Below are 69695 nucleotides of genomic sequence, written 5' to 3' on the forward strand. Positions count from 1 at the left end.
GCTCTGTCTGAGTTTTCTTGTCCTGGTACGTCTCAACAAAATGGTAGAGCTGAATGCAAACACCGTCATATTCTTGACTCCGTTCGTGCAATGCTCCTTTCTTCTTCGTGTCTTGAACGTACTTGGGGTGAAGCTGTTCTTACTGCTGTTCATGTTATCAATAGACTCCCTTCTTCTGTTCTTGGTAATGTTACTCCCTTTGAACGTCTTTATCATACCCCCCAGATTACAGTTCTCTTCGAGTTTTTGGTTGTGTATGTTTTGTTCTTCTTCAGCCTCATGAACATAGTAAACTTGAATCTCGGGCTCGTATGTGTTGTTTTCTTGGTTATGGCACTGAACACAAGAGTTATCGTTGTTGGAATCCTCTCTCTAAACGTATTCGTATATCTCGTCATGTTATCTTTTGGGAGCATCACATGTTTTCTCGGTTCTCATCCTTTGAGTCGATTCCTACTACTCAATCACCTTTGTTTACTAACCCCAATGTTGATCTTTTTCCTAGTGATGATTCTACAGGTCCTATCTCGAGTGACCCTCCACAACCTCCTGTTCCTCCGCCTTTTCCATCTCTCGATGATTCCAGACCGGACGATGATCCTGCTCCTACCGTCATGCCTCCTCCTCCCGCTCGTTCTTCTAAGGTAAGGAATCCACCTCCTCATCTTCTTGATTACCATTGCTTTTCTACTATTCTTCATCAACATGAACCTAAGACATTCAGAGAATCCTCTTCAAACCCAAATTGGCAACAAACAATGCAAGAAGAATTACAGGCACTTGAAAAAGCACACACTTGGGATCTGGTTGATCCTCCTTCTAATCAGGAAATTGTGGGCAGTAGATGGGTATGTAAGATCAAGACTCGCTCTGATGGCTCTATTGACCGTTATAAGGCCCGCTTGGTTGCTCAAGGTTGTACGCAAGAGTATGGTATTGATTATGAAGAGACTTTTGCCCCTGTCGCTCGTCTTACGTCTATTAGAGCTCTTCTTGCCATTGCCGCGGTTAAAAAAATGGTCTCTCAGTCAGATGGATGTGAAGAATGCATTTCTTAATGGGGATTTGAAAAAGACAGTCTATATGAAACCACCTCCGGGATATCCTTGTCCTTCTAATAAGGTTTGTCTCCTTCGTAAGGCACTTTATGGACTTAAGCAAGCTCCTCATGAATGGTTTGACAAGTTCAGCACTATCATATGTAGTCTTGGTTTTACTTCTAGCCCTTATGAGAATGCGCTCTTCATTCGTAAAAGCGAACGTGGAGTTGTTCTTCTACTTTTGTATGTTGATGACATGATAATTACTGGGGATGATGTTGATGGTATTTCTGATCTCAAGGCCTCACTTCACCATACCTTTGAGATGAAAGATCTTGGTTCTCTCAGCTACTTTCTTGGTCTCGAGGTCATCTCCACCGATGATGGCATCTATCTCTCTCAGGCTAAGTATGCTTCAGATCTTCTTGCTCGTGCTGGGATTACAGATAGTCGCACTGAGTCTACTCCTCTTGAGCCTAATGTTTGATTTACCCCCATGGATGGCACTGTTTTGGATAATCCGACTCTCTATCGACAGTTAGTTGGCGGTCTCGTCTACTTGACTGTCACCCAACCAGACATCGCCTATCCAGTTCATGTACTTAGTCAGTTCTTATCAGCTCCTCGTACTACTCACTATGCGGCAGTTCTACGCATTCTTCGCTACATCAAAGGCACTCTCTTTCATGGTCTTTATTTTTCTGCCCATTCCTCTTTGTCTCTTCGGGCTTACTCCGATGCTGATTGGGCTGGTGATCCCACTGATCGTCGTTCTACTACTGGTTACTATTTGTTTCTTGGCGACGCTCTCATTTCTTGGCGTGCTAAAAAGCAAACGTTCACTGCTCGCTCAAGCACAGAAGCTGAGTACCGTTCCCTCTCGAAGATTTGGGTGCTCCTCAGTCGTCCCCTACTAATATTTTTTGTGATAACCGCAGTGCTATTCAGATCGCTCATAATGATGTCTTTCATGAACGCACCAAACACATTGAGCTTGATTGTCACTTTGTTCGGCAATGTATCCTTATTGATGCTATTCGTCTCATTGCTGTTGGAACACTAGATCATGCTGCTGATATCTTCACGAAAGCTCATCACCCGACTCGTTTCCGGACTTTGTTATCCAAACTCAAGTTGGTATTCTTAGCTCCCACTTGAGTTTGAGGGGGGATGTTAGAGAATCATTAGTATCAATTAGGATCAATTAGTATCGTCTATATTTATATAGTATATCTGTATATTAATTATAGGATTCTGTGCCTTTATTACTCTGATTCATTTAGCACCTATAAATACCTCTTGTATATTGTACCTTTGATCAGATTGAATAATACACTCTTCAGATTATTATCTCAGTCTCTTGTTTCTAACAATTTTTATTTTTATCCCGTCTCGCAGTAGAAGAATAAAATGAAATAGAAGTTATAGATTTTAGAAAAGAAGAAGAGTAATACTACGATATATTCTGGTTTGGCCACGAAGTGCAACGTGGTCTACATCCAGTCTCCACTACGACATTGGTAGAATTTTTACTATAATCAAGATTGATTACAAAATCTAATTCCAAGAGACTTACACTTTTGTAACTCACATAAGCTATTCCAAGCTTAGTAAATCACTTAGGTGCTAACTCAACCGAGTTAAGAGGAACCAAGTACACTCTAACCCATCACATTTTTTAAATCAAAGCACTCAAACAAAAATTAAATGATTTTTGTATGTACTATTCTCTTTATCTTTTGTATTCCTTAAAGTAAACTTGAATTTAGACAAAAGAAAAATAAGAACATACTCAAAAATAAAGAAATAAAAGATTGTTTTGTGTGATATATATGCAATATGCACAAAAATAATTGCTTCTTTCTTGAAATAAATTTTCTTTTATAGAGCTTAATATTTTCTCTTTAATATTGGAATGATTTTTCTTTTTCATCAACTAGCCGTTGCACCATTTATGAGATGATTCTATTGACATTGAAGAGAAAGTATTTTCTTCTTTATACCTCTACCGAATGCAGTAGTTTTTTGTGATTGTAATATGATTTTGGAGAGCATTGATTGCTGTCTTGATTGTGCAGAAATTTTTTAAACATGGCTTAATATTATCTTTAATAATTCTCATTAATATGTTTATATTGCACAATTTTAGATTCCTTATTTAATTATCCTTGATTGATTCCTACCTTTCTTATCATAATGGTTAATTATAATAGTTAATTTCACAAAAAAATTCTTCCTCAGCAACCACTTGTAGCCCTCTCTAGCGCTATATTGTTTCGATGGTGCTAGTTACCAGCACCAACTAGGATCACTATTGCCTTGATGGGAGTTTATACTTCGAATAACTTGTTTGATTTTTTCATAAATTGGAGCTACCCATATTATATATTTACAATAACGTATTTTGTTATTGTCATGAGCACGAGGACGATGTCATTTTGGATAGTAGAACGTTTGTTGTTATTTAATTTTTCATATAACATGCATAAATTGCTTTCTATTTACTACGAAGCTTAATAAAATAGATGAAATTTTATTTTAAAAGTTATTATTTCCTTAATAATTTTTTGTAAATAGACACATTATCATAAGAATATGGTATATCATTAAGTTTTATACGATGAATTGATGAAAGGACATAATGCGTCTACTAATTATTATTGTAAAGGACTTAATTGGTTTTTTTTGTTAGAAATTAATTTGTCCAATATAAAAATTCTTAGAAATCTAATTATCACTTTATTTTATATAAAAATTGATTAATTATTCAATGATGAATTAAAAAAAAAAGGGAAAGTACAAGAACCCGCATAACTATGGAATGTAAAAGGTAGAAGAATTAATTTGTAAATTACTCTTTGAAATAGATAAGTCTTAGAGGTTTGGATCCGGCGATTCCATTCAAAGAGTGAAAAATATGGGCATTACATTTTCATACTAATACTACATCGTCAAAGTGTTTGGATAATTAAGTTTAAGTAAATTGGTCTAATAACTTAAAGATTGATAATTATGCATTTTAGTTGAAGAAGAAGGAGAAGTATAAGAATAAAAAAAAGATTTGGTTAAGATTGATTACAAAAATAATTTGTTAACCTAATATTTTTCAGCATTTTTATGATGTCACTTTTATGATAAGAGTGATAGCCACTCACAAGTAGAACTATCAAAGACAACCATTACGACAGCTGAAGCTTTAGTTGAACTGGCAAATTATGGTGTTTATTAATATGCTACACCTTGATTTGAAACTAGGTGAAAGTCAAGTAATGGATGAAAATTCTTAAATGTTGTACGTGTGAGTATGTAATGTGAATAAATTTGTAATGTCTAAAATTAGAGCTATATATCCATTTTATTTAACAAAAAATAAATAAATATTATGAATGAAAAAAAAATTTATCATAAAAATATTAAAATTTTAGTGCAAATAATTATAATTAGAGTAATTATTTAAATTAGTCTTCAAAAATTTTAAAAGTGGAAATTTATTTTTTTTAAAAAATTAATACATAAATCAATTTCAATTATTTTTTTCTGTCAGATATAACAGTTTCCATCTATTTTTTGAAATGACTTACTAAATTCTTCTAGTATTTATTAGAAAAAGAATATATATATATATATATTATATATATATATATATTGTCACTCAATAAAAATAATAATAATAATGTTCAATAAAGTTATTAAAAATTATTTTACAAGAAATTTAAAGTTAAAATCATTTGATTTTTTTTATTTAATATAACTTAACTTGGTATGATAGTAATAGCTAGGAATTAACAATTAAGTATAATCAAAGTTATTCTTTTATTTTTACTTGAATCTCAACTTGATCATCAAATTATCAATTAACTCAAAAAGCTAATTGAATTTCTACTTTATAGTTAGACTAACTTAATATACACATTCATGTGGTACATACATATTATTTTTCTTTGATTTATAATGTGTTATGTGTGCAAAACCGTGTTAACAAAAAAAATATGTCAAATTTGTATTTTCCGTTAGTGAGTTATCGCGAAAAATTTGGAGATTGATTTGAATGATTATTCTGTTAAGAAATAAATAGTAGACTGATTTGTTTGTTGAAGTAAAATCTTAAAGATATTTTTGTGTATTAATTTTTTTTAAAAAACTAATATGTCAACTTTTAAAATATTTAGGAATTAATTTGAGTAATTACTCTTATAACTTTAAAGAATACAATTTAATTTAATATTTATTAAAAATTAGATTAATTTATTAGATAATTTTATCTTTTTAATGAATTTTAATTTTTCATAATTAAAATTATTGATACTTAAATATTTTATACTAAAATATGATATGTTATTAAAAGACTTTTAGATAATCTTAAAGGTTTTAAACAAAAAAATGAAGAAATTGACAAAGGACAAAAGAAAAGAGATTAACCTTGCAATAAAAGAAAATTACATAAATATAAAATCCATCATTTGTAAAGAGAAAATAAAAAAGATGGAAGAAATCTTAAAGAAAAAAAAACGCATAGTTATTAGAATTGAATTAGTAATCAATTTGATCATATGATCGGGTCACTGGGTTATTGGTTTAATTGGTGGGTCACTAATTATTCAGTTAACTCGGTCATAACTAAAAAAAATTATATAAATAAAATTAAAATTTAAAATATAAGTCTTTACAAACATTAATAATTCAATATCAATTTTTAAACATAACTAATGATCTAAAAAAAGATTTAGGCAGAAACAATTTATTTGGGATGTGCCTGGAAATATTTCCAAATGCTTCTCATTGAAATCTTTGTTAGTGGATCACAACCATCTTTCAGAAAAACATACTAGAGACATTAACAGATCTGTCAAACCTAACAATGCTGGATCTCTCTGCTAATAACTTCAGTGAAAAAATTCCTAGTAATCTTTCTATGATCCCTGGCTTAGTCTACTTCAACGTTTCTGGGAACAACCTTGACGATGAGATACCTCCAGCATTGGGCTCTAGATTCAACAATGCCTCTTCATTTGCAGGTAATGAGAAATTATGTGGGAAGCCGTTAGATAAAAAGTGTGAGGAGATGAGCAAAAACAAACGCAGCAACACAACAACAACTAATGATAATCAACAATTTTAACTATTTAACCAAAGTTCACTAAAATTTTCTCAGGTTCAACAATTCCTCTAAAAAATCAAATAGAATAGCAGCATCCACCAAATTCAACAATAATTCTAACTAAAATTTGCATCAAACCAAAGAAATAACAGAAAGAACAGCAACAAGAACTCTAAAAAAATCAACATTCAACAATAAAAAAGAACAACAACTCTAAAATTTGCTCAGATTCACCGAAATTAACATCAATCCAGAGAAAGACAGCAACAACAACTCTAAAAAATCAACATTCAACAAACAAACAGAAAGAACAGTAACAACTCTAAAATTTGTTCAGGTTCACCAAAATTAGCATCGAAGTAGAGAAATAACAGCAACAAGCCAACAACAACTCCAAAACTAAATGAAACAGCAACAACCACCATATTCACCAAAATTAACATTGAACTAGAGAAAAAATAGAGTTGAAAACTGGAGCTTACCTGGTTGAAAAGACGACCACCACCACTCGAGGGAGCAGATACTGCTTCATTGGTTCTGACGTAGCGAACACAGGGTCACGGACTCACGGTGACAGACTGAGGGAGCGACGAGTTGAGAGACCAAGAGTGACGTCGAGGGAGTGACGAACTGACGAACTGAGAGTGACAAACTGACGTCGAGAGAGTGACGAACTACCGGCGCCGAGCTTAAGAGAGTGACGAGGTGAGGGTGAGGGGTTGCCCGCTGCCGACGCTCAGCTCGAGAGAGCAGAGATAGAGAGACGAGAGCACGAAGCTGGCTTGGGAGTAGTTTCATTCAGTCTCATATGCAAGGCTTAGGGTTCAAAGAAGGAGGAGTGGGGGTGGGGTCTGAAATGATGCCGTTTTAGGGAGAAAAATTAATAAACATGACCCGGACCGAGTTGGATTAACCGGCCAGGTCACCAGATTTACATGAAATTCGTCGGGTCAAACCAGGTTCGACCAAATCTGTTGCATGAACGGTTCAACTAGCGGTTCGATCCGGCCAGGTAACCAGATTATTGGATTTTCGGTCGAATCGGCCGGATCGAATCGGATTTGATAACTATGAAAAAAATAGACTCAAGACAAAGTTTAAGAAAATTATAAGATGTGAGAGAGTGTTTCTAAAGAAAATTTCTAACTCTTTGCTCTTTTATCACCTCTCTGTTTAGACATTTTTGACCAATTACTTATTTTCTGAGACATCAACCTCTTCTTTCACCATATTTTTTTAATATGCTACCAGTCTTTATTGATTTGACGTTTTAGTATCGAAATATTCAAGCCCTTTGATACTTTAAATTTGTGGCTAATTTTTTTTTATATGGAAAAAATATTGGTGTTTTTGTTGAAAATGGGAGTATTTGGTGTAATTACAGATGAGTGAATTTTTTAGGTAGGAAGTCAACACGTGGGGGGCGTGTTGGACACGTGACAGCATCTTAACCAACACGAAGGGGGCGTGTTGGACAATGTCCATAATACTGTAAAACACTTTAAATATCAATATTCAACTAAAATACTATCTCTCTTTCCATATTAAAAATAATTTCTGTAAATTTGTCTTGGATTGAATTTTTTTGTTGCATAAAATTTTATGACGTCAACATAAAAGACATGTCGAATCTTCTTACACATCTCTATCTTTGATAGCATCTTTTTTTTGTCTGACACAAAATCACTTCAATCCAAATTTTGCCCAATAACACTAATATAGAAAGATTTTAAACTTTTTTTAATTATTATACTTGTAAAATGTGTGATAATATCTAAATCCATAAAAAATACATATGAAAAAGAGATGGTTTGGATCCAGAAATGTTTAAGATTAAAATGTACATGTGTAGTTCTCTTCTTCCCATTAATAAAGATCATTATTTTTGCATCTTTCCCATACAAAAATAAAGAAAGAAGCAAAATGAGAAAGAAATTAGACGAGATTAGCAGCCAGGCAACAAAGGAAGTGTTATTCGTTCAATAATCAGGATCAGGCAAAACTCTGTTGGTGGTGTCGTGGCGAGAACCCATCATCATCATAACCCTAAATTCTTCGAAATCGATCATGCCGTCACCGTCGCTGTCGACGCCGCTGATCATCCTCCTGCACTCTGCCAGCGTGCACTCCTCGCCGAGGCTCCTCATCACGGTGTTAAGCTCCTCCGCCGTGATGGAACCGTTACCATCAATGTCAAACACTGAGAAGGCCTCCTTCAGGTTCTCAAGGACCTCATCGGAATCCACGCCCTTTGTGTTCAGCTCGATGAACTCCTGGAGGCTGATGTAACCGTCGCCGTCGCCGTCAACCTCGCGGAGCATGTTGATGAGTTCTTGCTCCGTCGCCTTTTGCCCCAGGCTTCCCATTATGGCTCCAAGCTCCGATGCGTCGATCTTGCCGTCGCCGTTAACGTCGAATTTGTGGAAGACTTGTTCGAGCTCGGCGGCCATGCGGGTTCGTGACCGCACCGACATGGAAGTGGATCGTGACGGCGTGGATGACGGGATCAGGTCCTTGTTGCGATTAAACAGGGATCTTAGGCCCATGATTCTATGTTTTTTATTTTTAATTAAAATTTCCAATTTGTTGGAAATTTGAATGAAAGAGGATTTTGTTGGGGTTGGTTTTGGGAAGGAGAGAAATGAGGAGATTGGGAAAAATTGTTAACGGTGTTTGTGAGTGGGTGGGGGCTTCAATCTGTTTTGACTTTTGAGTTTTGACATAATGCGTATCATTTTGCTATATTTGGGAATGGGAGCCGTTACAAATATAGTTAACATGTTCTGTTTCTTTTCTATTATACTATATTTTTCTCTCTAAATTTATCTTTTTTTTTTTAAGATCTTGCTAACAAGTATTCACAAATATTGTTAAAGATATCGTTAGGTAAAAAATTGAATAAAAACATAAAATTTTTAAGATTCTAATAAATACGTTGAATATATTAATCATCTTGGGAAAAAATTATATATATTATTTTCTTAAAATACTTAACTAATTTTCTTTTAGACAAAAAATTTGTTATTAGACGAAGAAAATTAACAATAGTTAAGTTTTAAAGTGATCTTTAAGATTGGTATAGTACATTAAAATTATTTTAAAAATTTCAATTATATTAATTATATTTTTAAAATTGACAAAATTACACTACGTTAGTCTTTAATCCATTTTTCGTTAATGGCTGACATGAATTTATGATATAGTCTGTTAATAACATGTGACACTTTATGGTTTCACTACGTATAATGATATAACGATGATTTGATCAGTGACATATGACATACTTGTGTCATATGTCACAATATTATTTGACTACATGTCAGTTTGTACCACGTGTGACAACATTATTCGTCTATATGTCATTCACTATGTTATGATAGTAAATGTATCAAATTTGTCTAGAAAATGGATCCTCTCAATTTTGTTAATAATTGAGAGAGTAAAGTGTGATCTCTTACAATTAATTATATAAGTGGGATCAAAAATAAATATAAAAGAGAAAGCAATGAAGGGTTAAAGATCACACTTTACACTCTCAATTTTTTTTAACAATTAAGAGGATCCATTTCAATTGTTCTCTGAATTTCAATTTTAAAACAAACTGAAACCTTCGCGACCATTTTGTAGCGAAAAAAAGACCGAAAATAAAATAAATTTTCGACCTCTACATTAGAAAGCAAAATCGTACTTAATCCTTATTTCTCCCTATAAATACTCCTAACAACAATAAATTTAGGTATTTTTCAACCCAACGTTTATACAAATCAGATTAAACTCTTGCTGATTTAGACATCGGAGTTCATTGCAGTTATTCCCAACTATCGTCTTGAAGTTGACGTGAAGGGATTCAAGCACCCTCTTGTCAATTATCATCCCCAAACTCTTGCTGATTTAAGTATGTCTCATAACAATGATTATGTTATATAATAAAAGAATTATATAATTGATTAAAAAAATCATATTTTTTTAAGTAAAAAAAAAAAGCGTATATTTCATAGGAATCAAAAAAATAAAAAAGTATATTTTTATTATTAATTTCTTGTTAAAACACACGTATTTTTGGACGAAAATAAAAATATCTTTAATCAATCGATGTTAAATTATTGGAGAAAAAAATTGTATAATTAAAACTAAGATCTTAAACATTTTATAAAAGTACTAGTATTTAAACAATATGTAAAAAAATAGAATTGAAATGAGTGTATCTAAATATACAAAAAATAAAAAATAAAAAAACTGAAATTTGGTACAAGATATTAAATTTTAGGAACTAAAATGAGTCTATTAATGTAAAAGGGAGTGTTAGGTAAACAATGACCATCTTGAACAACATGAACAACCACCAATTAAATAAAAACACATTACACTTCTAAATTAACTATCTAAATCTTAATATTAAAATAACCATATGTACACCTAATGAAATGAACATCCGATATATCTATTGTTTACATTGTTTAATATTTTCATTGTCAACCTATACTTTTCCTATTGTAAAATAAGTATCCAATTTGGTGCATTTACAATGATGAGTTGATGACATAACAGATGGCACATGGATGAATAGTATTGTGACACATGGCATAAGATAATTTTGTATTCAAAACCACGTTTACAAGCAATAATTCTCTTAGTTTCTGCGTTCACTAACTGGCATTTAGCCATTGACTCTAAACCATTATTTTTCTTCTACCAACTTTACCCTTTATAAATATCATTGTTTTATTTAAGAAATTCTTATTATTTCTCTTTATATAAGCTCTTTTTCTATTATTTATTATTTTAATTTTTTTGTTTGACATTATACACTTTTATAATTGTGATTTTTGTGTATAATATTTATTATCTTTTTATAATATAATTTATTAATCCCATTAAATAAAGTAAATTAAATAAAAAATTTAACCATAAATAATAATAATAATAATAATAATAATAATAAAAAATTATAACATACTAAAAAAGTACGAAGAATACTAAAACAAATACTGTATAAAAAACATACCAAAAAAAAGTATAAAAAAATTAAACATATTTAAAAAAATAACATAATTTAATGTCATATTTTTTTAATAATTACCTATTTAAAAATAATTTTAACTAATATTATTCAAATAATATTTATTTTATTAAAATCAATTTTGATATAAAATTAACAAACAAAATCAAGTTAACACAAACTCACTTCTACTCAAAATCAATTTTATAAAATTACTTTCATTTAAACTTCACTTTAATTTGCCAAACGTCAATCCAAACACACAAAAAAGCCGTGTGGACAGAACAAAGAACCCTATGTAGATAGCACTTTGAAATTTGAACTCGCTTTGCAAGATATCTCTACCTTGGTGCACAAGATTGTCAAACACGCGAGTTTAGGTAAACTCGTGGAGCTGACCTAAACTCGACTCGTAGACTCATATGAGTTTATTTGTTATAATTGTTTTGTAAAAAAATATATATATCGTGTATAATATATATGTTTACTCAATTATAGACATTAAAACTCAACAATTCCAACGTAAAAAAAATAATAAATTAACATAATATTACAATTATAACAAGTATTCTAGAACACACATTCAAAATTTTCAGTTATTACATAATTATCCACTAATGGTTACAAAGTTATCTACTATCAAAGTTGGTAAATTCAGATTTGAGATTTTAGAGTTTCAGACATTCAGATTCAATAACAAGTAACAATTAACTAACACTAACAAGTATCAACTGCAAATTACAAGAAGTGACAATTAAGAATAAACTAAACTAACACTAACAAGTAACAACTACAACTACAACATGCAGCAATTCAGTAACTATTTTTTTTAAAACATACCTAAATCTTAATGGCTAAATGGAGTAAGCTCAGTTGAGGAACCAGTCATTGTTGTGCTGTGCAAGCAGACAAGAACGAACGGCAGTAGAGTACACGATGAACCGGCAGAGGAAGCGACGACCGAAAGAGGTTGCAACGAATGACGGCAACGTGGCGATGGAAGAGTTTCCACGAGTCCATGAGATTTGATGCATAACAGAGTCAATAGAGAGAAGAATGAGAGAGTGAGAATGTGTGAGAGCAAGAGAGAGAGAGAGAGAGAGAGAGTGACGAGCTATTTGGAAAACGGCAAATGACGAACGACAGCGAGGGACAGACGAAACGCGAAGAGGGATTGGAAAAGAGAATGACTAAGTGAGTGCGGCGAGTAAAGTGAGGGAATTTAGCTATTTAGGATTGCGTTCATACGTTATTCCCTTTTTTCCTTTTTTTTGGAGCAAAACGGCTCCATTTTTGCGAAGTTATTCCCTTTTTTCCTTTTTTTTGGAGCCAAAACGGCTCCATTTTTGCGAAGAAGGCCAACAAAGCAAACTCACTGACTCGCCTGTAAACTCGCAAATTTAACCTAGTTTATGCAAATTTACCCGAGTTTACTCGAGTCTACCCATAAACGAATTTGTGTCCAAGTTAACTCGATTCCACTACCTAAACTCGTACGAATTTACAAGTTAACTCAGAGTTTGACAACAATGTTGGTGTTTTTGTTTAAGCATTTGGCTGTTTCATTAGCCTTTAGCATTGTTTGGTTTTGTTTATAATGCGAAGCCATTGGCCTTGTTCTACCAATAAGACCGAATTAAAGATGTATCATCTATTTTTTTTGTTGGAAGCTTTAATGACATCTAGTTCTTCAATTATTTCATTTGTTCAACATCTCAAGATGATAAATATCATCACCATGCATCCTTACTAGCAACGCAACGATACATAAAACAAAAAACTCATGCAACAAATCCATTAATACATACAAATCTTTACGACCATACACTGATCATATTATTTATCAAAACTCAACTACCCGAGAACAATCAGCGATAAAGGCTTTCAGATCTCAGGTTCTCCGCTATTTCAGTTTCCCATCGATCTCCATTCTCAAGTAGCTTCTCTTTGTCATAAAGTAGCTCCTGTAATGGTTAAACAGGCAACAAATAAGAAAGGAAAGGAACAGTAACAGGCATCCACCAACGAAGCACATTTGCATGATTGATCATGGATGAGAAAGAAATGAACCTCATGAGTCTCTGTAGCAAATTCAAAGTTTGGCCCTTCAACAATGGCATCAACAGGGCACGCCTCTTGACAAAATCCACAATAGATGCACTTGGTCATGTCAATATCATACCTGAAAGATTTAAGAAGTAAGACAGCAAGAAAGACGAGTGAAGGAAGTAGAAAAGGTCATAGGCAAAGGAGGTAATTCACCGAGTTGTCCTGCGACTGCCATCTTCTCGTTCCTCAGCCTCAATTGTGATTGCTTGTGCAGGGCATATCTGATAGATAAAAGATACGTTACTTAAACACTGTTAGACAGACCCAATAAAATATTTTGGTGAGAGAGAGAAAGAGAGAGAGGACAAAATGACAGTGATACAGTTGGAGGCTCTATTCAGAGACATGGAATATTCAGAGTATGAAAATTGACGTTCATTAATAAATCAGTTATCTTGAGTATCCAGCACTTTCAGAATTTCTAGAAGAAATGAGAGTTTCTACCAAATTGGCATCACTTGCCTATCATGTGATATTTATCTGCTTTCAAATTCACTATGTAGGGACATTACATGATTCACTCATTTGAGCTCACATCCTATGTTTAGAGACCTCATCCAGACATTCCTCTTGCACATCCTTCATCTTAATTTCTCACAATGACCCTAGCCTCTGATGTAGGAGATTCAACAGTAATAACAGGAATATTTAACGCAATACTATTATCATAAAGAAAAATTTCCCTATCATCAGACTCCAAAGATTAAAGGGTTTGATAGTTCTCTGAGGATACCTCCGTATGGATCCCTATCTTGATACCCAAATTTAATTAATACAAAACAGACTTTTCAAAGTTGCAGATCAATTAGAATGATTTCCAGGACATGATCATTAACAATAGACTAATATGCACACTATATGTCACTAACCTACAACCAACATAAAAAATAAACAAACTTGAAAAGGTTAGTATTAGAACAGGTTAGACGCTATCATGCATATGCCATACAGCAGTAACCACACACTCAAAACACCACTGTTAAACCAAAATTATGAGATCAGAAAAATAATAAAATCCTTACAGCTTCACAAAGTTTGCAAGCAATGCAGCGTTCCTCTCCTGTTGGATATCGTCGCAGTGCATGTTCACCACGGAAACGAGGGCTCAAAGGGCCTTTCTCAAATGGATAATTGATCTGAATTATAGAAATCACGCTTTAAACTAGAATCTTTAATGGTTTTGACTTTTTACCATTTGTTAGACAACACTTACTGTGACTTTTGTGTCAAAGAAGTATTTCAGCGTTAACATTAGACCCCGAACCATTTCAGTCAGAAACAGGGTATTGATGCTACGCTCAAAAACTGCAGGCATAGGATTAATAAAAAAGTCAATTTACATTTAATGGGCAAGAGAAAGATAAAAGAAAACAGAGAATGTTAGACTCGCAAATAAATACCAGAACTCCAATCCTTTGAAAGTTCCTTAGCTAGTTGCTCTCTTTCTTCATCATCTGCAGTTTGTGCAGAAGAAAATTAAGATATATACAAATACACATTGAAAGCAGTTAGGAGTCAAGTAGATTTCTAAATAGACACATAAAAATGATAGTACTGTAGAAGGTATTACATCAACTAAGATGGACCATCTTTATTAATTCTAACCATTTTTTTAGAAACTGCTTCCTTGACCTGCTTAATTGGATTAATGCTTTCAATTTTTTTGGTGCCCCCCCTGGGGGGAAGAGGCACATGTGAGTTTTAACACCTTCAACTTCCAAGCGACCCCATATTGACCCATCCAAAGAACCAAATACTCGATCATGATTGTCATAAAACCGATTTGGCATATAAAACAACCAAAATACATTTAAGATTGTTCTCAACAATTCCGCAAGCTAACCTTCCATATAAATGAAGGAAATATTTGGGCGAATTGGCGAGGAAAAAGACAAGACCTTTTTTGGTAGAGAAGGAGTGTGCATTGAATCGAAGGGCATAGTTTTGTGAGTTATGCAGCCCTTGACCAGCTACAGCCTAAACAAAGCAGAACAACGAGGGTTAAATGCCAATAGTTAGCTAAACAACAATCTCCCTACAACAGAATTCATTCAAACATTCACCCTAAGATTTCATATCTTGCAAATGATCAGAATCATCACCCCAAAAAGAAAAAAGACCAGTAAAAGAAGAAGAAAATTAGACCATAAATCTTAACGCGTTAATAGGCGATCAAATCATAAAAGGAAAAAAAAAAATCCGGTTACCTGCTGAAATCAAAGAAACAAAATTAGGATGCTAGGGGAAGATATTCACTGTATATAAATAATCATTTGGGTCTCTTAACTTCCCCAACGTCTAATTCCGAGTTTTGTGTTCTTACTTAGTTTAACAGGGAACTAGGAGCTGGGAGTGGTGAATTTATGATTCATGAATGGAAAATCAAATGAATCTTACCAGCTGGCGGGTACGAAGAGCAAGAAGTGACTTCCGAGCCAAGAATGCTGCCATTTAGCCAGGTGCAACGACGAGCTACTGTCCCAAAACCGGAGAATTAAAAATAAAAAAAAAATCTGGAACGGTTCTTACACTGTTTATTTCAAATTACTAAATAAACAAGTTTGGTTTAATCAAAGGAAATTGATAAAATCAAAATACAGATAGCGAAGACTTGCTCGAATTTATTACCAAGAACCCTAAGATAAGAGATTTGAGATGGATAGTGATTATTTTCAAATCGAAATCGTTATCGGAGCTATGTATTAAACCCTAATTGAATCACATTGTGCAAGGGGAAAAGGAAAGTAAAATGGAAACAAGGGAAAGTGTGGTACCAGCAGCGGTAACGTGGATTCCTTCTTCTCTGCAACTCTTTGAGGTTAGTGCTGTGTTGCGATTTCGTGGTTCAGAAATGGGGAATGCAAATTCGGGAATCAATTAATCAAAGATGCCAAACAGCCGATTAAGGCCATATTATTTTTGGGCCGCCGTGAACCGACATAATATGTTTTGGTCACATATATTTGGGCCTGGGTTTCTGCTTACACGTGTACCCATTACGTTTGGGCCTATAAAGGGCCCAAAGAATGGGCAGAAACAGAAGCAGAGCAGTGAGATAGCGTGCACGTCACGCACCTAAGCACAGCCGTTTGGGTTGGGTTTCGCTGATCATCATCTACCACCTACTGCCGAGAACTCAAAAATATTCCTTAATCCCCTTTCTTCTTTGCTTCTTTCTCACTTCTTCTTCTGTTTTCAGATCAAGCTAACTTCAGGTGATTCATTCCTTCCCTTCTGTTCCCTTCCCTTTTCGTTTCTCTATTTCCTCGCTAATTCCAATTTGTTTGGTTCAATTCCCTAAATCCAATCTTCCCCTTCCATGCAACTGGACTGTACTATGATAGTGTTTCTGCCACCTAGGGAATCGGAATGCTTCGCACGCTTCCCTTTCTCCTAGGGTTTCGTCTAATTTTGATTCCAGCTAATCGTGGTTTACTCTTGTTACAGGGTGCAGTAAGGGTTGATCCTCTTGTCTAATAATCACAGCAATAGCGAAAAATGGTATGCTTTCTAATGTAATATTGCCACAAACGATAATTTATATTGTTTAGTTCTCATTGATGATTTATCTCAGCTCCTTTTTTGCTGTTCTGATTGCGTGCAAAGATGTAGAATATGGATGTAGTGATGATGATGATGATATTATCTTGTGGTTTAATTTTAATTTATCTATCTACTGGGCTCTACACTTGTCACAGTTTTTTGATGGATATGGATATCATGGGACATCATTTGAGCAGACTTACCGATGTTACCCTGCTTCGTTTATTGAGAAGGTAGCATTAACTTTATGCATCCCTTGCTAAGTTTTTCTTGTCAATAAAATATGAGATTTCAATTCTAAGGATCACCAATCAAATTGGCTTAACCTGTAACAGCTAATGCATAGAGTTTGTAGGTATCTTAAAACAAATATTTCTTAAAGTAATCTTACTTTTTTTGGTTCTTTCTCTTTTTCTCCTATTAAACTTGCAGCCCCAACTCGAAAGTGGTGATAAAAGTAAGTTTCTGTGTCCATGCTTGATCTGATTGGAATATCATGTGTTGTTTGTTCCCTTTCTGAGATAAAAATCAAATTCTTTTCTTTTGTGCTTCAGTTATAATGCCTCCATCAGCACTTGATCGTCTAGGTAAGTTATGTTTCAGTCTTTGTATATGTTGCGTAGTGTCCCCCCCCCCCCCCCCCCCAAAAAAAATGATTGATGAGTCTATCGTACTAATATCAATTTTAATTTGCAGCATCACTGCATATTGATTATCCAATGTTGTTTGAACTTCGGAATGATGCTGCTGAGCGGGTTTCTCACTGTGGAGTTTTGGAGTTCATAGCAGAAGAAGGCATGATATACATGCCATATTGGGTAGGCATTCAAAAGTAATTGTTAGTGAATATGCTTGTTAGCTTGTTCACTTGGTTGGTTCTACCTTGAATTTTAGTTGTTCTAGTAGATGATGCTTCTTCTAAGTTAGTTGATTTACAGATGATGGAGAACATGCTTCTACAAGAGGGGAGCATTGTAAGAGTGAAAAATGTGACCCTACCGAAGGGGACATATGTTAAGTTACAACCTCACACAAAGGATTTCTTGGATATTTCTAATCCTAAAGCTATGTGAGTGGTTATTATGTTCTTGGATGTAAGATTAATATGGCTATACTATTACTTGATCAATGTGAGTGTCTATTGCAAGGGTGGAATTTTGGTATTTTGATAGTTTCATTACCAAGTAGCCATCAGAAGCTTTTGGTAGGAATTTTTTTATGTTTGCTGCAAAACTTCGGATTTGAAAACTGAGCTAGACCTCCCCCCCCCCCCAAACACAACAAACAAACAAAAAAAAGATGGCATGTTAATCCATGTTTGGTGGTTGTTTATAAAGAGATAAAGTGAATCTTATTTGGTGGTCATATTGATATATCAGTGACTTCTCATTTCCTGATTTCAAGAACATTTGCATGTTTGGTGATTGATATCTATGTTCTTCATTTGTGTTATGTACTGAAATGTAAAAAGTGTGTGGGAACTAATAGTACTATATATAAAATGGCGCACAGCTTGATATTACTGTTTATTAAATTCCTGTAGACAAGTGGACCTAGGAAGTAATTATTGCTTGTTCCCTATGGTTTTGTATTGTTTTGTTTGTGTCTTTACATCGCCATTAGTTCTGTATTTCATTTCCATGCTGGCTGGCATTAGATCTTCATGTAGATATCTGTACTTTTTAATGCAGATTAGAAACAACATTGAGGAATTTTTCCTGCTTGACCACCGGAGATAGCATTATGGTTGCTTACAACAACAAGAAGTATTACATAGATATTATAGAAACAAAGCCTGCCAATGCTATAAGCATCATTGAGACTGACTGTGAGGTGGACTTTGCTCCTCCTCTAGATTATAAGGAACCTGAAAAGCCCTCTCTACCAGCTTCTTCTGGCAAGGCAGCAGCCGCTGGTACGTAGCATGAACTTTTTTTGTGTGTTGTGTGCATGTGTGTTTTTTGTTATGCCAGAGCATTTTTGTCTACTCTCTCTCTCTCTCCAGATTGATTTCCTCTCTCACTGTGGCGGTTCCACAATACTTTAGAAAAAAGTATTGACAGAGGGTAATGTGGAAAATATTATTGTTTTAAGTATCTTACCAAGACTTGGAAATTTTGTGGTAACAAATACTTGTTGAAGTTGAAGCTCGTGTTGTTTACATACATTGATGCTCCTTAATAGTCAAGATCACAGTATTAGTGCTGCTTCTGTTTTGAAGACTTCAACTTGTATTTATTTATTTATTTCTACAGTTGAAGAGACCCCTGCTGAGACTGAGCCCAAGTTTAACCCATTTTCTGGGGCTGGGAGACGCTTGGATGGAAAGCCATTGAACTATCAGCCTCCTCCGGTTTCTTCTTCGGGTTCTAAGGACAAGAAACCTGATGCCCCAAATGTTAATTCACACTCGTCTGCAGCGTCTAGTTCACAAAGTAATGCTCGTCAAGCTCAGGGCAAGCTTGTGTTTGGGTCAAATGCAAACCGTACTAAAGATACGGGAAAAGTAATTCTGCAACTTCTTGCTTATATTTCAAATCATACGCTATCTTCGAACTCATTGTGCCTTGTGTTCTTTGATGGACTGCTAAGGTCTACAATTTGTGTCTTTGCAGGCAAAACAGTCAAAAGAAGAGCCACCTAAAGAGAAAGAAGAAAATAAATTTCAGCCTTTCACTGGAAAGAAGTATTCTTTACGGGGTTAATTTATATAATATCATTGCTTTCATAACTTTATAATGTAATTTATTTCGTTCATCGGTGCAAGGAACCCGGTCTACTGCAGAACTATGTATTTTTCAGTGTAATATAAGCAGATTATAAGACCCAGTAGACGCTACAAATTACCTCAGTTTCCTTGATGGTTTGTGGATGAAAGTTCTTGACAACTGAAGAAAGTTTTCAATCATGTTTTGTGTGGGAGGTAACCATGCTCGAATTATTTTGCTTGTGATATTAAAGAAGGGTGCGAGTAATTTAATTGGCTTCTTTCCAATTAGTGAATTGACTTACATTTTTTATTCGTCAATTTATTTATTATATTTAGAGAAATTGAAGATATGATACTAATTAGAATGATAAATAATAGGATCGTTTGGGCACAATAATTATAGTACAACTTTACAAGTGATTTATAATTAATTAGTTTTTAGGATTGGAAGAGAAATGTCATGCAGGATGCAACAGTATGCTTTCGACTTTAGTTGTTGAAAACAATTTAAGCCTTCTACTTCTAGCTGTTCAGCAGAATCAGCTTACAGTTTTTGTGCCGGCACCGATCTTGATTGATACGAGGAAAGTAACCAAATTAAAGGCCAAAAATTAGTACTGTTTATATGACGAGATCAAAGCCGAACGAAGTCTATAAACAAAGTAGCTGCATTACAAGAGTGAGGTGGATTTGTTGGAACTTGGAAGTTGGAATCTAGCACTTGTGAGGAATCTATCTTCCTCTTTTTTTTTTTATTATGTAATGCTACATCGATCCCAGAAAACTATTTGACAATAGTGGCATTAATGAGTATGTCATATCACTTTATTAAAATTTGAACTCTTTGGTATCTCTTCCTTTATAAATTAGAAACTTCAGATAAAAAATAAATAAATAAAAGTCGAAAATTTTTTTTATGGCTCTCCTTTCCCTTATAGATATTGGGGTAATTCAAACTTTTCCCTTTATAAAGGAAATATATCGTACTAACTATAAAAGGAAATATTTAAAACAACTAACTTCTCAAATCGCGAGGAAAGGTCTTGAATCAAATAAAGTAACCAGCTCTAGCATATTTTGTTACTATACTACCTCGTTACAATGTGGAATAATAAAATTATATTTCAATTTACTAAACCAAGCAGCTAAATGACAAATATGAAAGACAATAGTAGTTTCATTGTTCGATAAATTAGTCATATCGAGAGAGAGATCATGCTTATTAACATGGTTTCTGTAACACATGAATGATGATATCTTAAACCGAACTATCATAATTAGATTAGATATTAGTGCCCCATTACTTAAATTAGTTTATGTAACACAAACACGCATATGCATATGCAAATGCAAGCATGCAGAGTGTTGTAGACATGTAATTCAGTAATTGAAGAACCCAATTGTCGTAAAGCAAGAATCTATTGAAAAAGTCAATGGCATCATACCCACATGGATTTTCTCTGTAACTAAGACTCTAGTGTCCCCACCCCGTCATCAAAATTATTAACATCTTTAATTAAGTAAACAGATACATACAAATAATTGAGAACCGCCACTTGGTGCACACATCCACTATCTTCTCTCTCTTCTTCTCTCTATCAATTGGTGCACGGATAAAGCAAGAACACGGTAAAGTTTCACACTTTTCCCCCATTTCCATTTGCTTCTCATCTGGGTCACACGGGAAAACAATTGAGATGGAAGACAGGGAGAATTGACTTGAACTGCAAGATAGTCCAAGGAGAAGAAGAACGACAAGATTGGATTTTTTTTTTTTTTTTTTTGCAGAAGTAGAGAATAAGAGTGGTTGTTGATGATGGAGTCTTCGAAGGCTCTGCGGTTTATAACACACCAATCGTTGTTTTCGACCGTTCGATCTGGAGACCTTGATGAGCTGAAGAAGCTGGTGGAGCAGCTGAGAAAGGAAGAGTCTTGTTCTTGTGCTTCAGATGCATCATCTTCATCGATTTCTGACGTGATGTCCCTTCAGAACGATGCTGGAGAAACCGCTCTTTACATCGCCGCAGACAATAATCTGAAGGACGTGTTCAGCTTCTTGCTCAAACTCTGTGACTTCGAGATAGTGAAGATCAGGTCCAAGTCTGACATGAACGCCTTTCATGTTGCAGCCAAGCGTGGTCATCTTGGTAATTCCTCTTTCTTTCTTTCAATTTTTTTTTTGTATGTTCTTCAATTGGGTATATAATATATTCACCTTGGAATAACTTTTTCTATTCCTTATTGTTGATTCTTGATTCTTTCATTCAGTAATTGAAGCAAATGTTACAATCTTTATCTTTAAAAATCTTGCTATTGTCTTATTAGGTCCTTCGAAAATCGAAATTAGGAAGAAAGGGTGATTAACATGCTCTAATTGTTATTCATAATAAGGATTTCAATTATGTTATATTAACATGTTAACAGATATTGTGAGGGAGTTTTTGAGTACTTGGCCAGAGCTTTGTAAGTTATGTGACTCATCAAACACCAGCCCGCTATATGCGGCTGCTGTTCATGATCATCTGGATGTGGTCAATGCTATCTTGGATGTGGACGCCAGTTCCATGATGATAGTTAGGAAAAATGGGAAAACTTCCCTGCACAATGCTGCTAGGTATGGTATGGTTCGAATTGTGAAAGTTCTTATTGCCCGGGATCCAGCAATAGTCTCCATCAAAGATAAAAAAGGTCAAACTGCACTTCACATGGCTGTCAAGGGACAGTGTAGTGTAGTGGTGGAGGAGATATTACAAGCTGATCCAACTATACTGAACGAACGGGACAAGAAAGGCAATACAGCTCTTCACATGGCTACGAGGAAAGGCCGTGAGCAGGTTGATCTTACTTCCCGTCGACCACAATTTGTTGATTTTCGTACCATGTTTGCTTGTTGTTTTCATTATATTCCTATCTTTCTAATATTCATATTCTATACTTTGTGGCGAGGATATTTGTGAATTTCAACTATTAAGTTGCTAATACCAAAAAAATTATTGATCTTCCTATATAGTTGGTTATACACCCATGACTGTGTTTGATGGTAGGTCCCCTTTGCACTCTTTCTTTGTTGAGTGAGAGCACTGCTTTTAACTCAACCGCTCTCTTTTATTTGAGTTTTGGACATCCCCTTGTAAAGATATTAAGGAATGGCCTAACACATGGTAACATAAGGAGCTACATTCTTATTCAAAACTTTGCTATGTGATTTGATTTGTATTTTTTGATACAATATACCTAATGACTCAGTTGTTTAAATTTACACGATTGACACCCACTCTTTCGAAGGACCTTTCCTCTTATTCATTTTTGCTCCATTTACTAACATGTTTCTCCTGTTCTCAGATTGTGGCCCTTTTGCTATGCTATACCGCCATGGAAGTTAACGCCATCAATAAGCAGCAGGAAACAGCTTTGGATTTGGCAGATAAACTGCCGTATGGAGATCCGTCTTTGGTAATTAAGGAAGCCCTTGCAGAGTATGGTGCCAAGCATGCCAGGAATGTCGGAAAAATAGATGAAGCCATGGAACTCAAAAGAACTGTCAGTGACATAAAACATGAGGTGCAGTCACAACTTATACAAAATGAAACTACTCGTAGACGAGTTTCTGGAATTGCCAAGGAACTGAAGAAACTTCATAGGGAAGCAGTTCAGAACACCATTAATTCTGTCACAGTCGTAGCTGTCCTTTTTGCCTCAATAGCATTCCTGGCCATATTCAATTTGCCTGGTCAGTATATAACAGGAGGATCAAATGCAGGGAAGGCCAATATTGCCAATCGTCTTGGCTTCAAAGTTTTCTGCCTTCTGAATTCTACATCTCTCTTCATCTCACTTGCAGTCGTCGTAGTTCAAATCACTTTAGTAGCATGGGACACAAGGGCTCAAAGGCAGGTTGTATCAGTGGTTAACAAGCTAATGTGGGCTGCATGTGCTTGCACATGTGGTGCTTTTCTTGCAATAGCTTTTGAGGTTGTTGGAGAACACACATGGATGGCCTTGACCATCACCATTTTGGGAGTACCAATTCTAGTTGGAACACTAGCAAGCTTGTGCTACTTTGTTTTTCGACAACATTTTGGTGTTTTCCGCAGCGATTCACAGAGGCGAATCAAGAGAGCTAGCGGAAGCAAATCTTTTTCATGGTCGTACTCTGCAAATATATCAGACTTGGACGAATATAATTCCGACATTGAAAAGATCTATGCTCTGTGAGAACATACATAGCATCGGATGCAACTTTTTACTGAAACTGAGGTGAAAATGTTAGAGCAGTAGAATGGAGTATTCACCTGTTTTCAGATGAAGTTTCAGGTTGTAGTAGGCTGTGCAAATCTGTTTAATTTGCTCATATCTTGATTGTTAAGATCAATAATCAGCTCTCGGATGTAGATTTGTGTATATTATATTATAAGTGATGGAAAGGAAGTGCACTAAAGTTTTAAATTTGGAATAAGAAATTTCATCATAACACGAAATCCATCTAAATCTCCTCTAGTACTATTGGCAAACTTTAATGATTGTTTGTATCAACATAAGAAACTGCTTTTGAAATATGCTTTTTAATGTGTTTGTTTCAACTTTCAAAACCCTGTTTTTTATAGAAAAGTGAACTTTCTATGCCACAAGGAAAATTATAAGTTGAAACTTGAAAATAAAATATTTCGGTTTAGAAAGCTTCTTTCCATACAAGATCGATTTGGTTTAAGCAAAAAATTAGACTTCGAGAAACAATATAAAAATGGTGTGTGAAAAGTTTTCTGAAACCATATGTTTCTTTCATATTGGAGGTTATCTTTAATTAGTTTCTTCCTGGTATCTTCTAATTGATTCTCTCTCCGTGTTTGTTTGTTTTTTTTCCTCGTAGAAATCCTCAAGAAATGAACATTTAATAAAAAAAAAACACTTGCCAATACTTAAGCGTACATCATAACGAGTTCTTAATACATGGAACAATATTCGTGAAATGCATGTGTAAGTGTTCTACAATGTTGCAACCTGAGGCAGCAACATATGATTCTCTGATATTATGAGATCAAACCAAACAAAACGCGTACCCCACACCCACACACACATGCATCACATTGTCATTGAGTATCTAATTCCTTATCAAATATTATTTAATTATTATATATCGCAGCAAATGATAAAGAGGTCAACAAAAAGAGACCTTTTCCTGAATAAAATATGGCCTCTAGCCCTCATGGTTTTCAACAAAAACTAAAGAATACCTCAGCCAAAGCCCGAAGCTTCATCTTGATTCCAAAAACCCAAGAAATTTCTATGACAAGAGTATAATAATGAAACAAAACGCGCTACTATGTGATTTACAATTTTTTACAAATCAATAAGCCGATCCCATTCAAAGTTTATAAATATACTGAGAGAGATCATTGACACAATAAGGACTCAAGATATGAATGTGCAAGAACCACCTCTACACTTGGGGGCTTCTCTTTGATGATGATCTTGAAGTTGGAACATTAATTTCACTCAACTGCGGTCTCCTTGGTTCCTCTTGTTTCTGTGCTTCAACCATATTCTGCAGCCATTTACATCACCAAATACAAAATCAAAAGGATCACATAAATATGGTTTGCATCTAACTACAAGACTTGAGAAAGGTTGCAGACCTTTGATAATGAGGTCGAATTCTTGCGTGACTGCACCTGTGCTTTTGAATGTAGACGATGCAGGTGCTGCACTTGCTGAAACTGTTGTAGTCTTGCAGCAAAATTTATCCCGTTATGTGAGTTTCCACCATCCATGGTTATGTCGCCATCCTCGGTGATTTGAGACCCACCCGGCATTTGATGAAGAAACTGGTAGGGATTCCCTGAGGGTGTTCTCTTTAGTTGCTCGCCATTGAAAGAATACGAAGGCACGGCTTTTAAACGAGTTTTCAGTATCTTAAAGGCGGCACTTTGCTGCATAATGACGGAAAATGAATTGTCAATATTAGCGACTACATATGCCGCCAAGGTTTCCAAGCTGTTGTTAATGTACATAATGTACATATATTCCTTGAGCACAATAAGGAAATACTGAGACTTGAGTGGACAGAAATTTGAATCATATTGTAAATAGAATTGTTCATGAAGTAATGATGTACACCATTAAACAGGTAAACAGCAACGTGCTTAATAATAAGAGAGTAAAAACAATTCAAGCATGATATCTTAGACATTGTCTCACCACAAAACAAGGATGTCATAGAAAGAAATAATTGAAGTTGTTTATACCTGAGGAAGCAACATTAGAAGACCATACAATGCTTTAAACAACCATATATGTCTTCCAGGTTCAAGAAGCTGCAAAATTGCATGATGCTTCAGTGGATAAGAGAAGCATTTTTTAAAATATTGACATTCATTACCAAAACTATCTAACTGCCATCACTCTAAATGATGAAAATAATGCTCAATGCTCAATGCTTAATTTAACATAACAGAGAAAGTTCTGCACATTATATATTTTATCCCCCTAACAACAAGAATATTATATTACAGTATTGTAAAATATGAGCAGATCAAACAACCAGTTTCAGTAAAGCACCTGCAATCTAAGATAAGCAAATATTGGAGTTTCCAGCAACTGAATCAATTTATCCAGCTGGACTAAAAATTTGACATTAATGTCTTCTTCAACGAGAGATTGAATCACAGTGCTAGCATGTTGGTAAGTCTGTCATGATAGATAATTTATATTATATGGGGAACATGATCTAAACAAAGGTAAGCAGTCGCTCACAAATATACAAAATTTAAAGAGGGCATTTGTGCTAGTGTGTCTGTGTACATGTACAAGACTTAAAAACTAATAATCAAAACCAAGTTACAGATACCTACCTGAGATAATAAGCAAAGACTTATAATTGCCATTGGAGAATGGCACCATGAGGCATACAAAGAAACATATAGATCCTTCCCAGCAGGATTTACCAGTGATTGCTTCAAAAGATCTCGGATCTCAGATAGTTCCAATGATGTAAGTAAAATAAAATTCAGAGCCTGAAAATTTTTTTACAAAAGGAAGGGGGGGTATTAAAATCCATATCAATACCACTCTACTACACTGGATTGGCTAAAGGACTATTAAGTATTGTACACAAAATATTAAAATGCATATCAATGTCAATCAGTATACTTTCTATAGGTCTGCTCAAAAGAGAAAAAACAGAACCAAGTTATGCAATTCACAAAAGAATGATTTCATCATTCCCATAAAAGCGAAGCAAATACACAGGGTGGTGTGGGTCATAGACCTGTGAATTTATATATATCAGAATTTACATGTGTGTTGCATCTTGTTATTCAAGCTCGCAGAAAAGTCAACCAACCTGAACCATAATTGATGCAAAATCCAAATCAGGTTCCCCTTCTAGTATTGTAGAAAGTTCACGATAGACTCTCTCAGCATTCAAGAGAACACAAAGTCGGCGAATTATCAAAGCACCTCGTCTAAAGCATTTAAAAAAAATTAGAATTTAATAACTAAAGATGAAAATATAAGCAAATACAATATTTTAGTGAAACTGCATAAATAAAGATAAAATTTTGGAACAAGTAAAAAGCATACTTCTCCAAAAGAGAATTGTCTATCCGAAATTTGTCCACCAGGAAAACAACAATCTGCCGGAAGTGCTGAGGATCTTTTGCAATAGCTGCATGAACATCGAGAACTAGTAGTACAACCTGTTTAATTTTTTTTTTAATTAAAAAAAAGGGAGATGAATCACTGATAATTCCAGTAAATTGCCTATTGCAGAAAGTGAAAACATTGCAAATAAGAAAAGGGGAAAATTCAAAAACTCATTTTTATTTAGAATCAAGTCAAGGGTAATGCAGACAGAAAAGAAATCTATCTAAATTTTCTGACAATGGTCATATATTTTTTTTAAACTAATTTCAGATAATGGCTTGTATGAATTGATAGAAGGACTTACCCTTTGAACAAATGTACAATTACAGCAAGATTTGCATATAGATTTTGTGAAAGAATGATTTGATGAAACAAATAAACTAAAAGAGGATACCAGTATAACAAGGCTACCTCATCAGATGGGTCTGAAAGTGCTGTCAGTAGGGTACCAAATATGTCACCCAGATACTGTAAAACCTGTTTCAGACATAGATCCACATGTGAATAGAAACCAAAATCTTCCATCAACATAAAGGAGATCTTGTACTATCCTTTACAAAGCATTTTGAATAAATACAGAAGGGAGTCACATTAGTTTGATTACATGAAAGATTTTTACCCACAGAAAGAGAATGTCAAATGAAACTTTGCGAACTAAATTAAATTGAATATTATCGGCTAGCCAAGTATCGTATTTATTTCCTTGTTAACTGGACCAGATCAACTCCAACAGTGTAAAGGGACCTAACAAGAACATCAAAATGAAAACCGAGTTTGAACAATCTAGTCACCTCAGTGCGATGTCTGTTCAAAAGGGTTGATATCCAGTGCAAAGCTTCAATGCGAGTAGCTTCCCATTCACTTGACAATTGGCTGATCAATCAAACCATCCCAAAATCAATCTATAGAATTACAAGTGCAAAATACAGTTGGCTAATTCTTTAAAAAAAATAAAAAATAAAATAAAATTCATGTAATAAGTTCCCCTAATAGCTTCTTACGTCAAACCATCACAGAAATTTGTAATATTTCAATTGCAAGTACCAAAAAAAATTCAAACCTAGCCTATTTCCCAGATCAGAGAAAAATTATACCTCCTAGCAATGGAGAGTATCGCTCCCACATCAAATGCTTCAGCTGGATCAGCCTTGATGGCACGTAGCTCTTCATTGGTTTCACGAGCAACCTTATACATAAGCCATAGATTGTTTCAAATGCTTTGTTTTGCATGGGGGAAAGGAATGTAATTTTAGTAAGAACACAAAAAACCGCCCGGCCGGGGGGGGGGCAGAAAAATGCACAATAAGAGGATGGGTACAAAAAAAAAGGGAAGCTCAAATAACCTACCACTCGAATTTTCTCTTCTTTATCTGATATGCAAGGCAAAATGGCTCCAAGAATGTCAGCATAATACGGAACAAGCTGGTCTCCACCAAGTTTGACAAACTCATTTATCTGTTCAAATAAGAAAGCAAAATGAATCACACAACAGTAATTGTAATTTGGCTTTTGTTATAAAAGGAAATAATATTTGGGAAAATGCCAATATGCATAAAGTACAATAAAGCTAAATAATTAATTAGTCAAAGCACTGTGGTATTACTCACCCATGTGATAGCTGTTAGCCTGGTAAATTCATCTGGAGAACCTGCCCTTTGTACCAGGATTTCAGCCATTCGACCATAATCTACAGACTTCAAGAGTAGCACTGCTGAGTCAGAAAATGACTAATGAACAAAACACTTTGCTTTTGTGTCAAAACAGTAGTTGCAAAAGCAAAAAAGATGCATAGCACATTTGATCAAACAAAAAATTCGAAGACATACTAAGCATAAAATATTGATTATGGGGAAGATAAAGAAATCCAACAAGAAGAGAAAAATAATGAATAAATGCAGTACAGAAGATAGGAAACATTGTCCACAGAGTGCGCCACAAGACTTGCAACTCAAAGTACAAGTGGAAATTACATTAGCAAGAGCCTTACTGGGGAGTTCTTAATCTCTTGAAGAAACTCTGAAAGAGCGGAATCAGCTTGTTGACGTATTTCATGACTTGAGTCACTCAACATATTAAACAAGCCTGGAAATTTTGTATATGATTAGATGGTTGATCTCCATTTCATTTGTACAAAATGTTGAGAAGAATGGGAATCACTCTTTTAAAGGACATGCTTACCATCAAGAAAATCAGGAAGAAAACCCAGCATATCAATATCTGGGACGCTATCCAGTACAGTAATCCATCCTACCAAAAACTGGCGCACATATGGATTCAATACATTCATGCGCTCCCTCAACAGTGGTATGAATTCTTCAATACTAAACCAACAAAATAGGAAAAAGAAAGAAGAGGAGGGAACTCAGGTCAAGAAAAATTAGATACAGACGAAAAGGTGAAAAGTGAAATTTTGCCTCTTTTTTTTTAGTATTAGATAGCCTGGCACCTCACATTGCATATAACCTTTACCTATTAAAGTTCTATTGGAAAGTTACATCCAAAATCTTAGAATGCATTTGGTTTGCATTTTCAGTATTTTCTGTTTTCTGGATTTTGTGAAGGAAAAAGTGAAAACAGAAAACAGGATTTTATTGTTTTCACTTTTTCCTTCACAAAATTCATAAAACAGAAAACACTGAAAATAAAAACAGAAAATAAAAATGCAAACCAAACGCACTCTTCTGTACCCACACCGTCTACTGAAAATGTAAAGTAACATACTAACATGAACAGAGAAAAGTATAATATAGATGTGAAAGGATGGTGCACCTGAACTGATCGCTCTCGGTCACAATATCCTGCACGAAGGAAGCAGTGTTTGATTTTAGTTAATCAAAATGGAACAGCAATTCAAGTTATCTGTTTTCTATTTCCTATTTTCGGATAAAAAAGCAATGTCAATTATTATTTCGTCATATTCTTTGGGAAATCTTGCTATGCGCATAGATAAAAAAACAGCAGAAAAGGCTTTAGTGCTTTACTGGCGTGCAGGAGTGATGAATACCTTCACCAGTCGATCTAAGAGATGAGCAGCACTTTGTACATTGGCATCCGAGTCTGCAGAAAGCTTGCATAAGGCATCAAAGATCTGGTTGAAGAATACAATAAAATCCCCTCTCACAACCTGAGATACAACTAAAAATTTATGCATTAGAACAAAGCAGATGATCATACTGAAACTGAACATGGGTCAACACAGTCACCTTAGCTATGTTATATAGTGCTTCGCAAGCATAATAACGAACTCTGCTATCTTGGTCAGAGAAGGAATTCAAAACAGGGGGCACAATTTGCTGTCAATCACAAAAAGAAAAAAAAGGGTTATGCTTAGATACAATTATCATGCCAAAATTCCCGATATTTCATTTATGTTCCTTAGAGTGAATTTTATTTCACCATTTCTAATGTTCCTCAAAATGTTGCCAAAAAATTTGGTGCCAATGATTAGGGCAGAAAATTGCACCAATTCCAAGCACACAACATGTATTTCCCATTAGACACATTGAACGCGGATAAACTTCTTATGTACTACTAGAATGAATTCAAATTGTAACCCATGATAAACAAACAAACTCACTCCAATAAAAAGGACAAAATTCTTAAACAAGTGAGTAATCCCTCACCTCAAGATGCTGAGCTGCATCGGAAGTCAACCCAACAGTTGCAGCAGCCAATCCTATTAATCCTCCCTTCACCCATAATTTATATTCAATTTAAGAAAATATATCATATAAGATGAAGAACCTATAAGCTTACTTAAAAGATATATAAAAAAAAAAAACTTTTAACGAATGAAAAAAATAGAAATAAATAGAAGAAAAGAAAGTTACCTTCCGGTGATTGGCTTGTGGAGAATAAGTGAATTCCGTTGTCAACAAATTGATCACAGCCGTTATTTTTTCATGCTCCCCAGCAGCAGCAAGCTGCTTCACTATGCCCTCAACCTATAGGCACGGATAGATACCCCCAGAAAATCAACTCCCCATAAAAAATGCTCAAAACCCTAAAACCCCAAATTAACCGAATTGCAACAGGATAAACAAGAAAGGGTTGAGTACAAACATCAAGTGCAGCGTTCTTGCGCTTCTCGTACAGCTTGTCAGCAAGGTTGCGGAGCACGGCTGCCGGAATCACCTCTGCCATGGCAACACCCGCAAGCTGGGAAGCACTTGGATACTCAAAAGCACAAAACCTTTTCGGAATCAAATTCGTTTTCGGATCTTCTCCTGCTCGAAACGAAACATTTCGGTAGTGCTTTTTGTTTTCTGGTTCTTTTTCGCTTTTTTGGGATCAGATACGGAATCAGAAAGTCAAGATTTTTTTGGGGGATAACGATTGACGTGGAAGTGGAGTGCGATTGTGCTGGGGAAATTTGAATTAAGAGGAATAAATCAGATCTAGTAACTTTTTTGTGAAATTGAAACTAAAACTGAAAATGAAAATAAAATAAAATAATTGAACCCTAATTTTTCCCCTTTATTTTAATTAGAGATTAGAGATGAAATGAAATGGAAAATTGAAAATTCTTGTCGCTACAGGAACAATAACTTTGGGATTTAAGATCCTTTTAATAATAAAATTAAAACAAGTTTGTGAGTGAGTGTCTGCATTGTTTCTACTTTCTACCAATACCAGGCCAGCTCGAAGCTGAAGTTGAAACTTCTAACAAAAACACACTTCGTGAAGTTACATAAATGCCCTCTGTTTGTGCCCAATCATATTATATTTAATTATTTATTATTTATGTATATCATGCTCACTGGTATTTTAGGAATTAACTGTAATAAATTCAACATTTTCTTCTCTTTAATACTTTTCCAAGTATTACTTTATCGCTTGTATATTATTATTATATTAGGACTTTGTTTTATTTATCTTCATGTTTTCGGATTTGGTAAGGCTACTTTTTGTGATCTAGTCAAGAAAGGTTTCTTTTAATGATTTTATCTGAGATGGTTTCCTCAATATCACCGCTTAACAAAGAAATTATTCTTAAGACTTTCTTAATTACAAGTGATTTAAGTTAAAAATTAATATTTCAAAATCTATATCTTCATGCTCTAAATTAATACTTATTGCTTATAATCCACAATCAAACTTCTTTCTCTCACCAATGTGATATTAGTTTATATACACTCCACTGTTTTAAAAGATAAAAAACAGTATTATTACCAATTTACCATCACAGAAGAGACATATTTTAGCTTATAGCTTAGAAGAATAAAACCGATCCCATATGGTGCACTTGGTTCCGATTTTGAATTTATGAAATGTGAAGACATAATATAAACAACAGTTTCCTAAACTCGCAAAATGCTAAAAAATTCTACGAAGCAGCACCATCATACATTTTTTAGTATATAACATAATCTTTTGGATTATGAAACTAGATTGCCCGCCGCAAGTAGACAAATTCAAACCATTCAACCTGAGGCAGCAAAGTTTGCAAGAATAGGCTCAGGTGAATGGAGACCCGGAATGTGGAGATTTTTATCATCTTAGTTGATACACAAACTAAAGGCTAAAAGGGAAGGGAAGGGAAGGAAAAAAAGAACAAAAAATGAGATCACATGATCACACATCCAATATGGAAAAAATTAGACACCTCTTATTGCAAGATAATTATTTTATAAGAAGAAATTGATACAACACTATTCTAATGGAACAAAGATCAATATCGATCAAATGATTGGGGACTTATAAGCGACTCTTCGAGTTCTCTAAAGCCTCGGTAGACATGTTCTGTTTGATTCTGGGGAAGGGCTAACCTTCGCACTTCAGTCATGTACCTGTAAAGGTTGGGAACATTTAATTTCTAATATAATGTTGTATCCAGCACAGAAAAAGCATATTCTTTTTAGAAAATTTAAATGGACAATATAAGTATAGAGAAGTAGACCTGTTTGCCGCACTTGTGATCTTATCACGAATTCCTTGGCTAACAACTGTTCTTTCAAGTGGGAATCCTGAACCTAGTATGAGGGAAGAACCGGAGGCACTTGCACCCATTCTCTGTGAATATACAGACATTGCCCACTCGCGAAGAACCACAAGGACTGATCTCAGCATGCGTAATCTAAGATTTGGGGAGGGCAACACAGCTCCATTTGATAACAATTGGTCATATGTATTCAATACAGGCTCAGCTGCACCCTTGCAGGCAGAAAGAAGGGCTCTAGCAACATCTTCATCACCAACAGATTCAGCCCCCGAGTTTAACCTCTCCTACAAAAAAGTATGAATTCATAGTTTGAAAATAATAGTTTAATCCATATGTTGTTCAAATGGAACAAGTTTTGGAACATACCAGTGCAGACTTCTCTAGGTGAAGACAAATAGTGTTGAGTGGTATAACAGCTCCATCACCAGGATAAATCCGGGGGCCAACCCTCTTCAATACCGAGCAAGCTTCAGCAATGCCACCTCTTGAAAGAGCTTGATCAATAAGTCTAGCCCATGTCTCTCTGACAATTATGCTGTCAGCATCACCAGAATAATTGGCAAAGTACAGCATCTCCAGGCATATCTGAAACAAAGGTATTAAGTGAAGGACAATTAATAAGAAATTTGATATAGAAGTTTCAGTAGTTGGCAAATTATTATTGCAACCTTTTCAACAAGAACCCATGTGAACAATCTGAAGAGAAAATCTAACTTATGTAAATCTAACATAAAACACTATAAACAGTACCTCCCAGAGTTCAAAGGGAACTGCATATTCATTATATAATTGTGTTATGCTCTTTACATCTGATGATAGCTCCATGGCCTTCTCTCGTGCTACGCTTGCAAAATTTGCATCAGCAGTTGAACCGCCCTCAGGGACTGCACCATCTTGAATGGAATCAGATGTGCTAGGTAAAATCTCATTCCTGGAAGCCATTGCCTCCAATTCCTCTTTGATCTTTATCTGAAACCGAAGAACAGCAAGCTTCCCTTCAAGCAAATCTAGGAATCCACTATCAATGGAACTCCGAGCAGAACCTACTAAACCATCACTATTAGCTGCACTTTTTGCTTGTAGAACTGCATTACTTAGGTATTGACACCTGAATTTTACAAATAATATTAAGATGATAAGAAGATATCCAAGAATAGACCAAAATAATTCTAGTAATCATAATAGATTCTAAAGACCATTGGGGAGGGCTTGAAACCAGAAACAGATCACCCTGAATACATGTGAAATGTAGAGCCTTGCCACAGAACAGCTACAACCATAGACCAGTTAATCTATCTAATCCAAGACAAATAACAAGCAGAACTTATTTGAGAATTAATGGAATCAGTAACCAATTTCCATGCTTTATAGGATTAAATCACGTGCCAGATCTTGCATCTTTTCCTAGTGTTGATGAAAGTCCAGCTCAGTAAATTGATCCAGGTTTGCAGCAATGAAGTAAGAAAACTACTTATAAGGCCAGAATCTTCAAAAGAATACTAAGAAAGAGGAGATAATAAGTTACAAGGAACTGAGTAACTAATTAACCTCTGTTCAAGAGTAGGAACTCCATCAACGGAACGTCGTTCAGCTAGTCTTAGCAATGCATGAGCTGCAAGCATATGTTGCCGCTTCAAGACATAATACCGTGCCAAAAGTTCATAGTACTTGACTTGATTGGATGACATAGGTGCTCCAGATTGCCCAGTTGGAGAAGTTGTTGCAGTCACAGCACGAACCTTGAAGACCGAGAAAACATAAGAGGGCAGATAATTAGAAAAATGAAAACTTTACAGTAAAAAGTATGAAAATATGGCTTGTATGTAGTTTTGCATTCAGCACATACACAAACAAAATTTTAACGCTATGTTTGTGCCCATTTTGACCAATTGAAGACCAAGCCACAGACAAATTAGAAAGAGAAAGAAACAATTGAACCTCTTGGATGGGTTTACGACCGGCACTTTGCAAAAAGGGCAACAGATCAGGACCTCCATACTCTAACAACTCATTTTCAAGACCTAAATCAATCATAGCTTGGTATAGATACTCATGGAAAATTCTGTCAGGAGACTGGACACCAAGTTGAACAATTTGACTAATATATTTTTTTCGAGAAGCTGGATCAAGGGTAGATTGCAAAGCAGCAGATCTGATAGGAGAGCCAAATTCCTTCTGAGAGTTGTCACCTTTCAGAGACCGTAAAGCACTAATAACTATCTCATAACACTGTTCGCGCTGAGCAAGTGTCTGTTCTCTGACACTTGCATCAATTTCATCATTATAAGCATCACCTGCAGGATCGATAGCTTGTGCCTTTTGAAGAGGTAAGCGCACTACAGCTTCATAATATCTGCAGTTGTCAAGTACATTTTATACTTTCAGATTGAAGCATTCCAATCACAGGCCAATAAAACAAATGATGATGCTTGACATAAAAAATGGACAACAAGAAAAAATACCTCAAATCCTCAAAACGCTTACAAACAGTTCGTAAGTCTGCAGACTCTGGAACTTTGCTTAAGCAATTAAATGCTTCTCTTGCAAGATTCTCCTTTTCCTCATTATCTATAGTCACAGCAGCTCTCTCCAGAGCTTCCACAGCTAAGAAAAACTTGTAATCAGACTCCTTATAGTAGCTTGGACAACCCTCTCTTAATCTCCTGCTAATGTCATCTACAGTTCCCCTACCATCAGGACCAGTATAATACTGGAACGATGTATGATATGAAATAAAACTCAGAACTATACAAGGGAGAAACAAAAGTTTGTTCAAGAAAACATAGAAAGCTATATTAAATCATTAACATATAAATTCCCACAGAAGTTTCCTTCACATCTAGCCTAAAACAGGCTTTACCTCCATTAGAGCAGAAATAAGTCTCGTAGCAAGCCGGTCACCCTCCTCAGAACAAACTAACTGATGAAATGTTAACTGAACTAATGCTTGTTGAAGGTTAGCATCAAATCCTTGAATCAATCGAGTGACATGATGCTGGGAAATAAGTTGAAGCAAAAACAGGGCTTCACCAGATCTAAGAAGCAACTGCCTAATACATTCCATTGCCCTCACCTGTAACAAAAGCCTAAATGAGAAATTAAACCAATAAATGAGAACATATAAAACATCAAGAAAACACTTGACATAACCCACCTCCATGGCAGCTAATTCTGCAGGACTATATGGCAGCCTTTGTCTTTTGTTACTTGTTCCACCACCATTAGATTCCACATTTCTGGAGTACGCACCAAATAAGTTTCTCACCATACTTCGATCACCTGCACCTAATGCTGAACCAGTACCATATAGAATTGAACCACTTAGATCGCCCAAACCTGCAACGCATCCATAAAGTCCTCTCCTCTGGTTCCTTCTAGATCTTAAGAATTTTTCTAAAGATCGGATTTTGTGTTCAAGGACTTGCATAGCACCAACAGAGAGTCTGCAGACAACTACCCCATTTTCAGATAAAGCACCTGAAGGGGCTAAATTGCCTTTCACAAGCATCACAGGAAGTTCCCAAAGAGGAAAAAGTAATCTAGATGAACACAAACAGAGTCCTTCATGTGCGGCTGAAAATACTGGCTCAGCCTCCTGAACAACCTGGCCCATGCTAAATCCACCAGCAGCAGTTCTTGTGTTTGATAATGCACTACTACCTTCAAGTTGTGGCATTCCAACAACTCTTGGATCCTCAAAAGCTTCAGCAGCCTTCTCGGCAATAACATTGCTAATAAGGTTTTCCGAGTGCACTATTCTTGCAGCTAGCATTAGACACATAGCAGCTGCCTCACCAGCACCAAAACGATTGAAGAAATCTTCTAAAACTGATCTTGGAGAGCTGGACTCTAATAACCTTCTTAAAATGTCCAGTGGCCTGTTTAACACAATTTCCATCATGCCCATTGTGCTGAAGATAACAATCCTCCTTCTTGGCAATATATGTTGAGTCGAAAGGTCTCCCCTTGCCCAGAGTTTCCCAGATACCCTGTCACATGATTCCATTGGGCTCTCATAACCACTGAACTCAATTTCTGAATATAAAGACTGCACAGTAGATGCAGTATCAGGCAAAGGTAAGACATCTGCCACAGAAAGCATTCGCCCTTCAACTGGTAAAGAAGATACAGATTCTCGTAATGCACGGGAACTCCTTGAATTTGTCCCAAGATTACCTGATGGTGATGATTGGGTGCTTGAATCCCGGTTCAATACAAGGAGAGAAGGCATAGCTGAAGGTGATGCATCAGAAAGGATAAGAGTACCTGCAGAACAATATGCTGCCTCAACTTTCAATGAGAGATCCTCATTTTGAGGCCTAGACGCAAGAGCTATGGCTCCAAATGTGAGACTACCACTAACACCCCAAGGAGGAGCAGGCCTTGTAGCGACAACCTTTAAACAGCTAGGCCTGTGATGACTGGTGCTGAACCCAGTCAAATTTGCACTAGAAGGAGAAGTAGACAGGTACATCCTTCTGCCATCTGATAAAACAGCAACAAGGTGCAGCAACTTGGACTCAAGTGTGGATAACGGTGCAATACAAACAATAGATGGCTTGGGTGAACGATTTGAGACTCTTGATCCTGTTGATTGTCTACTTCCATAATGACCATCCCTCTGATTAACAAGATTCCTTTCTTCAGCAACTTTCTTTAATGGACCATCCCCATTTTGCCCTAGAACATAAACCTGAAGCTTCATCTCTTCAGTTCGTGCATACAATATTTGCCTCTCATTATCAAAAACCATTTCAACAATGGGGTCGATGGCTCCAAAGTTGAACACATTTGGTATAACCCAGCTGCATAAAACGGCTAAGTCATGTCATTAGGGAATTAGTAAAGAAACATGTACCACTTAAAATCAGGCAAGTTACAAGTCATTTAAAGAAAAAACATGCACAATTTGGACTTTAAAGGTTAAAAAATTGATAGAAGGAATCAAATAGCATAGTTACATTTAGTAACTTGTATGCCACTAGAAGATCCAAAGCTCCAAGTACCTTGAAATTAAACTTCCTAAGCCAGCAGTGAGGCAGATTTTTCTGCAGCGCTTTTGCCATCCTGAACCTGTAGAATAAAGAAGCTCGTATATATGGCTATCACGACCAGCAAGGAAAATACGGCCCTTATCAGTACATGTCACACAAGTCATTGTAACCCCATCGGACGGTACAGTATACTCTGGCAATGGCTGTAATGTGACTTCTGCAAATGGATCTGATCCATCGGCTCCTCCAGAGCAGCACACTCCTACCAAAATCAACTGACAGAAAGCGATTGGTAAGAAACAATATTGCTTGGACAAATTCTTGAAAGAACAAGCCACACAAGGTTCATAAGAAACAAATCATACAGAGCTTCTTTTGAAGAATAAAGGGATCTTATAACATATTTTCATACAAAGCTAAGCAGCATATATCAAAGTGATAAGCATCACAAAACTATTAGTATCAATTGCAAATAAACTCATTGGATCTTGCACGGATACAAAATAAGCAATTCATCATATAACAATTAAAAAAAAAAGTAATTCAGAAGGATGAATTTTATACTTTTAGTAAACAAGTACTGGAAAAAAGTTAAACATAATTTGGTTATTACCTCAACAGGCGTTGCTAAAACTAAAAGATATTGGATGGCTTCAACAAAAACACCTGGTTTTGATTTTGCAAGACCAACTGCACAAATAGCTTGCTCTTCCCCACTATATTCAGGACATTGACCATCCCTAAGGAAGACCAACATTAGATTAGAGGTAATGCAGCACGTATAAATATAAGTTCTAGTAAATAGAAGATGCCGTTAAACTAAATTAATTCCAGACCATCATCATGGTACTTACCACTTATCAAAACGCCAAAGAAACAAGGAATTGTCCACAGATGCCCATGCCCTACGTATTTCAGGAAATATTCCACAAAAGGCAGTTCCTTCCCCACCAGCTGCATTGTATCTTTCAATGAGAACAGGAGGCAACTCCCATGTATTGGCAACCTCAACTAAAGGGGGCCACTGAGATGAAATCCAAAGAAAAAAATATGTCATAAGATACATGCTAGAACTAAACTCCAACCCTAGACAGTATGCTAACAGGCATGCTATATACCTATAATGCATGTTGCCGTTATGATTTATGCTACATTGTAGTATTATACCCACACACAATAACACTATAACAGATAAAAACACTTCACAAAAAGAAGCAACTTTTTTTGCTTTTCAAGCAAAATTTGATCTTGTATCTTTTACCCTATTGAACATTCACTCTGGGCCTTCTGTGTTCTGAGTAAGCATAATGTAAGGAACCCCCTACCAAGACACGCAATTTTAGCTTGGAGGCAAAATTGGCTAAATTACAGAAACACATAGCGTATGGAGGTGAATCTAATTGAACCAATTCGAAACCCTGAGAGTAGGAGAGGTAAAAGGTAGGAAGATAGAGATACCTCTCTGGGGAGAGTGGAGTAAGGGTGGCTAGCATATCTTGAAGCTTCAAGAGCTTCTTCGAGGTCAAGCTGAGGCGAAACCTCGCGACCAATGCGATCACTGACAACGAGACCCGCGTTCGTCACATCACGCATGACAATCTCGTCTTCCCACGACATCTCCGCGGCGCCGAGCTTCAACTGAAATTTCAGAACTACTAAGGGGATTGGAGAAACTGAATATTTAACTCTCCTTCCCGAAAAACAAACGGAGAAAATGAAATTTGAAAATTGAGGGAAGAAAGAGTGGGAGAGGGAGGGAAGTGAAATGAGAGGAGAAATGTAGGGTTTTGAGGAGGGTTTCGTAAATTTGATAGTGGCGGGCAAACACTGCTGACTGTGACTGTGTGACCGAGTGACCGCGATTGTTTTCCTGTTCTTTTTTTAATTACCCCATTGTTTCCTTGTCAATTTTTCATTTTCTTTTAGAATTTGATTCAAAAGGAAACAACAAATCTTCTTTTTTATTATTTTATTCATGTTATAGCACAAGTCATAATTTATTTTTAAATGGTAAGTATCATGGTGTAATGCTGGATTATGGAGTTGTTTTTAAATTGTCATAATTTCTTATCTCTTTTTTTTTTTTTCTAAATCTGAAACATTCATAATCCTCTTTTTATATAATATTAACCATTTTTTTCTTCTCTCTTACTTCACCACTACCACCACCCTCATGCCTCTTTTACAGTTAGAACCTCCTTTACTAAATTCTGGTCACGGCTTCGCCTTCAAACTCATTCTAGTGAGATTTGATAATTGTTCTAGTTTTTTGTTTTGTTGCAAATTTTATTGGTGCTTCTTGCTGTGAAGGAAATTGAGGATGTGAAAGCGGCAAGTGCAACAACGGTTGTTTTTTATTCTTTTTCACCCTTTTTTTTTTGTAAGATCAGTTGATATTGTAGTGTAGTTCTAAATTTAGTCTACTTCAAACTCTACAAAGCATCTTTTTCTTATCTTTAATATCTCAGCTTATAGAAAATAAGGGAAGTTCTGAGAATAAAGGAGACATGGTAGTCAAATAGAAATAAAAAAGGAAGTTAAGGTGGTGACAATGGAGAATTAACAAAATTTGAAATTAGAGAAAAGGAAATAATGGTGATCATAAAAGGCTGGATAATTTTAAAATTTCGATTAATTTTTTTAAAAGCCAAAAAAAATTAGTTAGTTTTTTTATAAATAATTTTGTCAATCAATATAAATAAAAAATGAATAGTGCTAGGGAGCCAATGGCCTAAGTGTACAATGTGTACAATGGGCTAAATCTTTGATCCATGAATAGAATGAACATCACCCATATTATCCAGAATAACCATCCGGATACCAGGATAAATAAACATCTCGAACCCCTGACCTTTCAGATCTATAACTCTAATGTCATATCATGAAACCACTTATCCCAAAAGCGTAACCTGATAGGACAATGTAACACTAATGATTATATCTCTAATACTTCCTAAACCTTCATTGTACGCTTAAGCCATTGGCTCCCTATACTTTCCCATAAAAAATATATAGGGATTAGCGAAACGTAACCCTCTAATTACTGTCATCGCATAATCGTTTCATTATTGCATAATCGTTTTGTCAACGCAAAATTTCCTATCATTGTATAGTTAGTACTTAGTATATCGTCTTCAACCGTCTGTTGGTGCTGTCATTGTGCCCTCCGACGCTACTCCTCTGTGCGTCGCGCGCTGCCGACTTGCATCAAACAAAAGAAACATCTTAAATTTAAAAAAAGAACCATCCAAAGTTTAACGAAAAAAATATCACAAGGTTAATAAAAGAAACATCCCACAGTTGCCTTCTTAGGGTATTCATTGCAATCTATAGCAAGGAGGTTCTTTGTCCACCTTTCATCGAGAACGAATTGCGTGGACGGAGACCAGGTAAGGGCTAGTCGACGACGTGATTGGGCGTGGCGCCATCTGGAGATCCCTTCGTGGCGTTGTGAACGTCGTCTCTGACAGCTCCTTGCGAAGGAAAACTGAGTTATGACACCGATTCGACGACAAGATCGGGCGACACGACAACGCGAAGGGTCGGTTAGTTCCTTTCGTGGGGTTGTGGGCATCGGGACAAGAATACCGAGGTTGTTGCTATGCGAGAAGACGGTAAGGTGAACGGCGTGAATGAGAGTAGGAGTAGGACGGACAAATAGGGTGTGCGGTTAGTTTTTTTCTTTTTACAATGAGTAATAGTGAAAAATCAAAATAGAATTAGGTCTAGATAATGTTGTTGGGTTTTTTTTTTTTTTTGTTATTTAGCTTTTTTATTAGGACTTACATTGTAAAAGACAAAACTGATTGATAGTATGTTTTTTAATTTATTAAATTCAATCTTTAAAAATAAAATATTATTAATTTGTTACATAAAATTTATAAAATTATATATATTTATCATGTACTAAACAGACCAAATTTAATCATTTTTTTATAAAAATATAATCCAATTTATTTGGGGTTAATTTAGTTAGAACAAAATATTCGGATTAGATTGGAATATATTTATTATATTTGGTTCGACCTGGGCTACGACCCCATGTACAAGCTTTTATAAACTCTTTCCTTCAAACACCAAAAATAGGCCGTTGCTAGTAGTTATTAAATACGACTCAACCTGTTTGGTTCGACCAGAAATTTGGTCACTCGGTCACCCGGCCGAATCGAGTCACTTGTCAAACTGCTTAAGCATTGGATTCAATAAAAACCGATTCGACCCGAACGTATTTTTTGAAAATTGGTGATTCGGCCGGCTCATATCACTTGAACTAGGTCATATTTTTTTTAGAGTAAACTATCGAAATGGTACCTGAAAGTTCGTATTGCTGACAAAACAACTTCCAAAAGATGCTAATGACAAATAAGTCCCTGAATGAATTAAAAATACGTAAAAAAAATAGATATTAAATATATATTTTAAAAAACGATTTTAGATATTAAATTTAGATGCAAATTTTTATAATCATTATTAGAAAAATAATATATTTTCATCGTTAAAATTTAGTAATTTTTTGTCAAGTGAATTTTAAAAAAAAAAATATTGTGAATGACCGCATTTTTTTTGAAAAATAAAAAAGAAAAATCTCGTGAAAACTCAGGTGCAGTCAACTTCACGTGAAGTTGATAGTTAAGAGCTATTAAATGATTTGAATGATTTGACTAAATTTTCATCTAACGGCACGTGAAGTTGACTGTTCCTAAATTTCTACCAAAAAATATAGAGATCAAATTTTACCCTAAATTTTTTTGTGCACTTTATATTTATTTATTCAAACGTTGTCACAAAAATTTAATTTAATGAATAAGTTATTTGCTAAATATACATTTTTTTATCTTATCAAAAATAAAATATTTATTAGTTTATTTTTTTTGTCTTTTTTCAAATTATTTAAGAATTATTTTATTGGTAACGTTTTTGTACGATTTTTTTTTAAATTTGAAAAAAAAAAGGCGGCATTCACTTTAAAACCTCCCGCGCGATGCCCTAAGTAATGTTGATCACCCATCTCTCTCACCTCTCTTTTCTTTCTGAATTTCTTCTCTCTTCTCTCCCACTCTCTCTCACAAGCTCACTGAGTCTCACCTCTCTCACGGCTGGTTTCGTCGTCGACCTCTCTCGCTCCAGTATCTTGCTTCTCTCGTGGTCGTTTTGGACTCAAGCTCGTTGCACTTTGTTACCGTCGAAAGCTCGTCTTCTTGCTTCGGTCGTCAACGCTTTCTTCGATCCTGTTATTTCTTTTTCAATTTATTCTTAAATTTGTTGTTGAAGGTTGATGTTGTTGCTGAAATAATGATTTAACTAATTTTGTTTTGCTGTAAATCATACTTGGAGAATTGGAGTTTAAGTTTTTGTTATTGAAAGTTATTATAATTGAATTTGTTGTTAAAAATTATCAATGAACTGAATTTGTTGCTGTAAGTTGAGTTTGATGCTGAACATATCACTGAGTAAATTTTTTTGTTACTGGAAGTAGAATTTGTTGCTGTAAGTCTTTCGTTTTTTCTTTTGTTAGAATCTTAAAAATTATGTTGTATATAGTTTTTTAGAATTGTCAAAGCTAAATACTAGGGATTTCGAATGATATTTCTTCATTGTGCACGGTATTTCATTGCTGTTAAATTTTACTATACTTCGAACATTATCATAGTTGAATTTGTTGTTGCAAATTATCAATGAGCTGAATTTGTTACTTCTATATTGAATTGTTGCTGAATATATCACTAAACAATTTTTTAGTTGCTGGATAACGTCATTGTTCTTCTGTTTTTAATTTGCTAAATTGTTGCCCTGTTCTTTTGTGCTATGAATATATAGATGACGACTTTGAGATCATCCCTTGGATTTGATTTACTGATTGTGTTATCTTTAATTCGCCATTATTCATTTAAATTGAGAAAGTATTTTGTATTCAAGACTAATTTATTATCTCTTTTACATCATTAGTTATATTTAAGAATTGATATTTTATTATTATTATTATTATATTTGTAAAGACATGCATTTTAACTTTTGATTTTAATTTTATTTATATAATTTTATATTTTTTAATGATGATCAGGTGAACTAGTGATCCAATGACCATGTCATATAACCAGGTTGATTACCAGTTCGGTTCTGATAACTACTTGCTACTTCTTGTGAAGAGAGTATTCAGGAGTCTCGATGCACCTCTCTTTCAACCCTTTATTGGCCATCGCAAGTTTTGTTCTCCTAAATTCTAACTATACCATATATCTTTTCGTTTTATCTTTGTTTTAGTAGTTTGAAAAGTTTTCTTGCAAATCTTATTATTTTTTATGAGACTTTTTTTGTTGCAAACTGCTACATTTGGATGTAAATGTATTTTCGTGATTTTATACTATATTAGTATATTATTGAGATTATCAACCAATGTTCTAAAGGTAAGTGAAAATGATGTGACAGTGACCTTGGAATATGATAATATGACTGAATGATTAATGACTCACTTTCATATAGGGACAAGATTTAGGACATATTTTTTTGAATTTCAAAAAGTGATATTGGATAATTTTTAACTCAAGTTATTATGCATTTATGCTCACTTTCAAGCTACAAGATTTACAATGTGAATGCAGAATTAAATACCTCTCTTACTTAGGAGGCACAACAGGAACTTACGAACAAGATAGCCAATCAAAAAATCGAACAAGAAGATTTCAAGTTGAAAGAAAAGCGCAATATAAAATAGTAGAAAATGATGTTTTTCGAGCAAATCATTCGTTCTAGAAGAGGGTTTATGCAAACCTGAGTGTTAATATTGAAAACAAGAGAACTTAAATGATAAAGTGTGGATTATGCAAAAATCTAAACGTGGTCAAATTAGTGTTACACAAAATATTTTAACATTTAAAAATATTTTATTTTTACTATATGTTTCTTTTTCTTGTAGTACTTGCTTGAACTTAGGAAAAATGTAATATCACTATTTTTGGCATAAATTCAGTATCTTAGTTGATGAAAATTTCAAACAAATTCTTAGTATTTTAGTTTATAATTAGCATTTTAAAAAATTGTGAAAGGAGTTGCAATAACTTTTAAGTTTATTGCATACTAAGTTTTCATTTAGAATTGGAGTTGAAGCAACTAAATAAAATATTTTAGTATGATTAGTTTAGTATTTTTTAAATATAATTCAATATTTCTAAAGCATATGTATTTATTATTTTGTGTAGTCATACTATAGTAGAAAATTTGTCATACAAGCTGAAGAATTGTCACAAAAGCTGTGTGCATGTGCATGTGGAAACATAATTACAATTTTTATTAGCATATATACGAAGAAACAATTTTTATAATAGAAAAAAAGTTTGGATTCTAAGAACTTGAGAATATAAATTGATAAACATTTTTTTTTGTGTTTTGTCTGATTCAAAGTGTAGTTGAAATTAAAAAACAATGATTATTACATTAATATGGTAATTATAAGATAAAGAAAAAAATTGATACATGTATAAACTTTTATATTTATGCATTATGAATTTAAATTTGTCATCAGGTTGGTTATTTTTTTAGAAAGGAAGAACCTTTTTTGTGTCTATGTAAGAGAGTGTGGTTACTTTTGAGAATGAAAATGGTTGAAAAAGTAAAAACTTTATAATTTTTTTATTAAAAATTAAATACATAATGCAATAGTATATTTCTTAACTAGCAAAATAATATTGAATATGAAAATTTACTTATGTTTTTGATATGAAAAAAAATAATCTAACATATATAAACAAGATAACATAGTTTATATATATACATTAGATTATAAATATATATTAATTTTTTATAAATAAATTATATATAAATACAATAAAACAGATTATGTACATGAAGAGTAAATCCTTTATTAAACAGTCTTTTTTATTCTCATTATTCTCACATATTTTTAGTACTATTATATTTTGCTACATCTTGTTGTTTTCCAAAATTGACATGGTAAAATATTACATAGAATTTATTTCTTAAAAGATACATTACATAGGAATTTTTTAAAATAATTTGTTAAATTTAAAATTAGAATTATATTTTTTTAAAATGATATGAGTACTACAAAATATATCTTTACTTTTTACAAATATATATACAGTTAAATATTATATGTTTGGTAAAACAAGGGCATTTACCTAGTACTTTCTTAAACTCCACAAGTAAACAAATATAATTCGAAAATAGCCTATGATATTAGAGAGGGTGACAAAACTTTCTTATATTTTGGTTAAATTTTTTTTTGCCCACCTAGTATTCAGAGTTCCACCCCGACAAAAAAAGATTCTTGTTTGGGTTTTTTCTAGGGTTACTTTTGTTTTTGGTTTAGCTTTTTAGGATTCATTTGATACAACTTCAATTGAGCCTTCCAGTGTGTTAGTAACGTTTTATTTTGTCAAAATTCATGCTTTTGGGTCTTCAAAAAAGCAAAATTGAATATTAAAATAGGGCCCGACCCGTTTGAGCTATTTGGGAGCCCTAAACTTTGTCTATATATTTAAAGCGCTGAAAAATGCAAACCCTACACTCAGTCTTGCTGCTTCTGCAACACACAGTACACACTCACACAAACCCTACATTGATCCCTCTTCCCTCTCATCTCACCAATGGCTGAGCGCGGTGGCGGAGATCGTGGCGGATTCGGGCGTGGCTTCGGAGGTCGCGGTGGTCGGGGCGACAGGGGCCGCGGTGGGCGTCGTAGGGGCGGTGGACGCCGCGAGGAAGAGGAGAAGTGGGTTCCAGTCACGAAGCTGGGTCGCCTCGTGAAAGATTCAAAGATCAGTAGCCTCGAACAAATCTACCTTCACTCTCTCCCAATCAAGGAGCACCAAATCGTTGACCAGTTGGTTGGTCCTTCTTTGAAGGATGAAGTCATGAAGATCATGCCCGTTCAGAAACAGACACGTGCCGGTCAGAGAACCCGTTTCAAGGCCTTCGTTGTCGTCGGTGACAACAACGGCCACGTCGGACTCGGTGTCAAGTGCAGCAAGGAGGTCGCAACCGCCATTCGCGGTGCCATCATATTGGCGAAGCTCTCGGTGATTCCTGTTAGGAGAGGTTATTGGGGTAACAAGATCGGAAAGCCACACACCGTTCCCTGCAAGGTCACCGGAAAATGTGGTTCCGTCACCGTCCGTATGGTGCCTGCTCCTCGTGGTTCTGGAATTGTTGCTGCTAGGGTTCCCAAGAAGGTCTTGCAATTTGCAGGCATTGATGATGTATTCACTTCTTCTAGAGGATCCACCAAGACCCTTGGAAATTTCGTGAAGGTTTCATACTTTCTTTGCCTTTTCCCTTGTTTAATTGTTGATTATTATAAGCCTTTACATTAATACATATAATATGCAATTGTTTCTTATATTCTGTATGAATGTATGATTATAGATTCATGAGAGAAGATATCCCTGAGTGTTATGGTAGTAAAAGTGTTGTTTAAGCAAAGTATCTAATTCAGTTTGAGGTGACAATTAGAGTAGACTTGTTGAGGGAAGCAATTGAATGCATAATTCAATAGATGAATTACATGTAATTTGTCACCTATTTTTCATGATGCTATGTGTGTTATTTGCAGGCCACATTCGAGTGTTTGCTGAAAACCTACGGTTTCCTTACACCTGATTTCTGGAGGGAGACTCGCTTCTCCAAGTCTCCATTCCAAGAGTACACTGATTTCCTTGCCAAGCCAACGGGCAAGGCCCACATCTTGGAGGATGAAAAGGTCGAGGCTTAATCTAGCTCCTTGCCTTCTGATTATTGTGTCTGTTCATGATCGGAATTACTACTTGAATCGGTTCTTATTGCTTAGGTTGGTACTTGGCTAGTGTTGAGGATTGCTTTTCATTTTTACATGCTTGCTTCACTTTATTTTATTGGATATCTAATCAAAATTTTGAATACCAAATTTCCCATTAAATTTTCTAATGACTGCCGCCATATTTTAAACTGTGGAATGCTAATTTAATCATCACAAGTTAATTAACAACCAACAACTATGAAAAAAGGTCCGAATTTAACTCTTAAAATTTAACTATAATAACTACTTTTACCTTTTATCCATAATTATTTTGTTGTTGTATGATTAGTGGTTGTCAAATTAGTATTTCTCTGCCTCAAATAACAGCATATTTGTGAAATTAATTGAAATCATATTTTGACTCCTTTGAATAACCCTTTTCACTAAGCGTTTCTATATTTATTGATGTTGTGCCCTAAATCTCCCCTGTACTCCAAGTGATTTAGTGGCACTATATAAGTTTCCTACATTCTAGAACTTAAATGGAAACGGTGTACCACAGTAAGCAGAAGTAGTATAATCCAAAATAAAGGAGTTTTCCTATAGGAAATAATCAAATATAGACTACTTGTTGCTTGATCTGAAGATGTTTGTAAGTTGAAGGAAAAATCATAGTTGAGGAAGAGAATTAAATGTTATGGTAAAGAAAACTTGTTTATGCCCCCACTAGGGAGCACAATGATATACATCAGGATCAAGCAATCTAAATGATAATTGAAATTGACAAATTGGACATGTCACACCCACTTTATAGGTCGTTGTGGAGGCAAACTACATTGTCAAAAAAAGCCAAAACAGTGGCCCCTTCATACTTGTTTGGCATCAAATTCGGGCATGGAGTAAGGCCCCTCCATGTGATAAATTCTAAGAGCTCACGAAGCTTATTAGAAACAAAGGGCTAGCTTTATACCACAACTCTAATTAACTTGGTCTTGATTGAAATTCATGACGATCTGGAAATTTTTGGACTATGGTCTTACTGTGGGATAATGTGGACCAATTTTCAAAGTCACATATATACCGTTCTTTTGTTAAACATTTGGGCTCAGTTCTAACATTGATTTGAGAAGGAAAACATTTTCGAATGAACACAAGGGTAGTAGAAGTGCCCATTCACCAAAAGTAAACTGGTGTAATTTCAATTCAATCTAATGGTAGATACAATCAACAAATCAGTGTAAAATTGAAGCTCGTCATGTCGCAATGAACAAAAGTGATGGTAAAAGCACTTCATATATTCTGAAGAATATATATTATAAACTAAATATGTTTTTACTTTGTTAAAAGGAATATTATAAATATAACTCAAAAAATACTTCATATTAAACAAATAAGTTAATGTAACATTTTAAATTTGATTTAAATTATATTTTTGTGAAAAAATTGAACTTACTATTCTCTGTGGTATCTCAAAGAAGTAAAAGGAATTCTCTTTAAGTCACAGACTCGCAGCTATTAAAGGTGTCAACGGATCGAGATGGTTTGAGAGTTTATGAAAAATAAAAAATTAACTGATTAAATTTAATCGGTTCAGGGGGTAAGGGCCTTTTTCGTGATTGGACTCGAACTGATTAAATTCTAGTTGGATTTGTTTGAGACTTTGAGTAATTGAGTATCACAAATAAAAATTAAGAAAAAGACAGGTGAAGGAGAGGAAAGAAAAATTGTAATTTTAGGTGTTTTGCAACTGAAATTAGGGTTAGGTGTTTTCAAAGTTAATGGAAATACTATAATTTTTAATGTAATATATAAGATAATCGGGTAATTGTATTTAGTTAGAGTTTGGCACCCCCTAAATCTGATATCCGAACCAATTAATTATGGATATGGTTTGGGTTTTATACGATTAGACTCGATCACCCGTCAAATACAAATATAATTTAATTAGGTTTAATCAGATAATTGAATTATCCATACTCGCATACATTTCCTAACGATTATAGTTGTTACCCCTTCTTTAACTTTTTCTTCTTTTCTTTTGTTGTTGAAGATTTGACAATTGAAAGTTTAATTTGGTATTTATCATCTATACAGTATTTTAATTACCTACTTAAAAAAATGTTATTTGTATAGTTAGTTCAAATTTCATTTAACGAATTACTGAATTAGTCTCTTCCCCTTTCACCCGGAGCAATCCTATATCACAAAACATAAATGTTAGGAAGTGAAATGAATTTCGCCAGCCATGATGAAACTCCACGTTAGCAATCACACAATAAAACTTTTGCCAAATTATTAAACTCAAACAAGTTCATCCACAAAACCATAATTGATAATTCCATACCTCAAAAAACAAAACATTATTTTATAGTAATTAATAATTAATAATAAAAATATAAATGTTAATGCTCGTAGTTTGTGGAAACACGTTTTACCAGCTAAGTTCCTTGAAGAAGGGTCCCAATTGCTATCCTGCGCTCAGTGGCGCACGAAACACACCCATATCCATTGAATTAACATGGTGTGCGCACTACGCAACCGGTTTAACTTAAACCCAAACACAACCCCAATGATATTGCGATTTATTATGAGCATGATGATGATGAGAGAGAGAGAGAGAGAGTGCTTAGTTTAGTTTAGTTTAGTTTAGTTAAGTTAATAGTTACTGACTGTGTTTCTCTGTCACTCAGTATTGGTCTGCTTAACAGCACCACCATGCTCTGATCACTCAGGTTTATATATTTATTTAATCAATCAGTCACACACTTTCGCTTTCTCTTAGCTCTAAACTAAACATAAACATAATAACAAAAAGAGAAAAAGAAAAATTAAAATAAAGCCCAGATTTAAAATCTCAATCTAGAGAGAGAAACAAACATAAAAATTATGAAACCATCTCTCTCCCAGTTTCTCTCTCTAAAACCACCGTTCTCATTTCTTCTCCTTCTCCTCAATCTCAGTGCTTCAGCATTCTATCACTTTCTCCCTCTATATATCTCTGCATCTGCGTGTCTTTGGATCTAGCTGAGTACGAGCATTTGGATGTGAAGTTGTGAGAGAGAGAAAGCGAAAGTAAGAGAGTGTGTGGTTTTGGTTTCGGTTAGATCGGAGATGGCGGATTTTTCCGGCGATTCTGGAGCGGAGGCGGGTGCGGCGGTGACGCCGGCGCCATTGACGGTGTCGGCGTCGTTCAAGGAAGGGAAGAGCTCGTCGAGGAGGAGAGCTTCGATGAGGCCGAGCCTGGATGCGGACGAGTTCATGAACCTACTGCACGGTTCGGATCCGGTGAAGGTGGAGCTCAATCGGCTCGAGAATGAAGTTAGAGGTGCCGAAATGCCGCTCGATCTGGCTAGTTTTTGAGCTGATTCTGCTTCGTGTCGTTGATTGTGACGTCTTTCTCTTTCTCTGCGTGTCTGTGTTTGTGTTTGCAGATAAGGACAGAGAGTTATCAGAATCTCAAGCCGAGATCAAAGCCTTGAGGCTTTCTGAACGGCTCAGAGAGAAGGCCGTTGAAGAGGTTCCTTCTTTTTTCCCTTTATTAATTATTTTCGTTTATTTGTTATTCATTTCTTCGGCGTATTTAATTGATTTTAACTTTCCAAATTTCTCATAGTGTTAATGCTAAAATAATGGAAACTTAATTACTATATTGTCTACGGGTTCTACCTTTTACACTTGAAAGTGCTTCTGATTTATTTTATTACGCATCGGAGAGAAAATAAAACAAAACTCTGTTCTGTTCTGTTCTGTTCACTTCGCTTGTACTGTTCTACATGGTTGTGGTTGGATATATATATATATATATATATATATATATATATATATATATATATATATATATATATATATATTTAAATTAAATGCTTTACATGTTTGTAATAATGATTTATTGAATTGTAAAGTCATCATGGCATTTGCATCAGATCATATGCTTATCCTGTTAATTATATTTTGGCTAAATGATCTGGTGGGGCTCCTTTGTCGGTTCTCTTCTTTCACCTTAATGCTGTAGTAATAATTTCATGTATATATTTACTCAAATCTTTCTTTGCTTTGTTCTTGAATGGGTAGAACCTGTCCCTTTGCCGCACTTCAGCATGTTCATGTTTCTAATACTTTTGCATTTTTCTTATTAATACATGCTTTATTTGATGTCAACTTGGAATGTGACTTCGAATTTTTGTTTTTGCTTTCGCTATAGCTTACTGAAGAATTATCGAAGGTTGAGGGGAAGCTGAAGTTAACAGAATCTCTACTAGAAAGCAAAGTATTGCTTCGTGCCTCTATCAGTTTTAATAAGATGAGTCTTCTTCTCTGGTTACATGAAATGTTTACTGAACTGAGTATTTCTTTCAGAATCTTGAAATAAAGAAAATCAATGATGAGAAAAAGGCATCAATGGCAGCTCAGTTTGCCGCTGAGGCCACTCTCCGAAGGGTTCATGCAGCTCAGAAGGATGATGACATGCCTCCTATAGAAGCTATTCTTGCTCCTCTGGAGGCTGAACTCAAGCTTGCACGCCAAGAGGTATAACCTTGTTTTATGCATCAAATGTTAATCAAAGGTTGTCAAGGGGAACCTAAGTTGGCTGATCATGGATGATTTATGTCATTATTTTCTTCAATTATTTCTCGCAGATTGCTAAACTCCAAGATGATAATAAAGCTTTAGATCGTCTTACCAAATCTAAAGAAGCAGCACTTCTGGAAGCTGAGAGGACTGTCCAGGTTGCCTTGGCTAAAGCTTCCATGGTGGATGATCTCCAAAATAAAAATCAAGAGCTAATTAAGCAGATTGAGATTTGCCAGGTACACAATGTTTCATGATGTTTCTCTCTAAGTTTATCACTACCAATAATAATTTAACTTGTAATGTATGTTTCATCATCATTACCAATAGGGCAATAATAATTTAGATTGTGATGTATGTTTTCATCATCACCACTTGCAGGAAGAGAATAAAATTCTGGACAAAATGCATAGACAGAAGGTGGCAGAGGTTGAAAAGCTTACCCAGACTGTAAGGGAGCTTGAAGAGGCTGTCCTTGCTGGTGGTGCAGCTGCAAATGCTGTGAGAGATTATCAGCGGAAAGTTCAAGAAATGAATGTAATTTACTGTTTTATTAAGTTCAGCAAGTTGTCTATTCTAGTTGTGTGTTTTCACTCTGTTATAATATTAGGATCGTATTCATAGCTAAATTGTTTTTTTTATACTGTTTAGGAGGAAAGAAAAACTCTCGACCGAGAGTTAGCTCGTGCCAAGGTAACTGCAAACAGAGTAGCTGTGGTGGTGGCAAATGAATGGAAAGATGCTAACGACAAAGTCATGCCTGTCAAACAATGGCTTGAAGAAAGAAGATTCTTGCAGGTAAATACCAATACATTTTATCCTTGTGATTCTTTTGGATTTGAGCTTCTCTTTCCCTTTTCTTTCAGTGTAAATGTTCCTGCATTTGGCTTCACTTTAATACAGTTTCCCATCTTTTCCTGAAATACATTCTTATAGGGAGAGATGCAGCAACTTCGAGATAAGCTCGCTATAGCTGAGCGCACGGCAAAGTTTGAAGCCCAGTTAAAAGTAATAATCTGGTTTTACCGCCCATGTAGTAAATTAGGGGATTTGTTCTGCCGTTACTCAAGGTAAACCTTTTACCATTTTCAGGAAAAATTTCAATTACGGCTTAAAGTGCTACAAGAGAGTTTGAGAGAAACACCTAACAGTATTAATCGCGGAACCCCAGAGGCTAGAAGTGCTAGTAATGGGCCTTCTCGACGCCAATCCCTAGGTGGAGCTGATAACATCTCAAAACTGACTTCTAATGGGCTTTTATCAAAGAGAACATCATCCTTTCAAATGAGGTCCTCTGTGTCCTCCAGCACAGTCTTGAAACATGCTAAAGGCACATCTAAATCTTTTGATGGTGGTACAAGGTCACTTGAAAGGAGTAAAATTCTTCTAAATGGAAAACCTCCTAGTTATTCATTCAACCAGTCTTCTGAAGGAACCAAGGAGAAAGAGGAAAATGATAACTGGAAAGGAAGTTCAGATGATAAGCCAAATGAGTTCCCAGCGGTAGACACAGAGGATAGTGTTCCAGGAATTCTGTATGATTTGTTGCAGAAAGAAGTCTTAGCCTTAAGGAAAGCTGGTCATGAGAAAGATCAAAGCCTAAAAGATAAAGACGATGCCATTGAGGTTAGCATGTATTTTATATGTTGCTTATGGATATTAATCTTACATTTCTAATTTACAATTGCTAATTGTTGCTGATACTCCTTATATGTCTGATTTTTTCCCTGTTATCTTAGATGCTAGCAAAGAAGGTGGATACATTGACTAAAGCCATGGAAGTTGAGGCAAAGAAGATGAGAAGAGAAGTAGCTGCCATGGAGAAGGAGGTAGCTGCAATGCGTGTGGAGAAAGAACAAGAGAGCAGAGCAAAGCGGTTCAGCAGCATAAAGGGTCCTGTAAACAATGCTCAGCAGCAACTCATTTCTGGAAGGTATTTAGTTACATTCGTTTTTGTGCAGGTCTAATTCTTCACTTCATGTAAATTTTGTGTGCTTTATTCAACAGAGTGCTGATGGTTATGGTCTTTCTTGACACTGAATTATCTTCACTACTTTGCCAATTACCATCTGATGGACAATTTTGTTTTCGTGCTGGCCTCTTGTTTGGGAAATTAAATTTGAACTCAGCAAAGCCTTACGATGAAACCTAGTTATATACTTATATGTACTGAGAACTTCCCATGCTTTCTAAGAAATGAATAAAAGGAAGAACTTACTTTAGTGCTCACAAATTATATGCCAAATTTAACATCTTTTAACTGTAAATTATATTGCCGGGCCTTGTCAATTTTACAATCATATTTGATTATGTTGTCTGCACTTAGGAATGGGTTTTCCTTCAAACAACATTATTTTATTCAGTTGTGTGCTTCGTTCATCCTTCACCAGACTATCATCGCTTACAAATATTAGACTTGCAGTGATTTGCAAAAAGCGCAGCACTCCACACAACATAGCATTTATTTTCTAATTTCTATCTGCTTTGTCCATTTTTCTGTAACTTGCATGTTATTTACTTGAATAGGAACCCTGATTTCCTGACTAGTGACTACATTGTCAAATGGTTGGAATCTCTGAATTATTTTCTATTTTAAATTATTTCTAAGACTAAATTTTCAAGCATATTATGCTTTGATTGCTTTCCTATGTCTCGCTGCTTTGCCAATTTTTCTGCTTTGCCCATTATATTAACTTGGATGACTGATGAAGTGCTTGCATTTGCACAGGAGCGTGACACGGGGTGGATTAACACGCAGCACGCAATAGCAATAGGTCTATTGCAGTGGCACTGAGGAGTGAACTTTCTCATATTATCATTCTTCTGGCCTTCTCTGTTGATTTTTTCTTTTTTAAAAAAATCTTTTACTTTGCCTTTTCCCCCTCAATTTGATTATAAGATTGTAACTGGCATGCCAACGACCATTGTTCCCTATATCGGCCATGGATTGAGAGTTAGAAAAGAATTTAAGGAATGGGTATGCATCTGACCTAGAATGTTGTATTGCATAGAGAGAGTGAGATCGGCTAAGAAGGCAGGCAAAGGAAGACAATTAACATGGAGCTAACCTTCAGCTTTTCTTCGAGTGGTTGTGTGGTTGTTGTATAGCTAGATCCTTTCTGCAGTTGATATTTGTGATACGCAGATAGTGTGATTGTGTTGGTTCGAGTTTGTTAATATCCTTTGTACTCATCAAGATCTAAGCTTATGGTTGTGTCATACATTCATAGTTTCAACTTCATAATATTTTCTTGTTTGATTGAAAGGCGCATTGTTGCCTCTACACTTGTTTCTCCGTTCTTGATAGCTCGAGGGTACTGTTCGAGTCCGTTGTACCTCCAGCTCCAATCTTGTCCAACGATGTGATATAATTTAAATCTTTTGATCAAGTTTGGATCTGTCCCATGTTCATAACTAATGTTTCAATTTGAAACCTTGGTATGGGAAAGCTGTTAGTAATATATGAAGAGTAGTTTCGTAAAATAAATGATGCTAGAAATAGAGAACACGGAACTATCCAAGCCATCTCACGCCCCGAAACTCCCTAAAAGAAATTATCTCCTTCCGTTTGTTTTCTTAAGACGAATATGGATAGGTCTAATAAGGGATGTGTGTATACCTGGCCACCTCAACTCAATATCATCGTCCTCTCTTACTTATGTTGATTACCTCTCATTGCCACGTATATGTAAAATGATCATTCACTCGCTACCTTGATTACTTGTGCCACCTCTTACATCACTCTCATGTCTCATCTATCCATCCCCATCGCTTCGCTCTACGATCAAGGAGCCAAAGTTAGCATTAGCTTTGCCCATCTGAATTTCGTGGTTTATTACATTTCGACTAAGCCACGTGTACACTAAAATTAATTACCAAAATCAGTCATTAGTATAAAATACACGTTAGAATATAAATACATATTAAAAATAAATTAAATTACATATGTATTTATATATGAATATATTAGTGATTAATTTTAATGTACAAATAGCATTTTTTATTCCATTTTTACTGTTTTGGGCTTTTAAAGCTTTACTCTATTTATTGATTTATTCTCATGTGCATGCTTTTCATATAAAATATAATAATTGAAGAGTTGAAATGTGATGAATTAACAAAGAGTGCGGCACTTCCTATTTAACAAGGAGCATGGCCTTTTTTTGCTATTATTTTTTGGGTATGAGATCAAAACATACTTCCAATCTTACATCATATTCATATGCCAATTTTTAGAAGAGAAAAGCTAAATGACTAGTAGAATTTATTGTTTTTACCAGTATTTCTATTCTTTTTGTCCAACAATCCATTGAAAGATTTATCCCAATGCCTTGCAAGCTGTGAATAATTACTAATTCTACTTGCAACTTGTTTTATAGTGGTTCTTGAGATGAAATTATATAAATGCAACTCCCGATTATTCGAATGTCTACCAAGCTGATTCTTTTTTTCATCAGTATATAACCGGGGAAAAAAAGAACGAAAAATTGTTCTATAAAGAAACAGTTCTTCGGTATAGTACTTCATCATCACTCTCCTCTTCCTCATCTGAAAGAATTGCATTACCTGGCAGGTTCAATTTCCCACCCATTAAAAATGTCGGACCTATACTTTCAGTCTCAATATAATTACCCTGCAACCTCTCTTCAAATCTCTGGTCACTACAATTCAGCATCCAATTCAATGAACACCTTATCCCCTTGCTCTTTAGCCTTTGGTATCTTGGTTTGACCCTAGATTCCAGACTGTAAGTAAAGTATTCAGGGAACTCCACAAGCTCTTCCAGTGGTCTTCCCATCTCACTCTTAAAGAAGTAAAAACTGTTCTTCATGAGCTCCACTCTCAGTGCTACTAACTGCGGACACTTGACCACCATGCTAGCCACATCATGCCGTGCTATAGCCCTTCCGAGGAGGAACTCGACCGGCTTCATGATCACGTTTTGGTGAAGGCTAACCACCTGCGGCATCTTCTCCACAACTCGTGCAAAACCTTCAGGATCAATCTTAAGCTTCAAACTGAAGAAGTACTGCTGCGAATACAACTTGGCCTTGAGGGGCAATCCAAGAATCTGAGGATACTGTGCAATAACCGAAGGCAAACACTCCCTCCCTCTCCCAAAGCTAATCAAACAATCCACATTTGGCTTGATAGTCTCTTCAAGATCATATCCAAGCAAATAGGCCCTCTTTTCCAACATCTTAGCCAAAATCTTCTTTAGCAGTCCCAAAGAGACTAAGTAATCAATAAAAGGCTTGATCACAGTCCCAACTCTCATCCCCAAAAAATAAGGATACTGAGTCACCATGGCACCAATATCCCTAGGATTAACCCCAATACTAACAAGATAAGCCACTGATGTACTCATAGTACCCTCAAGCTTGAACCCTAGAAGTTCAGGGTACTTCTGCAACACATACCCAATATCCTCCCTCTCCACATCAAGTCCCCTAAGGAACTTCACAACAGGGACAAGCTCAACAATCACACTAGCATGCAATACCTGCGGGTAGCTCTTAATGAATCCCCCAAGTTTGGATCTTGAAATCCAATTTTTTCCAAGTACCCCAAAACAGGAATTATGTTCTTCCTCACACTGCATCCCAACATCAAAGGGTAATCGTTGATGTCATCAATTGTTAGCCCTAGTTTCTGGAGGAACTCCACGCGCTCCCTCATGACTTCAACTGTCGAAGGTAGCTCAAGGTCCTGCAACTCGTCAGGGACGATTCCCAAACCCCTGAGGAAGTCGAATACGATGACCCGCGATACCAGCTTCTCCTTGCGACCTTGAATCACACCCCACGTCACCGATGGCATCTCGTATTCGGGAAATTTCAATGCTTGCGTCGAATTCCATGCGCACAAAAGAAAAACCCTAAGGGGCTTTAGGGTTTTGTGGATTTCAGAATAAGGGTGCGAAGGAACTCGTGATAACTTCGAAACTGCATTGAATTGGTGAGAAACGAATTGGGTTGAGAACAAGTTGAAGATTTTTCTTCTTGTGAGCATTGAAGTTATAGAGTGTGCGCTGTATAACTTGGAGTTGCAGAGTGTGCAGAGGTTTCCAACTTCGAACAGAGGCGAAGAGGAAACTGAATGGAGATTCGGTTGGTGAAGGAGGAGCAAGCGGGCCTATTGTTGGGCCGGCCCATTATTATGAACAAAAAAATTTTTCATATCCTAAGTTAATATCTTAATTTCCGGTTTCAAGAGGTCAGGTGTCGCAACCCCGCTAATATTAATTGTGTGAATTCTCTTATTCAACATCCGTGTTTGACCTGTCTTGCTTTGCTTTAATTCACCCAACCACTTGATCTTTTTGACTGTTGACAATGCCACTTTTTTTTACTCAACGTCCCTGCTCACATTAATAACAAATATAGTTGGGTTGTTAAGTTGTTGCTACTGGATATTAAATAAAGAGACAACAAAGATAAAAGTTCCTAAAATCTTTCTACGTGCTGGTTATCGATGGAAGTTTCAACACCTAATTAAAGTACGGTACCTGTTAGTTCAAAAAAATAATCAATATAAATTCAAAGCATCAGACAAGTGTGTTTGACATTTGGCCAATCTATTCTAAAAATTTACGACGTCACATGCATCATTGATATAAATTTTACCTATAAAAAGAAATGATTCATCAGAAGGGCAAAATCTTTTTCAGCGAAAGAACCCAATTCATTCGATCCCTCCTTTCTTATTACCTATTTTTTATGCAACACAAATTCTTCATTTGTCCAAACATCATTATCACACACAATTACTTCGTTATCATTCAGACAGTCACAACATATATTGAGTATACATAAAAGATTATCTCTGATTTTGAACATGTGGTTGCTGTCTTTCGAAGTTGGTGTGTCATCACATGAATGCATCACAGAGCTGCCGTTTCTCTCTCCTTCTCCCTCTCCCTCTCCCTCTGACTGAAGTTCCCATTGGTTCTTATTATCAAATTCTCCCTCCCCAAGTTATTAATAAATATGTGTGATTTAAACAAAAAAATAAGACATCACATGCCCTTTCATATTTATTTATTTTTTTACTTGGACGAAGCAAGCATGATTAAAATAGAACAAGCTTACTGCAATAGTCCAAAACAACAATGCAGCACATTCCTTTTTTTCCATGATTTATTTGTTGTTTTTTTTTTTTCAAAAATCATGAATGGCAAGAAACTACCTATCTTCAAGGCTTATGTCAGAAACTTTAACAATGATAACTTACCAAAAATCTAACTACAATCTCCACAATATGAAAACCTAAATCAATCTAAATATGTAATTTATAATATATTCTTTGGTGTCTGAAAATAAGAGAAAAAAAACAAAGAATAAGCACTCTCTAAATGACAGTAAATACATCACAAGTAAATTAAGATCAGCACAATAATTAACAACAAAAAAAAACACTTAGTGAGGTAATGAGCACAAAATCAAGAAACTTTAATAAAATTTAACATCAGAAAAAAAGTAAGAACAAGCCAATGACAGTTTATTAGTACCAATTTAGCATCAATCAATAAGCCAATAACAGAGTTCATTAATCAATAACAGACTATCTATCTATACTTCTATCAAGAACATGCTATCTACCAATAAGGCAATGCATGTGTTATTGACTACTGTTACTTTAAATTTCATTCCTGATATTCAACACATCCTCATAATTTTAATCATCATATTTCTTTGGTCTACTAATATAATAATAATAATATAATATTATTATTATTATTCATTTCAATGAATCACATATGAGATTTCATCGCAGTTGTTAGTTCGAAAGTCTTGCCACTCCATGTTCTTGTGTGACTATTTTCAAATAGCTAATTAATAAATCACGTGTTAGTTTAATGTAAATAAATTTACATCTAATTGTTGGTGGATCTCTCTATATTTTTTCTTCCTGTCGGCTCTGTCTCTCCCTCTCTTTCTCCCCCTTATTCATCTTCCTCTTTTGGAGTATGGATCTTTTCGAACTGCTCACGAAGAACTTGGATCGCTTTTAAAGTGAAGGTCAAATTAGAAAATTATCACAGTGGAATGGGATATTAGAACAAGGGTAATAGAAACAAAGTTGGAATGAGAAAATAAAATAAGTGATCTTATTAGTTAAAAGGTCTAACTATTACAATAGTGTGTATGAATATCGATATAAGCCCAATCACTAAATGTTTGAGATACAAAAACTCTATAAAAATTCTTAAACTAATCATAGAAACAAATAGTTTATCAGTACCAATTTAGCATCAATCAATAAGTCAGTAACAGAGTTAATCAATCAAGAATAGGCTTGAACAAGTCAGAGTAGTGAGCAAAGCTAATTAATCAAGAACAAGCACTAAGCACTGACAGAGCATCCAATTAACTCAAGCACAAAGTAAAAAAACAAAACAGCAACACATCACTTAATCAATAATCATCAATCAATGAAAAATAAAACACCGACAGTGAGTATTAAAAAACGACGATCACTAACCATCGAGGAACAAGCATGAAGAGGGTTTGATTTCTGAACAGACAATAAAAAAACGAAGAACAAGTACTAGCAGTGAGCATTGACCTTTGACGGACGACGGAGAGCGGTTAAGCGCAACGGACGACGGCGAACAGGCGACTGATGAGAGCGAACAGGTGACTGATGAGAGCGAACAGGGGATGGTGAGAGCGAAGTAACGAACGCCGATAGCATGAAGGCGGAAGTTCTTGAGTGCGACGGAGGCGGCAGCAGCAGTCTCTCACTTCGACAGACGGCGATAAGATTGAGGGAGGCTAGGGTTTGCTTTCTTTTGGTGGATGCTAGGGCATTTTGCTGATGACTAAGGAAGGAGTTGGAAAAGGGAGCCAAACGCGTGCAATCCCTTTTTTCCTTTCAACAAAGGAAACGGCGTCGTTTGTTGTGAAACGATCGGGTCTCGGTTCGGTTTGACCGACCGATTTTCGGCCAGTTCAGCGGTTTGTGTCTGATTTCTAAAACAGCAATTTATGTTAATAAACCGAATTGCCTAAGCTACCGATTCGACCGGTCGATCTGGTCCGGTATTCAGACCATTGATCACAACGCAGTTCAAGAAGGAAGACATAAGTTTATAACAATAACAATTCCATCAACAATTCAGCATTCCAACATACATAACAATTCTATCCATCAACAATAATATAAATCTCAATGAAAACATAAATCTAATGACATAGAACATAACATAGTTATTCATAAGGTGGCTCCGAGAAGATGGCGACACTGTCTAGACGAAGGTGGCGATGATTGAAACGGAGACACTCGACGGTCGAGACTGCTGGGTCGCCTGTATCCGTTGTTGCATCTCTCCTAGCAAGACAGTTTAGTTAAGAACCTAAGATGCAGAATCACGGGTGGAGCGGGTTTCAAGGTAGCTTGGGTGGATTGGATTTCAATGCGTATTCTGATTTTTTCGTTTTGGGTCAACTTTGTTGGCACCAAGTCCCAAACAAAAATTGAAATTGTATTTTAAATTAAAATTTAGCATTTAAAATAAAATATTATTATATCTTGCATGATAAATGTTGTTACATTATTCATTTTTATTATTCAATTTTGATTAATTTAAATAAAATATTTTCTTTAATTTTAAATTTTAAATATAATTTTTAATTTTTTTAATATTTATTTAAATGAATCTAAATTCAAACTAACAAATTATAAATTTTTATGTATATTTTGTAAGTTGTACCTATTAATTTAAATTACATAGTATTTAATTCTATATTATAATTTAATATATCTTAAATAATACAAAAATATTTGTTAGTGATTTTTTATTTTTTATTTTGATGCTTTATTTTGTTAGACATTATAAGTATTAATTTTTTTCTTGTGTTCGCCATTATCAATTTTGTTTTTAAGCGATTTTTTTCTTGGGTTCAACCTGATATTTATAAGTTTTATTATTTGTATTATAAATTTATTCTTTAGAGTTATGTTTGGATAATTTAGTATTCAACTCAAAGGATTTAATATTCACATTAGATAATTGGTTAAGAAAAATAATTTAATTAATTATGATATATGTAGATTTAATAATTCAAACAACACTAAACCAGACTATTATATTTGACATCAACATTTAAATGAGCATTTTTTATAACTCGCCAACATTTATAATATCTATAGAATATACGTGATAAATTGTATATAAAAAAATAAAAGAGTCACCATATAAAAAGTGTTTGTGATAGTTAACTTACTCATGTAAATTTTAGACTTCACCAACTAAGATATAGGGTTTATAATGAACATAAGTGTTGAGTTATTTGACCTCAATGTTTAAATTAGTATTTTTTTTAGTGCAGTAATATTCATTATATATATAGAATATAGGTGATGAATCGCATGTAAAGAAATAAAAGAGTCGTCAAGTGATTAATATTTACGGTAGTTTAACTTACTCATATAAATTTTAGAATTTATCAATTAAGATGCATAATAATTTTGTTTTTAAGTATTTTTTTTTCTTAAGCTCCACATGGTGTTTACAAATTTTATTATTTTTATCATAAATTTATCTTTTAAAATTAACTTTGGATAATTTAGCATTCACCTCTAAGATTTAATATTTTTAATTTTGGATTCTGACAATAAAATGTTTATATTTGATAATTAGTTAAGAAAAATAATTTAATCAATTAGAATATATGTAGATTCAATAATTCAAATAACACTACTAAACCACTATCATATTTGACCTTAGTATTTAAATTTGTATTTCTTTATACTTCACCAATACTCATAGTATCTATAAAATGTAGGTGATGAATTGCGTATAAAAAAATAAAAAAATTACCGTAATAATTAACTTTCTCATGTAAATTTTAGGCTTCACCAATTAAGATATAGAGTTTATAATGAATATAAGTGTTGAGTTATTTGACCTCAATCTTTAAATTCGCATTATTTTTAGAGTGCACCAATATTCATGATATATATAGAATATAGATTATGAATCACATATAAAGAAATAAAAGAGTCGTTATCTAATTAATGTATATGATTGTTAATTTATTCAGATAAAATGAATATAATTGGTAGGTTAATTGATCTCAATATTTAAATTAGTATATTTTTAGAGTGCACCAATATTCATAATATTTATAGAATATAAGTGATGAACCATATATAAAAAAAAGTTACTATATGGTTAATGTTTATTGTGGTTAGCTTAATCATATCAAGTTTAGAGTTCACCAATTGAAATATAAACTTTAAAATGAAAATAAAGAAATTTTCTCACAGGATATCTGCAATGTTTAGTTAAAGAAATTTGCTGACTGGATCCTTAAGTTAAGTGACGGGTTATTAAGAGACAGTTTCGATGGTGAATTAGTGATTAGGATACCAGAAAAGTTGCTATTTAATTTTGAGTCACCATCTCTTCACAATTTGGTGTTGTTCATTTATCCTGATATCTTACTGCATATTTCTAGCGTAGACTAATTTAAGGACAGGAGTATATTGACACCAATACTTGATGTTGTAACCGAAGTTAACAATCATGTCATATCTTTGCTTCCTAGCAATGAAAAGGTTTACTTGAGGTCTGATACATTGCTTAATGAAGACGGTCACTTACAATCTGAATTATACACAATGAGCACAGAGTCGTTGAATGCATTGATTTATTATAGTATTCCACAACACAAGTTAGTGCTTAAGATTGGTGTGCCTGTCATGCTTCTTCATAATATTGTCCAATCCAGTGGATTGTGCAATGGTATACGAATGCAAGTTAGGCGACTTGGTGATCATGTTATTGAGTGCGTCATCTTAGAAGGACGAAACGTTGGTCAAGTTGTTTTTATTCCAAGAATGAACATGATTCCCAATAATGAAACCTTACCTATCAGGTTTACTCGAAGGCAGTTTCCAATTGTGCTTTGCTTTGCAATGACCATAAATAAGTCCTAAGGACAGACACTCACAACTATTAGTGTGTATCTTCTAAGGTTCGTTTTCACACATGGTCAGCTTTATGTTGCACTCTTTCGAGTCAATAGTATGACTGGTCTTAAGATCTTGGTTGTTAATTCTGATGAAAAAGCCTCAAATTATACCCTTAATGTTGTGTACGGAGAGATTTTTGTCAATTTATTTTCTGCCATTCAGCCATTACTGTAATATTCAACGTGACTGATGCTATGTCTCCGTACTTGGCACGGGACTTAGGGCCCGTTTGGAAAACTTTAGAAGTAACTTTTTTTAACTTTTATCTTATGAAAAGTAGTAGTATTAATGTCTGGTACAATTTTCAAAACCAAATTGCAACTTTCTAAGAAGCTATTTAGGAGTTTATAAAAAAGTTAAAAAAATGACTTCTCTCATAATACTTATACTTTTCATCACATTGCTATAAAATAAGCACTTTTAGAGTTAAAAATCCAAACACAAAATAACTTATTTATAAGTTACTGTTAATAGAGTCATTTATTGTTTAAGTTATTTGGTGGATGTTACAATACTCTCCTCTGTTGTTTGGAGTTTTGAAACTCCATAAAATTTTACAAAATTTTTTTTTTATGAAAATTCCATTTTAACCCTACTATTCATTTTCAATTCCTTGCAAATCCCCATTCATTTCTTTTATCTAAAATGTAAAAATCCTAAATTTTAACTACTGTTATAATTTGTTGGATGGAACGCCGTCCTGCCAAGTTGCCGTCTGTCCACCGCGTCTATTCCACCATACCTCCTGCTCTTTCTTTTTCGTCACCATGTTTCTGCTCTGCAACATTCATTGTGGTAAAAAAAAAGTTCCGACAAATTGAAAAATTCACAACAGCAACGATGACGATGGCAAACATAACCACCAACAAACTCCATCGTCCGAAAATGAGCATGCCATCAAATCACCGGCGATCCCTGAAACTACGACGTCAACGACAACAATGTCCCGACAACTGCGATCGATTAGTATACCAAGTTCTCTTCCTCTCAAAGTTTCAAACCATAACCAGTTTGAAAAATTAGAACTCGTTGATTCAAAGAAAATCTGTTGATAATTTACAAATAATTTTAGTTATGAACGAAATTGATTGGGCCAGATAGCAATTGTAGCAATGATCATCTGGAAGATCTGTAACGCCCGAAACTTGTTGATAAATCTTCATCGCCGGATGCCATTCACGCTGCTGCCATGGAGCTCGCAGAAGAAATGTAGAGGAGATTCTCAAACTAATTACAGTAGAGATTTTTTTTGTGCCAATAAGCTTTTTTAGGAAAACCCACACTAACTCAGGAAAAAAAATTCGAGCCTGATATGTGATGCGACGATGACTCAGGATCCCGGAGGTCATTCCACAACAGTTGCGTAAGGAAGGATAGGAAGAGATTTGCATTCGGCCAAGGTGGGTGCCTCCGTTGGTGGCGTCAGAGGCATCAGAGGCGGCGAAAGAGGTGTCAACGGCACCAACAGTCACCTTTGCGGCGGTGAACGGAGGAAGAACAAAGAGCTCTCTCTCTCGCCATGAGGAATGACGGCAGCAGAATGATGAAACTAGATGAATGGGTCTTGGTTTCTGAGTGTATCCGGGTCGGGTTCTGTTTTTCGATTGGGCCAACCCATGGTCCTACGTTTGACCAAAACAAAACAAAATACAAATTTGACCCAATAAATTTAAAATATAAAAAATAATAAATAACTTTTTTTCAACTTTTCGTATAGAGTTTCAGTACTCCAAAATATATTAAAAGTATTGAATCGGGCACCAAGTTATTTTATCAAAAGGAGCTTAATTAAGTTAGTTACCTAAATTGGACCTTAAAATTAGTTCTAATAACTAGGGGTGGCAACACTACCCGAATCCGCAGGTACCCACCCCGCCCCTACCCGTTCGGGGCGGGTAATTACTCGCACCCGCACGGGGGCGGGTTTTAGCGGGACGGGCGGGTTCGAGTTTAGGTTAAACCCGCCCCTACCCGCCCCGGTATATATATATATATATATATATATATATATAATATATGTAATATATATAAAATAATTAGTAAAATAATTAATAATATTGTATTATATTTAAATGTTTACTTTAATTTATGTTATGAATGTAAATAATGGTTATATAATTTTTAAAATTTTATTTTATTTTTTGAATTTAATAATTATTGGGGCAGGTAGAGACGGAGCGGATACCCACAGGGATGGATTAGGGTTTAACATTTTACTATCTACGGATAAAAGCGAGACGATGCAGATTTTTATTGAGCAGAACGGATCGGATAGAGTAAAAACCCACCCCTATCCGCTCTGTTGCCACCCCTACTAATAACTTCCAGCTGAAGCTATACGTTACACGGTTATCCATCTACCGAAAAATAATAAAATGTCTACTAGTTCACTATACTCTTAATTAGTTTCTTAGCAGAATCGCTGTAATAAATAATAGTTGTAGTAATAAATAATTACTTTTATAACGATGTTATTTGAACGTATTTTCGATAAAAAAAAATTCAATATAAGCAATAAGCAATATGTATGGACAATTGGACATCTAGCCAAAAAATGTTTACATAATGATTCTGTTATTTCCTTAACCAGTGATAGAAAGTTAGAAAAACACTCTCATACAGATTCAAAAAATAAATTAATATAGAGTAAGTACAAAAAAAAAAGGAAACAAAAATCTCAATATAATTTTTACACGCTCTTTTATTCTCTCTATACTTTTTCTCTTATAGCAGAGTATCGACCAGGAATTAATGTTAGTGCATGTCATCTCATTACCCAAAAGTTCAAGGATAGGCAAATACAAAACTCATTTTACTAAGACAATATTTGGTGAATAATTGAAGCTGGAAACTAAGGTATAATTAATTTTAGAAAAAGTATTGGTAGTAATATATTATCTGTTAACAATAATTAATTATTATATTTTAAACACGTATATAAAGAGATACATTTAAAAAATATATTCATAAAGATATTTTTATTAAATACAGTTATAAAAAAAATATTTTTATTAGACACATTTACAAAGACATTTTTATTAAACACAGTTATAAATAAGAGTTGGCAGAAATACGGTTGATAATGTAACGAAATTGTTTATTTTATATAAAATTAATATCTGAAAGTCATTAGATAATAATTTAATTAAATTTATTAAATTATTTAACAACTCTCAATTATCAACTTTAACACTATTAATATTATTAAAGAAATTTGCTTTTCCAGAGAAGGTGGTTAAAAACTTAAAATTATATTACTACTTTTATTTAAAAAAAATTGATAGAAAAATACACGACCCACATAAATACAAATGAAAGAATTTCTACTTGGTTTGTCAGAGTCATAAGGATGTTGAAAAATGACTATGGAACTAACTGGCTTTTCAAATTTGAAGTGACTGTTTGCCCCATTGGCCAAATATACAAGGATTTTATAATAAATAGAAATAAAAATAATAATATAATCTTACAATATAACTTGGTTTAGTTTGGTTTCTTCTTCATTGGCTATTGGTTTGTTTTTGGTTCTGGATGCACAGCACATTCTCCATTTCTGCATCTGAACACATTCATTCATTGATTTGAATCTAACGTGGAACCAACAAAAACAAACCAAGTAGCTTCCTCCTTCTCTTTCATCATTCGCATACTCAGATCCGCAATCTTATTCGTTTGGATCCAAAATGGCGACCATGACGAGCTTGATCGGTCTTATCAATAAGATCCAGCGGGCCTGCACGGTGCTCGGAGATCACGGCGGCGAGGGCATGTCCCTCTGGGAGGCTCTTCCCTCCGTCGCCGTCGTCGGAGGACAGGTACCTTCTTCAACTTCAGCTTCAACTTCTCTTTTTCCGATCTCATCTCATCTTTTCATTCTGTCACTGTTTTGTCGAATATCAGAGTTCAGGAAAATCCTCAGTGTTGGAAAGCGTGGTCGGTAGGGATTTCCTACCTCGCGGATCTGGTATTATTCCTCACTTTCCTCTATCATTACCATTTTGATTTGGAAGCTATGAGTATATGTTAACGACGCCATGCTCAACTGTGAAATCTGAAATGCAAATGAATAGATTTAGTGATACTTTTCTTCATTTTGCATAATCAAAGGTATTGTTACGCGGAGACCGCTGGTGCTGCAACTTCATAAGACAGAGGATGGCCAGGAATACGCCGAGTTTCTTCACTTACCGCGAAAGAGATTCACTGACTTCGGTAACTGAATTTTCAAACTACAGATTTCCCGTTTCTGTTTCAGCTTCACATGCAATGGTCTCTAGCTAACAAAAATCATGTATGCCTGTATAATCTTAATTTTTAGTTTAATATTAATAAGCCAAATTCTAAGTAGGCTGTATATTGAACTAGGCTTAAATTGAGTTCTTGGAGAATGCATTCCCCGCATGGAAAGCAATAGATTTAAACACTTGTAGCAGAACTTTCGGTGTCAGTCATTTTGGCATCATGGATTATATGTCTTGGGAGCGAAGCTATGTTTGTTGTCGAAATTTGGACTCTTATGGGTCTCCTTTAGCATGTAGAATTATGGTGTTTGTCTGTGTCCATTATTTTTCAGTGTGGTTAACCTGGCGTGACAATGTTGTGTCTTCACAACTACTTTAATGTCTTACGTTACTTTATGATCTTGCAGCTGCTGTGAGGAAGGAAATTTCAGATGAAACAGATCGCATAACCGGGAAGACGAAACAAATTTCTAACATTCCAATTCAACTCAGCATTTATTCGCCACATGGTAAGTTGTTTGCTTATCAATTGATGGATGCAATTTTATATAGGCCTTATAATTTGTCAAATTGATCTGTATGTACCTTTCTTTCTTCCCTTACCATTTCACACCTTGTCATTGAACATTTGTTTGTGGGGATGAATGGTGATTTAGGGTTCAAATAATGCAAGGTTATCTTTTCTAGAGTAGCGGAACAGTCCTTTATTCTTTTGCTTCTGCTTTATTTCTTTTAAGTTGCCTGCAAAGCTCATATCTCTAGAGTAGTCTCAATACATTATTCGTATGTACCTCTGCTAAATTTCTCTTGTCAGTTTGCTTCTGTGGTTAACTTTCTGTGGCTTTGCCTGCAGTTGTAAACTTAACCCTTATAGATCTTCCTGGGTTGACAAAGGTTGCAGTAGGTAAACCTCAACATAATTTTAAGTAATCTTATGCAGAGTGCTATTCTGAAAATACACATGAGAATCTCTGATGCATAACATAAGCTTGTCTTCTTTCACAGAGGGACAACCAGACACTATTGTTCAAGATATTGAAAACATGGTCCGTTCGTATGTTGAGAAGGTAAAATTACACTTTTGATATAAATAAGTAT

General features: G+C 34.9%; 9 protein-coding genes and 1 pseudogene across 11 annotated transcripts in view; 5 read left to right on the forward strand and 5 right to left on the reverse strand.

The window, feature by feature from the left end:
• Positions 1-7906: 7906 nt before the first annotated feature.
• LOC130969771 (probable calcium-binding protein CML25) lies at positions 7907-8856 on the reverse strand. Its single transcript, XM_057895656.1, has one exon. The coding sequence runs from the start codon at positions 8682-8684 to the stop codon at positions 8118-8120; it is 567 nt and encodes a 188-aa protein (XP_057751639.1). The 5' UTR covers positions 8685-8856; the 3' UTR covers positions 7907-8117.
• A 3907-nt stretch (positions 8857-12763) lies between these two features.
• On the reverse strand, positions 12764-16137 carry LOC130966377 (NADH dehydrogenase [ubiquinone] iron-sulfur protein 8, mitochondrial). 2 transcript variants are annotated; one of them, XM_057891172.1, is made up of 9 exons: positions 16021-16137; positions 15644-15721; positions 15145-15223; positions 14647-14700; positions 14460-14551; positions 14269-14382; positions 13400-13467; positions 13208-13319; positions 12764-13101 (listed from the first exon to the last, which is right to left on the reverse strand). In XM_057891172.1, exons 2-9 carry the CDS (start codon positions 15695-15697, stop codon positions 13006-13008), a joined length of 669 nt encoding a protein of 222 aa, XP_057747155.1. In that variant the 5' UTR covers positions 15698-15721; positions 16021-16137; the 3' UTR covers positions 12764-13005. The 2 variants fall into 2 exon arrangements, with proteins under 2 accessions (XP_057747155.1, XP_057747154.1); XM_057891171.1 differs by having other exon boundaries at positions 15644-15718; positions 16021-16127.
• Positions 16138-16296: 159 nt separating this feature from the next.
• On the forward strand, positions 16297-19697 carry LOC130970498 (uncharacterized). The gene is made up of 10 exons (XM_057896601.1): positions 16297-16461; positions 16694-16747; positions 16945-17022; positions 17222-17246; positions 17344-17376; positions 17486-17607; positions 17728-17858; positions 18481-18704; positions 19045-19295; positions 19405-19697. Exons 2-10 carry the CDS (start codon positions 16745-16747, stop codon positions 19492-19494), a joined length of 957 nt encoding a protein of 318 aa, XP_057752584.1. The 5' UTR covers positions 16297-16461; positions 16694-16744; the 3' UTR covers positions 19495-19697.
• A 1342-nt stretch (positions 19698-21039) lies between these two features.
• On the forward strand, positions 21040-23900 carry LOC130968895 (ankyrin repeat-containing protein At2g01680). Its single transcript, XM_057894380.1, has 3 exons — positions 21040-21646; positions 21924-22333; positions 22842-23900. Exons 1-3 carry the CDS (start codon positions 21313-21315, stop codon positions 23712-23714), a joined length of 1617 nt encoding a protein of 538 aa, XP_057750363.1. The 5' UTR covers positions 21040-21312; the 3' UTR covers positions 23715-23900.
• Positions 23901-24643: 743 nt separating this feature from the next.
• On the reverse strand, positions 24644-31769 carry LOC130968894 (protein VAC14 homolog). 2 transcript variants are annotated; one of them, XM_057894377.1, is made up of 20 exons: positions 31203-31768; positions 30971-31084; positions 30764-30829; positions 30344-30433; positions 30145-30264; positions 29910-29938; positions 29319-29461; positions 29128-29222; positions 28748-28834; positions 28488-28595; positions 28235-28326; positions 27932-28013; positions 27552-27617; positions 27078-27193; positions 26839-26959; positions 26348-26509; positions 26055-26183; positions 25742-25810; positions 25133-25426; positions 24644-25041 (listed from the first exon to the last, which is right to left on the reverse strand). In XM_057894377.1, exons 1-20 carry the CDS (start codon positions 31281-31283, stop codon positions 24937-24939), a joined length of 2169 nt encoding a protein of 722 aa, XP_057750360.1. In that variant the 5' UTR covers positions 31284-31768; the 3' UTR covers positions 24644-24936. The 2 variants fall into 2 exon arrangements, with proteins under 2 accessions (XP_057750360.1, XP_057750361.1); XM_057894378.1 differs by lacking the exon at positions 26055-26183 and having other exon boundaries at positions 31203-31769.
• Positions 31770-32450: 681 nt separating this feature from the next.
• Positions 32451-39815, reverse strand: LOC130968941 (nuclear pore complex protein NUP155). The gene is made up of 13 exons (XM_057894461.1): positions 39534-39815; positions 38930-39099; positions 38689-38815; positions 38088-38350; positions 36236-37886; positions 35942-36154; positions 35544-35791; positions 35020-35434; positions 34630-34820; positions 33832-34189; positions 33448-33666; positions 33040-33365; positions 32451-32929 (listed from the first exon to the last, which is right to left on the reverse strand). Exons 1-13 carry the CDS (start codon positions 39690-39692, stop codon positions 32812-32814), a joined length of 4458 nt encoding a protein of 1485 aa, XP_057750444.1. The 5' UTR covers positions 39693-39815; the 3' UTR covers positions 32451-32811.
• A 6786-nt stretch (positions 39816-46601) lies between these two features.
• Positions 46602-47993, forward strand: LOC130970518 (40S ribosomal protein S2-4-like). The gene is made up of 2 exons (XM_057896629.1): positions 46602-47341; positions 47644-47993. Exons 1-2 carry the CDS (start codon positions 46679-46681, stop codon positions 47800-47802), a joined length of 822 nt encoding a protein of 273 aa, XP_057752612.1. The 5' UTR covers positions 46602-46678; the 3' UTR covers positions 47803-47993.
• Positions 47994-50400: 2407 nt separating this feature from the next.
• Positions 50401-55772, forward strand: LOC130969092 (microtubule-associated protein 70-2-like). The gene is made up of 11 exons (XM_057894672.1): positions 50401-51130; positions 51237-51322; positions 52007-52072; positions 52162-52332; positions 52443-52613; positions 52756-52911; positions 53026-53172; positions 53311-53382; positions 53467-54000; positions 54114-54307; positions 55103-55772. Exons 1-11 carry the CDS (start codon positions 50917-50919, stop codon positions 55140-55142), a joined length of 1851 nt encoding a protein of 616 aa, XP_057750655.1. The 5' UTR covers positions 50401-50916; the 3' UTR covers positions 55143-55772.
• Positions 55773-56423: 651 nt separating this feature from the next.
• LOC130967822 (transcription termination factor MTERF4, chloroplastic-like) lies at positions 56424-58489 on the reverse strand (annotated as a pseudogene).
• A 9363-nt stretch (positions 58490-67852) lies between these two features.
• The window catches only part of LOC130969177 (phragmoplastin DRP1C), a 6121-nt gene continuing 4278 nt past the window's right edge, over positions 67853-69695 (forward strand). The window contains exons 1-6 of the mRNA XM_057894799.1: positions 67853-68171; positions 68257-68320; positions 68464-68568; positions 69005-69106; positions 69451-69501; positions 69603-69664. Of these exons, the coding sequence (XP_057750782.1) occupies positions 68040-68171; positions 68257-68320; positions 68464-68568; positions 69005-69106; positions 69451-69501; positions 69603-69664 (516 nt within the window). The 5' untranslated portion in view covers positions 67853-68039. The remainder of the gene's footprint in view (positions 68172-68256; positions 68321-68463; positions 68569-69004; positions 69107-69450; positions 69502-69602; positions 69665-69695) is intronic.

The sequence above is a fragment of the Arachis stenosperma genome, chromosome 3 (genome assembly GCF_014773155.1).
Source record: "Arachis stenosperma cultivar V10309 chromosome 3, arast.V10309.gnm1.PFL2, whole genome shotgun sequence".
In the NCBI taxonomy this organism is placed as follows: domain Eukaryota; kingdom Viridiplantae; phylum Streptophyta; class Magnoliopsida; order Fabales; family Fabaceae; genus Arachis; species Arachis stenosperma.

Coding starts and splice junctions, on each gene's coding strand:
- LOC130969771 (XM_057895656.1), bottom strand. CDS start 8,684: ATGGGCCTAAGATCCCTGTTTAATCGCAACAAGGACCTGATCCCGTCA.
- LOC130966377 (XM_057891172.1), bottom strand. CDS start 15,697: ATGGCAGCATTCTTGGCTCGGAAGTCACTTCTTGCTCTTCGTACCCGC. Junction 14,552..14,646: donor TTCAAAGGATTGGAGTTCTG/GTATTTATTTGC, acceptor CTATGCCTGCAG/TTTTTGAGCGTAGCATCAAT. Junction 13,320..13,399: donor GGCAGTCGCAGGACAACTCG/GTGAATTACCTC, acceptor TAAATCTTTCAG/GTATGATATTGACATGACCA.
- LOC130970498 (XM_057896601.1), top strand. Junction 17,377..17,485: donor ATCAGCACTTGATCGTCTAG/GTAAGTTATGTT, acceptor TTTAATTTGCAG/CATCACTGCATATTGATTAT. Junction 18,705..19,044: donor TGGCAAGGCAGCAGCCGCTG/GTACGTAGCATG, acceptor TTATTTCTACAG/TTGAAGAGACCCCTGCTGAG.
- LOC130968895 (XM_057894380.1), top strand. CDS start 21,313: ATGATGGAGTCTTCGAAGGCTCTGCGGTTTATAACACACCAATCGTTG. Junction 21,647..21,923: donor AGCCAAGCGTGGTCATCTTG/GTAATTCCTCTT, acceptor ACATGTTAACAG/ATATTGTGAGGGAGTTTTTG. Junction 22,334..22,841: donor CGAGGAAAGGCCGTGAGCAG/GTTGATCTTACT, acceptor TCCTGTTCTCAG/ATTGTGGCCCTTTTGCTATG.
- LOC130968894 (XM_057894377.1), bottom strand. CDS start 31,283: ATGGCAGAGGTGATTCCGGCAGCCGTGCTCCGCAACCTTGCTGACAAG. Junction 31,085..31,202: donor GCAAGAACGCTGCACTTGAT/GTTTGTACTCAA, acceptor CCGTGCCTATAG/GTTGAGGGCATAGTGAAGCA. Junction 26,184..26,347: donor GTCTTTGCTTATTATCTCAG/GTAGGTATCTGT, acceptor CTATCATGACAG/ACTTACCAACATGCTAGCAC.
- LOC130968941 (XM_057894461.1), bottom strand. CDS start 39,692: ATGTCGTGGGAAGACGAGATTGTCATGCGTGATGTGACGAACGCGGGT. Junction 38,351..38,688: donor TTTTAGCAACGCCTGTTGAG/GTAATAACCAAA, acceptor GCTTTCTGTCAG/TTGATTTTGGTAGGAGTGTG. Junction 34,821..35,019: donor GTCGTAAACCCATCCAAGAG/GTTCAATTGTTT, acceptor TCGGTCTTCAAG/GTTCGTGCTGTGACTGCAAC.
- LOC130970518 (XM_057896629.1), top strand. CDS start 46,679: ATGGCTGAGCGCGGTGGCGGAGATCGTGGCGGATTCGGGCGTGGCTTC. Junction 47,342..47,643: donor CCCTTGGAAATTTCGTGAAG/GTTTCATACTTT, acceptor TGTTATTTGCAG/GCCACATTCGAGTGTTTGCT.
- LOC130969092 (XM_057894672.1), top strand. CDS start 50,917: ATGGCGGATTTTTCCGGCGATTCTGGAGCGGAGGCGGGTGCGGCGGTG. Junction 51,131..51,236: donor GCTCGAGAATGAAGTTAGAG/GTGCCGAAATGC, acceptor TTGTGTTTGCAG/ATAAGGACAGAGAGTTATCA. Junction 52,333..52,442: donor TCAAGCTTGCACGCCAAGAG/GTATAACCTTGT, acceptor TATTTCTCGCAG/ATTGCTAAACTCCAAGATGA.